This window comes from Centruroides sculpturatus, unplaced genomic scaffold, assembly GCF_000671375.1.
Source record: "Centruroides sculpturatus isolate CEXI.00-Female unplaced genomic scaffold, Cexi_2.0 scaffold1664, whole genome shotgun sequence".
NCBI lineage: Eukaryota > Metazoa > Arthropoda > Arachnida > Scorpiones > Buthidae > Centruroides > Centruroides sculpturatus.
Window position 1 is genome coordinate 97,499 of NW_019385917.1, and position 56,670 is coordinate 154,168.

Consider the following 56,670-nt stretch of genomic DNA (forward strand, 5'->3'; position numbering starts at 1 on the left):
ATTCCAAACACTCACAATGTACAAAACACATGCACTGAAAAAATTAGCAAGTACACAGAACTCGCCCAGGAAATCAGGCATCTGTGGAGGATGGATAGGGTGCTTATTGTACCTGTCATTCTCTCCTGTACAGGTGTGATACCACACACACTACACAAAAGCCTGGGAACATTACAATTGAGTAGAAATACATACATCACACTACAGAAGGCCACTATATTGAATACATGCCACATTGTTAAGAAATTCCTGAATACAGACACTGACACTGATACTGACACACATTTAATTTTAGTTTTGTTTTGGTTGCTATGCCTTGACTCTGGTCTGGCATAGTACACAGCAACCGGTGTCAACCGAGTATAACCTACCAAACACAACAATAATAATGAAATAATAATATTAATATTATACTCCAAAACCAGAATTAAAATTGGTATTTGTATTTTAATGGTCAAAAAATGATTTTAAACTAAAATTTATAATTTTTTTGTAAACTAATTTTAAATTGAATTTGTAATTTATTTGAAATTTCATATTTTATTTAATTTGTTTATTTAGCTCTGTATTATATATATTATACCCGAGAATTTACTTATATAATTCTCGGTATAATATATTATACCGAGAATTATACGAGTACTATACAAGAATTATACGAGTACATTTACTAGATGAAAATGTAAACGTTAGTAAAAGTACTATTTTGAGTTAATTTGTGCTGGTTTTAGGTATGTGTTTGTGTTTACAAAATATAATAATAATTTATTAAGCTAAATATACTACATGTTGGTGAATTGGTTTTATTAATTTTAAAATATAATTTAACTTACTTTAAATTACTTTGAAAGATATTACTTGATGTTGTTTTTATACTTAAAAAGCCAAGACTTTTGTTGATTGAATGAAGTTGAGAAAATGATGAAGATGGCTTAGGATGAGGAATGCCACTGTAAGATTCTAATATATGATTCTTTGTGTCTACAAGAGAGATTTTAGTTCTTTTTTCGTCTTTTGAAGTCATTTTTAGAAACTTCAGAAAATAATTTATCTGAAAATATATATTCAATAAAACCAATTTATATAAATAATAATGAAAATACAGTAATTGCAGTTGCTTAAATTATAAGAAAATAATTGACAAGAATGGGGAAACAATTAAATATTAATTTTCATAGTTTGTTGCTATGAATGAATTTTGTGATTTAATTGAGGAAGACATGTAAGGCGACATTTTTTCACTTTTAAAAATTCCTTTCTTTACTTTTTTTCCATTGAAAAAAAAACTGCCATCATTTATTTTATTTGAAATCTTAGCTGCTAACTATATTGATTTCATAAGTCCATTTATCAATGTCTCTCTGCATTACATCATCAATGAACTGAATTTGTAAAGAATTATTTAATGTTTTTAATGCTTCTATGCCACATACAGTAGATTCTGAAAAAATAGGAGTGAAAAATTATTTTCAAAAATTTTATTTTTAAAATTAGTATCAAAATATCTGACTACTGGAGATAATGGGTGGTAGCTATCTCAATCAAAAAATATATTTTAAAACATCAGTACCAGTATTTAAAGCTTTAAATATTCCAATATGTTGATTTATAGCTTATTATTCAAAAGTTTATTGTAATAAAATATTACAGTTGACCCCCTATAACACTGTTGATAATTCCGTCTTATATGAATTCCATGTTGTATGAGTCACTTAAATTTTACAAATACGTGTGCCTGTGTGTGGGTTGTGAACGGCTCACATATTTGTAAAATCTAAGTGACTTGTACAACATGGAATTCATATAAAATGGAATTATCAACAATGTTATAGGGGGAGTCAACTGTATTTTTCAATTCAAAATTATAATAAAAACTATAAGCATCATAAACTAAGTCAATTATTACCAGTATCAGATCCTTATTTGAGGAAAATATGTCTTTAATTAATACTGTCAGAAAACATTTTCAAATAATGTTGTATTTAATGAAAACAAATAAGGAAATTTTTTTGTTGCTAATTATGTACTCGGTGAATTTTGTTCAGTATGAACTACAGAATCCAATCATCCAAGCCTGATTAACCAAGGTTCAACATTATCTCAGAAAAACCTGTAAACGAATACATTACTTTTCTTATAATTTATAAAAACTTTGCTATGAATGCATCAAACACAAATACTGCTATAGTATTTGTGTTTGGTGCATTCATTTTCAATTTGTTTTTAACCTTAACAGTATAGAATGAGTGGCTGATTCTGAAGTGACTTTTTTAAACCCTTTCTGCTTTGGGGCACTAAGAAGGTCTTTTTTCCATGTTTGTCATGGAAAAAAGACCTTCTTAGGCTAGTCCACAATGAGGACAGCTGAGTAATGAGGGACAGAGCCTGACATATCTGGAACAGACCACCCATAAAAAGTTATGTGGGGTGACTGTGGAACATTACAACAAAGGAAATAACTGCTATAAAAACAAAAAGCTAAAAGGATTTTTTAAAGAAAATTTAAAGTGATAGATAACATGTTTTACAAAATGATCTGTTTCTGTTATCTTTTATCATTTAACTTCAATCCAAGATAAATTATTCATATTAAAGCGTGTAACTACAATAATTATATACACCCAAACTGGTAACAAACACAATACAACACCAAAATGTTCAATATACAACACAACAACAATGCACATTTTTATTCGTAAAACTACTGTACATATTAGCTGTGTAATAAATGATGTAAAAATTGCTCTTATGTATGATTCAATTCACTAAGGTATAAAAAAAAGAGGCTTAAAAGTAATACCATGAAAATCTTTTATATAAATAATTTTTAATTCAAAATAGCTATGGCTGCACATTTTAAACTTTTACTTATCTGTCCACATTACCACAGATAACTGACGTTCCACCATACTTAAATTTTTATTATTGACTTCAATAGTGCTATTCTCATTTAACGAAATCAGAGAAATCATTTAAATAAATCAGAGAAATAAAATACACACTTACCAGTAATACTTTTTATAATCCAGGATAAAAATATTTTTAGTCAAGGCAAATATTTTTGGAATTCAGCATTTCAGTCTCAGATCCTGACTAAAAATGTGTTCATCCTGGCTTCAAAAATAGTATGGTATTAAGTATTTGTTTTATTGTATTATTTGTTTTCAATTTATAGTTTTAAATATTGATTTTTTTATACAAAGTATTTTTTCATATAATTTAAAAAATATTAAAAGACACAGAAAATTTATTCTCTGATTTGCAATGATTGCTTTATAAATTGTTAAACTTTATGTCCTCCAATGATGATTCTGGAAAATAAACTATACAGAAATTTTAACACCGGAATAGATAAATTACCAAAATTCACTGCCTGTAACCAGTGTTCTTCTTTTCCAATACAGAGGACTTTGCAATTTCTGGAGGATTCTGGAAAATAATGATCATTTTTATATTTATACAATAATTTACCACATTATATCTCTAACTTTTATAATTTACCACATTTTATTTACTCTTTTTGAAATGAAAAATCACTAACATAAAAATATTTTTCAGAACTCTTAATGATATCAGAGAATATTCACAGTGTGAGGATCATTATTTTCCAGAATCCTCCAGAAATTGCAAAGTCCTCTGTATTGGAGAAGAAGAACACCGGTTACAGGCAGTGAATTTTGGTAATTTATCTATTCCGGTGTTAAAATTTCTGTATAGTTTATTTTCCAGAATCATCATTGGAGGACATAAAGTTTAACAATTTATAAAGCAATCATTGCAAATCAGAGAATAAATTTTCTGTGTCTTTTAATATTTTTTAAATTATATGAAAAAATACTTTGTATAAAAAAATCAATATTTAAAACTATAAAATGAAAACAAATAATACAATAGGAAATGAAGAAAAATTTCTCTCTTTTTCAAAACGTGATGAATTTAATTTACAAAGATAAACTGGATGACAAAACTCTGAAAACACTAAGTTTTGGTAATAATATAATTAAATCAGAAGAAAACAAAACTACAAAATAATATAAAGTTATAAATAAATATCCAAAAGATTATGCAAACAAAATATAAAATTATCTAATATGACTTCTGCTCGTAATTGCATTTGCTATGCAAAAAATAGTAATAATGGTACTTTTATATGCAGTAGAAAAACAATATTAATCTTCAGTTCTTGACAAGTAACTTTACATGCAATTTCTAGTTTATTGGAGCATAAACATTCTAAAAAATAATAATTATATAAAACTAGTGTTTTCATCCTAGCTGAGAAGGTCTGAAAAAACTAGGGATTTTTAAAAAATCCCTAGTTCTTTCAGGCCTTTTCAATAAATCAGAAACAGCTAACACAGTGAGTAGCTGTGGATGTGACATTATAAACAATTTTTTCATTTATAAATAAAGAGTAAATAACTAAGGCAATTATAAGATTTTCTAAGATAAATAGATTTATATCACTTAGAACTAGTAATCAAATGCCTAGTTACCAACTATCCACCTACTGAACTGAAACTTTGTCTTTGGAAGCAATTATCAGTCTGAGTTAGAAAATCTCCACTTTTTGAGATAACAGTTTTAATACATTATTTTCATAAACATGAATTTACAACCAATACTAAAAATTCCAAGTTTGCTTGTATGGCAGTTCTTTTAGAAATTGTTCATTCTCCATTAACATTTTCTATAAGTTAAACATTTGCTGTACATACACAAGAATTTCAATATAAGCTTTAAATTTCTAATTATGAAAATTTAAGTTTTCCTAAAAAATTGTCACATACAAAATTTTCTCAAAATGTGATAGATACAAGATCTCCCGCTCTTTGGTACAAGAAAGCCAATTTGAAAGTTTTTGTGAATCTGACACATGCCAAAATCACATTCTATACGATATAAGGAATTATTAATTGTTGTAATTTTTTTTATAAATAATTAACTTTTTATATATTGTAATACTTATTATATATATAGTATATATACTATTACTCTGCATTCTGACTTTTTTGCTACTAGTAATCTGTCTAGTAAGAAAAGCCAATATTATATACTTATTATTGTGATAACGTGAATGAAGATCAAATAAAGACTTAAACATGCCACAAATTTTGTATGCAATCTTTATAAAAATTGTCTTTTTATTTCTCAGTCTTTGCATTCCAAAACCAGCCTTTCCTAGCTATTAACTCGTCTATAATCTGAGTTTGACCAGTATGCAAATGTTGACATAAAGCCACTCAAATTAACACTCAAGCTTATTTTATGTAAGATATTTTTTTTTATCAGTTTTACAACTTCCTTGCAAGACATTTTCTAATTTCAATTTTACTTCCAGCAAAAAGCAATTCATAAAAATCCAGTTATTGTTATCAAATTAAAATACAGAATTCTATATTTACATCAGACAGTTTGGATATGACACGAAATAAATTAAAAAAATAAAAATAAAACGCAATTCTGCTTAACTGTAGGATACAAAATTTAGAATTACCTTAGAATTTGATTAATTAAAGATGACAATAAAAACATAATAGTTTCTTTTATTTAGCGAAACACTAACCTGTTAAATGAAAATATCAATTCTTATTGTCAGTAAACTACTCTAATGGTGAATTTCTAGTGGAGTCAAGTTAAAACGAAATCTCTATGTTTCAGTTCTGTTTCTGAGTTTCCGTTTTCAGATAATGCGGAGTCCAGACTTTACATCTATAAGTTACACCAGTATTAATTAAATGTGCTACTGTGTTGCTATTGGTGATGCAATAGTTGCATCACCAATAGCAACACCGATTCCATACACAATCTTATCTACTTCCATTAGACATAATATATAAGTTTATTTAAATATATATTAAGTAATTTCATGAAAACTTAAATATTTTATGTTTTGGTCTGTTTTCCACATAAATAATAAAAAGTGAGAAACGTTTTAATTGTTTAAAGATCTACATATCTCGCGTCCAAGAAACTCCTTGTATATTTGACTGCAGTACACGCCCCTGCCTTTTATGACGTCACACTCGGGGCGAAGTGGCGTTTATTCTTTTCCCAACTAGCTTTTCTCACTATAGTACTTTTCTGTCCCGTAATTGGTTAATAAGTTTATGACGTCAGGTAGTTAGAAGTGCATCGTGATCACGTGAAAACGGAAAATGCCGAACATTTTTTATACGTAAAAGTAATATTTTAGAATACTTTTAAAGCAGAAAAAAACGACAAAAAGTTTATCTTTCTTGTCATTGCACACTTCCTATGAATCACAGGAAGAGAGGGGTTACCCCTAAACTAACTTCAGTAGAGACTGAACGAATCGTTTACAAATCCGATTGGTCTCCTGGTTTCTTAGCTAGTGGAACTGAGTTGTACGCCACCTGTACGCAGACAAAGAAAACCGCTTCGGGAAAACAGGTGTTTTTGGGTCTGATACGTACGGAAACGCGGTGCTTGTTTTCTTCCTGTGGTAATGAACAACAACTTTCTGCCACACAAAACTTCAAAAAATAACTGTTGTGTTGTAGTGTTCAGTGGCGGCCCTAGTCGGGTTTTCAGGTGGTGCGAGATCTCATTGTGGCGCCCCCCCGTAGAGAATAAACTGATAACGTACATTTTTCACATTATTAATAACTCAGACCTCCGAAAGATTAGTATAGTAATACTATGGATGAGAAACGATAACGACGGTAAATGGAGAGTTAACTTGACCCTTGTTAATTCAGACGTATCGCAAGCTGTTAGCGTTTTTCCCCTCCCCTCCGTCGGTGGAATCTCTTAATTTTAGGTTATGGAGATATAGCACACATTTCAGGATCATGTTTTATATTCTCATAATCCAGCTCACTCTTGTGTAAAATCTATAGCATAGTACTAGTATGGATGAGGAACAATAACAGTGAAAAAAAACAATATTTCTTTCACAAGGCAATATTTATTTAATTTCTTTCATAAGGCAATATTCATAACAATATTTACTTAAATTGCTATGGCACAGACAACGCTCACATCACGCAAAAGACAAATTTACATCGTAATTTAATTTAAAATTGAAACAAAGTAAGACATAAAATAAAAAGCCTACATTGCTACCTTCCTCGCTTGCAAACGTTGATATTAATTCAAAATAATTTAATTCCTGGGCAATAATATTTTTGATAGATAAAATTGCTAGATCTGACAGTCTATCCTGACACATAGTTGAACATAAATAAGTTTTAATTTACTGAAACTTCGTTCTCTTTTAGCGACAGTTACAGGCATGGTCAGCAAAATTCGAAGTGCTGTCCACACATTCAGGAATATATCCTGCCAATCATTTTGTTTAATAAGTTGAAAAACTTTTATTGGTTCTGATGATTTAAGCTCTTTCAACAATGGATTCGGGTGTAAAAGTTCCTCAACCAATTTACAACCAGATAGGTCAAATTTTTCTCCATCGGTTAAATTTATTTCTAAATTTGCACAGGCTTTTTCCAATTTTGACTTTTTATGAATTGTTTTGATGTTGTATAAAAAGGCCCATGTATCATTAAATTTGGATAATCGAGTGACCAATGCATTCTCAATTGTATCGATCATAGGATAAAAGACGTTTATTTTAAACAATTCTTCATGATCTGTTGGTGTCTCACCTACGGCCTCGTATTTAAATAATCTCTTCTTTCTTCGTAATCGGATTGACTTAAAAATAAGATCTATCCCAGCCTGAAAAGCAATTTCCCTAGTTGTTATTACAGCAGACGAATAACGCGGGTACTCTTTTACAAATTCGCAGCAGTTCTTCAGCAATTGTGTAGCGTTTGGTAAATTTTACAATGTTTACTTAAAACAATATATCATACCAAGCCACTATTGTTACTATAAAATCAAATTACTCCATGATCTGAATTAGGGACAAGGCCTCTGATGCTGCATCTGGGTCATTCGTTTCTTCCTGAAGATCCAGAAGGGCGTCACGAACTGAAGAGTAGTGATAACGAACTGCAGCGAGGCTAGAAACTCTACTCTCCCAATGAGTTTCACAAACTTTTTTCAGCGATAGTCCTTCTATGTGCTTGAATATCACTTTTTCGGACATTTAATATAAAGTACAATAATTTCGCGACAATAGTACGTGTACAGAAACTTAGAACTAATTCTTACTCACTAACTTATAACCAAAGAGGAAAGAAGATTATATGAGAAAGTAGATAGAAAAAGGGTAAGATCAAAATACCCGGGATTCTCTTTTTTCGTGAACACTGGATGAGCACCACCTCGGATTCTGCATACACCAGACGTAATTTTTCTTCCCTTTCTTTATAATCGGGACTTCCGTCCAACGTTGACTCTGGAGTTTTCTATTTTTCTAACGTAACCAAAATGTCCTTCCCTCGGAATTATTCAGTCTCAAATAGCCCCTAGTCGTCTACTCGCGATCTGAAGCGCTCTTCTCTTCACGTCTTACTCTAATGAAGGTCCAGTCAAGATTAGCCCATTCTTTTTGTCTAATCAGCCCTCAGGCCTTAACTCTCCATTGTCTTATGTTCTTAGAACTGATGGTCCATTGTCTTCCGTTCTTGGGATTGGTGGCCCCACCCAAAGGGAAGAAAGGAAATGAAAAGAAAGTTCTAGAGAGCTGGAGAACAAAAGGGAATAAGGAAATAAATGTATAAATATTGTTTTCTTTAATCTTGGTATTTATTTTGGCGGGTAGGGTTAAGTAGTAATAAGGTGATCGGGTTTTATTTTTTCGCAGACGATCTATCGTTGCATTTTCGGCGCCCCCACTATGACGGTGCCCGGTGCGGTCGCACCGTTCGCACCGCCCCTGCCCGTATAACACGGTTCTTTTATAGCACAGGTTCACTCTAACACGGTTCGGGAATTTTGGGTAAAACTCTCGTACAACATGAAATGTAATAAAGGGTGTGTTCTTTTATACCTCCGCGAAACTCCGCACGAGCATTCTAATTGTTTTCGTGGTTACTTTGAATGCTCTTTCAACAAATAATCCATTTAATGGTTAAATATTACAATTGGGATCCTTTTTTTGCCTCTAAAAGCTCATTTTAGAATTATAGATTCCTCTATACCAGAGGTGGCCAACCTTTTTAGCAGGCGGGCCAAACTTTAGAAATAATATTTCCTGCCGGGCCACTCACTCACCTAATATTTTTTTTTGTTAATTAAAGTAAACAAGCAAGCGTGCTACAACTTCAACCACATCGTTGCTTTTCAGTAGCTGAGATCGTGGTCAAACACTTGCCTGGTTTAATGTAAAAAAACACAAAAAATAGGTATATTTATTTTTTTGAAGAAAATAAAACATAACCGAGAATCAAACATATTTATTAGACAATTTAAAAATATTTAAAAGTGAGACATATTTGTNTTTTTTTAATTTTTGGAACCTAACCCCTTTTTTCGCACTAGTTCTTTGTTTCGTATAACAGATTCGCATAACACGGAAATTTTTTGGAACGTAACTCCCGTGTTATATGGGGGTTACCTGTAGTTTATAGGTAAATCTTAATAGAAAAGTTCGAATTTTCTTTATGAAAAGTTACAATTAGATATCAAAGTAAAAATATCATTATGTTAATGATATCTTTTTATTTTATTATACTTCTTTATTGGGATTTAAATTGTATTGTTAAATAATTTTATTCTGGAATTATTGTTTTAATTATACTGTAGAAACATTTTTGCATTAGAGATTAGCATTGTTTGTACAATCTTAATTAAATTCAGTTAATATTTGTCATGAATTTGTAAAATATATTTTTCATATAATTGATATTGTTTTATTTCAATAGAATAAAAAGATACATATTAAATCTTCTAATACTATTTAACAATTATTAAGAAACACAAATAGCATAAAAATAAAAATGTTTAAACTCAGGATGGGAATATGTTAAAAAAATCACAAAATTGAAGATTAATACAAAAACATTTTGAAGTCTTCTGTGCCAATCAACCATTTTTATTTTTATTTTTATAACAGATAGATGGCTGTCCTTAGACTTAGCCCAAAAGGAGGGGTGGAAAAGGAAGGCAAGGGTTGGGGAGGATATGAAGAGTGGGAATGGAAGTGAGGATGGTAGTGGTAGGAAGGATAAGAGGAGTTAGGATACCGCTGATGACATGAATTGCCTTATTTTAACAATTAGAATACAAAAATACAAAATATATACAACAGAGTGCCATTCTGGCCGATGATCAAGTAAACAATGGTTAAACATTCGTTAACACTGAGTGCCATTTTGGCTTAATGTTGGTTGATAAGTCCTGTTGGGGTCTTGCACTTAGGGCTGGAAGAACGTCCATTATGTTGTCGTGTTGCATTGCCGAGTGTTGAAAACCTTACATTTAATTATGAAGTTGTGGAACATCTTAAACGTTTCTTTAGATTCACACAGAAAGTTTGGTCTAGGTGGCCAGTTTTGACCATGCAAGGCACAGTGTTGGTACAGAGGCTGCCGTACTCTATCATGGGTGGGGCAGTCCCACAGAATGTGGAATAAGTCACCAGTTGAGTCATTGTCGCACTCGCAGTTGTTGTTGTTACGCTTCTTGAATCTGTGGAGATAGCTTGGTATGTTGCCATGCCCTGTGAGGGTCTGTGTAAGCTCGTAGGTGGGGATGATGTAATTATATTGTTGACGTTTGTGGATGGAAGGGAGAAACTTGTAAGTAGTTCTTCCCGAGTTGGAGGATTCCCACTCCTCCTGCCTGTTATCAAGTATCCTCTCACTGATGTATTTATTAACATAGCTAGGAGGTATTCTACTGAAGGCATAGTTAGTGTTGAGGGTGGCTGCTCTTTTTGCCAGCTTATCTGCTTCCTCGTTGCCCCTGATTCCAGTGTGGCCAGGGACCCAGTAAAAGGTGATGTTCCTGCGTTTGTTAAGGTTATGGGCAAGATGATTCATTCTGGCTNGTGTTAGATCGAATGCAGTAAATGAAAAAGTATTCAACTTTGTACTGTATATGGCGGTGGCGAGCCGTCCATGGAAGTGGTGGAAGCGCCGCTTCCCTTGTATTTTCTGAAATATAAATACATATCGTGCGATTATTTTCATATTTTAACGTACTTCGAATTAATTAAAATTAATATTTTATTATAACCGCATTATGTATTTTATTACAAATTTCTATACATGTGAAAAACAATGATAAGATTACTATTGTATATTCGAATATAAATTTGTGTATGCATATTCCCAATGGAAGCGCTGTATTATCGAATACGGGATAGCTTCCACGGCAAAAATATTTGATTGGTGTAAAGCAGCAAGATTGCAGGCATTCGCACATGCGCTTTACAGAGCACCAATCTAGCGGTTTAGCTCATGGATGCTACACACCAAAATATCGTATAACGCTTCCAATGATTCTATCCAGAACCGACACAGTTTCCCTATCACCAAATGTCACCATACGCTACTGGTACAGTGCATGGCCATTGCCATTATAAAAACGAAGAAATTTAAATGCTGGTTAGCAAATTTACATTCTGGATAGCTATCAATATATAAAATAATTATAAAAACAATCCCATTTTATAATAGACTTAATGTAAAACTTATATCAGTTTCACACAAAAGAAGTGTCGATTTTGCGAGCTGATCTTTCTAATTATTTAACGTCGGGCAACATATTGTTTTCAATGTTTCGGATTATATTTAACAATAAGAATGAATTACTCTATTATGCTCAACATTAGAGTTTTAAATCACTGTTTCTGAATATTTCCACATAGATCTATTCTTAAAACAGAGATTTTTTAATTAAAAAGAATAAGGTTTACACGAAAGTGAAGTTTCTGTGGAAAAAATTGTCATTGAAATATTTCTTTGGCATATTAGATCATATGATTTTAAAATTTATGGCCTATGTCACAAAAGGCTATTTTTGCTTTCCCAGCTACTACAAGAGGGGAAGCATGGCGATCGGTCAAAAAAATGACCACCCAAGATTTTTACATTTTTGGGCTCAGGAGACCTTGAAAGAAAAAATAAATAAATATTTAAGATTTCGTGAAATTACTTAATATATATTTAAATAAAATTAAAATTTATGCACAGTAGAAGTAGATAAGATTGTATATGGAATCGTTGTTGTTATTGATGATGCAATAATAGTATAGCATACTTTACTGGGATGTAACTGATGTTGTATGCGTGTAAGCAAGCATTGGAGGAACTGTAGTGGCAATATACCAGAAAATGCAAGAAATTTCAATTGATTCAGACTGTGGTTCTGTAGAACTGTTAAAGTGCATTAATGCTTCTGACAGATATATTCACTTCGTCCAACTTACTGTAAAAAATTGTATATTTTTTAACTTTAAAATAAAATGTTTATGATAATTGGGTGATCGATTATAGACATTTTTGAAGTGTGTATGGATAATTTTGAAATACATTATTTTAACAAGAAAGATTTGTAGTTAAATGAAAATTATTTTGAAATTACAATTTATCAACGATTTATAATTAAAAATAAACTTATCATTCATTTCTTGTAATACAAATATAATTTATTGACAACATATTTCTTACAATTTGTCCGAAGAAACATTACAACAACTGAATTTATGGTAGATACTTTATAAAAGTATATAGTTATGTATACAGTATTTAAAAGTTGAAACTTATAAATTAAACACTAGTTTTCCCTATTAAAAAAGGAACATCGAAACTTATAGTAAACAAGAATCAATTTTCACAATGACTGTTGAACATATCAATAATAAATTTTAATAAAAACAACAATACTTATTGTTAGTTTATTTAAATACTATGAAGACAACACTATTTTCTAGTGTAAAAAAAGAAAGAAGACAATGAAATAGCAAATATTTATTTGCATCTTAAAATTAAAAATTTGGAAGATTCAAAAATAAATCTATCAATATTAAAAAGTTCAAATATATTCAGTCACTTATCAGTTCATATATTAAAATGACAAATTCAAAAACATTTCTGGACCTTTGGTCCCTGGAAATTTTCAATTAGCAATAGGAATTATTCAAAAATTAAAAGTAGAGGATTATTGAATTTATTCTTTTATTGTTAGTAATTTTTATTCATGTAACAGAAATTACTTTCATTTTTATCAACTATTTAATCTTCATTACATCTAATAAAAATATAGCAAATATGATATGTTATTTTTTGGAAAGTATTTCAACTTGTTGAGTACATAAAATTATATATTATTGAATTTAAACGATATAACATTTAATAATAAAGAGCCATATATATATATATTAAAAAATTCCATAGACTGATTACAGTAGATATAAAGATATGTAATTTTGCTAATTTTATGTACTTTTCATTCTAACTACTAAACAATATCACTATTCAGTATAAAGAAATAAGTTATTTTGACAATAAATGATTATTTATAGAAACAAAAGTAATATTAGAATTTATATTCATTTTATAATTACATTGAAATATATGTATATTTATTTATANTTTTTCTTATTTTCCCTTAAAACTTGAAAAGAAACATGCTATTAATAAAAATTAAAATTTCAATTCAATAAAAAAAATTATAACTTAAATGATTGTTAATCATATTACAAATTATCTATCTCATTACATTAAAATATTAATTTGATTAATATATTTTAAACACCTGATAATCATATAAACATATAAGATTAATTTGTATGCTTGCATTTATAAATAATTCAGAGAAAAGAAATATATGTATATATATATTTTTTAACTATTAACTGAAATTTAAAATATTACTGTTTGGCACAAGCTTTGTTTTAAATAATGGCCTATGCACATATATAAATATTAGTAGTACACAGGAACAATAAACTTAATTACAATAAAACTAATGTTCTTTACTACAAATGTAATATATAAGTGAGGACTCTTAAAATATTAATTTAAAGGAAAAAATAAATGAAAATTAATTGGAAACTTAAAGTTATGGTATTAGTAGTTTAGCATTACATGTATTGTTATAAAAAGTATTTTACATTGCTGTACAAATCCTATGATTAATTTTAAATGCCAGTTAATAAATTTGAAATAAATTTAATTCCGAATCAAAATTCCTAATAGTATTTAAAACTTTTAACACAAAAGAACTTATAATATGACAAATTAAATGCTTATAACATAAATCAACAAATAAATTACGTTTAAACCGTTTCCTAAAGGACGGACTGAAGAGGTTTATCTTACGAAAATAAGCATATACAATAGCTCAATTAAAAATTTTATCTAAATTCAATTTTTTTACAAATAAAACTATGAATGCTGCCTTGCCAAATGAAATATATTGCTTTGATGTTAACATTTTTCGAATTTTTGTTTAATTTTTATCAAGTTAGAATATTTAAGTACATAGATATTTAAAAAAAAATTAATTAAAATACTCTCTTTTTAGAATATAAATTACAATTTATATTCAAATTATCATCATCCTCCTCCTCCTCCTCCTAATCATCATCATCAAAAAAAAACTTCCAATATCATTATTATTTTACTTTGTCTTATAAAAAAAACTTTAGCAAACTTAAATCTGAAAATACAGATAAAGAAAGATTGATTTGGTGTTAATAAATAGTAATTAAAACTGACTTTATTAAATCAATTATAATGAAAAGGTTTGTTTTGTTAAATTATTATTAAATGCCAAAAATAAATCTCTCTTAAATAGGTTTTGTAAAATTTGCTGGAAAAAGTCCTTTTTCTCCAGATGCTTCTTTGTAACCCATTAACCAACCTTCTTCCTGTAAAAATGAAAAAAAAAATTCTGAATATTTTAAAATTTCATCATTCTTTGTTTATCATCATACTATAATCAATAAAAAATTTATTAAAATATAACAATATTTTAAAATTGAAAACCGATTTTAATATTTACCTGCTCTTCTGGATCATTATATTCAATAACAGCTATTATTTCCCCCGCATCAAAAGATAATTCATCAGCATCTTCTGCAGTGTATTTATAAGTTGTCCTTACCTAATGAAATTATATAAATTAATAAAAACTTGATTGTTTGCCTATTAATATCATAAATTTGCATAAGTAAACAATTAAATCATGCAAAATGGACACACTTGTTTTATGTTATTGTTTAGAAGAAAATAAAAATATATTTAATTTTGATGAATTTACCATAGCCTCAACATTTTTAGTAAATAATTCATTTATTTAAACATCCCTGACAAATATTTATATAGAAATTTTGCTAATTGATGTCATTCATTAAACATACAGTGCATATATATAAACATAATCTGGGAGTCTATACAAATGTGATACATAGTGCCATTTTACAGTGACTGAAAATCAAATGACCTCATTTCATTATAATTTTAGAAAACAAGTATATACAAACAAAAATAACTATTTTTAAATAAAGCAACAAAATTTATAATCATAATGCATTCGTGATAGAAAAATACATAAATACATTACAATTGTGTGGTTCTGGATAGGTCCAAACCGTCACAAAATTTGCAAATTTTCATTTGTTTTAAAAGGAAAGAAAAATGTTAGAAGCTAGACACGAATTTTGTTTATGTTAAAACATGACATGAAGTCATATATTGTAGAAAGAATGCAGTCTGAATATTGACCACCTCCAGTTGGGAGATCAAATTAACTTCGAGTTTGACCTCTCCCGCATCCAAGTCGGGATCCTGTTACACTTAGTAATGAGGAAATGACCACTTGGAAAGCATGGATGAAAGAGATCAACCAATCAGAATGATGGCTTGAAAAATAGAGATTGATATAATCCCCAATATTCAAGGACACAAAGCTTTTGCACTCTGTTACCACTCATGCTTGGTCAGTCAACATGTGTACAGTGTCAGCACATCAGAGAGAGAGTCTCTCCCCATTGTGTGAGTTGTGAACTCTGTGACACACTAAGAAAGAGCGAAACAGTTCTTGCTTCACCCAGTTTGTCTGATTCCAGCTGTCTTCTTTGTCATCAGCACGTGTACCTTCACCATCCAACGGATATCCTTCATAACCTGCCATGGAGCTGTAACCTCAGTATCATGATGACATCCTAGGGAAGAGCAACTGATTTTCTGCAGTGACACTCTCTCTCACCAGAAGGACACTCAGCAGATAAACTGTGCTCTTAGGACTGTAAATAGCAGGAAACTATGTAAGCATCCTTTCTGTACCAATAAAACAGGTTAAATGTTCAACATCTCTATTTTTAATAAATGCTCCTTGGAGAGGTGTAACAATATTAAACTCATTCATCCAATTCTGGAGACAATTCTCCATAATAGTTGAAAAAATCTTTCTAAATACAATAATTAAATAGTCTATAATTAGTTGACGTCTACTTATTCTCTTGTAAATCATCCTTAAAGCAATCTGTTTCAAGATAAAGGAAAAGAGCAACTAGACCAAAAGGAATTAAACATATCCAATATATTTAATAGTATTTCTGTAGACAGGTATTTTATCATTTCATTCCTTATGTTATCAAGACTGGGGGACCTTATCTAATTTTAATTTTCTGATTACAGTTTCCAATTCACTCAAAGTGATAGGATCATCCAAAAGAGGAACATTATTACCAAAGCTGTAAATCAATGTAAATTACTGTGTTTGGACTCTCTCAAATAATTTGACCAATCCGAGGGGAATATAGTATTTTCACATGATTTCTTAATTCGAAATTAACTCATTAATTAATGACCAAAAATGTCTAGTATTTTTAGTCTTCAAAAGTAGTTTATTTTAGCCAAAAACAAGTAAAACAGCAAAACCATATTTGGAACAAGACTATGTTTTGGAGACGGAATCACTTTGATGCTCAAGGCAGGTCTCGTTCTCATTCCCCTATCTTCTTTGATATCGCTGCTTATGGCATGATCATTCAAACTTCGCCAGCCACGACCACAAGATTGTTCATGATGCATCTTTGATGAAATTAACCTATCTAATTTCAAAATTTCTCTCCGTTGCATGTCAGCCCAGGTTCAATTTTTGTTGATGTGTAACAAAACGTTCCCGTTTTTGAAAAAATAATTGTTGTTATTGTATCATCTGAAATTATTTTTTTTTTATTTTGTACAAACAATATACAGTTTAACCTGATTATAATGTCATCGAATGTAACAACGACCCTAATATAACGTCAAATTTTTATTGGTCCTACGATTTTACTATACTAGGTAATGTTAAAAAAAAACCCACTTGTAATGACATAAAACCGTTTTAACGTCATATTTGAAGCACTCCCAAATTTACAAAATTAGATTACAAATTTTATTTAACATAGAAGAAACTATGTGTTCAGTCCTAAAGTCAGAGTTCACTTCTTAGAATGACTGTGGGTGGTACTCTCCCCTACCCAACTTTGGTGGGGTGAGGTGGCTGTTTTGCCTGTTTGTAGAAGAGGGTCGCCATTTTGTATTTTATTTTGGCTCGATTCTCAGTCCGCTGACTACCTATGAGTCTGGACTTTTTTATGCGCAAATGATTTGGGCACCTAATACTCTGTGCCAAATATCAACTCTTGACATGTACTCCTTCATACCTCTATGCTGGTAAGAACATTGGGCAGTATGATTTTATAAACAAGACATAGTCTATAAACAAGACATAGTCTTGTCAATAACTTTTTCTTCACCTTACATATAAATTTATAGCATTTATTTAATTTGCAGTATTCATCCAATAGATTTCTAGTTTTATTTTTATGAAACATTTGTAATACTCTGTTCTTTGTTTTCTTTAAATTTAGACACTGAGGATCAAATCATTGTTTCTCAAATGATAATAAAATATTTTTCTTAACCATTCCACATCGTAAAGCCAAAGTTAACAAAGTCTTTAATAGTTCATCGTAATAACTCTGCGCATCCAACAGAAAGGTCCTTTTAACCAAAATATATCAGAGATAAATAATTATTTAATCTTTCTTGTTTCTATATACCATGTTTCCCGAAAATAAGACAGTGTCTTATATTAATTTTTGCTCTCAAAGATGCACTAGGTCTTATTTTCAGGGGATGTCTTATTTTTCCATGAAGAAAAATTCACATTTATTGTTGAATTTGTTGAACAAAAAAATTCCCAAGTCTAACTTAAACAAGAGTGACGTATATTTGGTCGTGTCGAACTGAACTTACGAAGTTCCCATGCTGGAGTGGACTTCCCACTCTCGCTTCAACTTAACCTTTTCATAGCGTCAACATCGGGCTCGATGACCAATTAGTGCTTACTGAACCGTAGCACTACGCAAATGTGATGGGGCGTGATTCCCGGCCGACCAATTAGCGATCACCAGCCGTAACGTTATGCAAATCTGTGATTCCCAAGCCATAGTCTTATGCAAATCATGCCATGTGGCATAATTGTCTGCTGACCAATCAGTGGCTGTACTTTCAAAAAGCCAACGGCCACTTACAACCATCTGTCGATGACCATTATGACTAAAAAAACTTTGCTAGGTCTTACTTTCAGGGGGAGGTCTTATATTTCACAATTCAGCAAAACCTGTGCTAGGTCTTATTTTCGGGGAAACATGGTATAATGAATTTTTGGAAGTTTTCAAGTCAATATGCTATCTGTCAGAAATCCAAATAATACTGAAATTGAAAAATGAACAGAATTAAAAATATCAAGAACTCTAAAATCTAATAATTTCACATTTACTGTCATTAAATCTACAACAGATAGACCAGTCAACTGTCGAGAGAAAAGTAAATTTAGCTGGATAGTCTGATACACATTGACCATTTAAAATATATAATCCATATGACTTAATTAATTGTAAAAATCCTTTTCATCTTTGGTTTAATATTAAATCATTAGATTTTCAGAAATTTAAAACATTAGTAGTAATCCCAGCATAAAAATTATCCAGTTCCTTGACTATTCTAGCATTCATGTCTCCTAAAGTAACTATCATCCTCAAAAAAATTCCTCAACATATCTTCCATTTTAGCTAACAGTACATCATAAAGATATATTCTCAAATAAACAAGAACAATTATCAAACTATAACTAAATGATCAAAAATTTTTCCTACAATTAAATCTAATTATTATGAGGGTTTGTCAGAGTTAAACAACACTCCTGAAGAACTTAGTTTTTGGAAAACTGCAAGAATGAGACCACCATACAGACGCAGGGACCAGTTGGTTTTTTAGCAAATTGTTCATATAAAAACAAATCTGGGTTCAACAAAGAAAAAACTCATTTATAAGAGTTAGTTAACCAAGTCTCAGTGAAAGCAATTAAATCAAACTTTTGCAATAAATATGCAAACTCTTGGTCATTCACTGTCAAGTCCAATGTTCCTTAACAATTCAAGACAATATTCTCATTACTAAAGTTTTATCCCTCTCTTTAGCAATTGTTCCAATTAGCCCTTTTGGCTGGATTTCTCTAAAAAAGAATTAATCTTCTGTAGTTCATTTGTTTCTAGATTGAAAGTGAATTTGTCACCATCACCTGTCAAGCAATCAGCTTTCAGAAATTCTTTTTTATTCAGAGATTTAGCTTCTGCAAAAAAAAGGCAACCATTTTCTACACCTAAGTCTTGATCTATATGACAAATCATCAAAGACTATTGTGCGAGTAGGACAGCAACTCCTGAATTTTCTTTAAATTTTGAAAAAGAAGTTATTTGTCAGCTTGATTATAGAGCTCAAACAATACAAGTTGAGTTCCTGATATTCAATAACTGTTAATAAAAGGAATAGACATTATGTCTTTTATACAACTCAATAAAGCCATTAGCATTATTAACTAATTTTACATCATTACCACTCAAACCAGAAACGACAATGCTATTTTTCTTCAAATCATTGTATACAGTCTATATAATAATTCTGAAGAGAAAATTTATCCATACATACAGTTTTAAAAGTTGAAAGTTTGGTAATTTCGCCCTCCAGGCAAGTTAGATGTTCATCATGCTCCTTATTTAAATTAGACAATCAGTGAAATTTTGACAACAATTCTACCAGTTTTGATAGAATAGTATCAAAATGTTCCTCAAGAAAACACAGAATCTTCTGAGGTATTTGAGAAAAAATATCCTGTGATGCAAAATAATCATCCAGTTGAGATGATTTCAATCTTGGTTTGCTTGGAGATTGACGACATTTACCAGCAGAAGTCAAAGCTTTATTGCAAGGAGAAGAAAGTGGTGTACAAGACATTGGACCTGGATTAAGTTCAACTCCTCCAATAATAAGTAAAAAGAACAAAATTAAAAAAAAAGTATTAGAAAAAGACATCCTCAATAAAGACAATTAATGGCAAACATTTGAATTATAGATCATAGCACTAAGTCATAAAAAGACACGCCAACAGCCAGCACTGTCAAAAGTGTCCTCTATATATAACAATTAATAAATATGCTATAAGAATAAATAAATTTCTTTTTAAAATTATAATCAGATAACACCAGTGATAATAAGTTTGTATGAAGAGAAACTTGAGAGAAAATTATAAAATTATCTACATCACTTCTTGGACTTTTGGCTATAATTGGGAAAATTCATTCAGCCTTGATCCACTAGAGAAAAACTACAATTGCTTGTGTGATTGCAGTCTTGTTTCTCAGCCTATAGACATTACCTGAAAGGCGTTCGAAGTATATTTTTTTATCTTCACTGTAAACTGTGCAAACTATCCTCATAATTAGTAAGTGGTTTTGGAATTTTGACAAACTTTTAACCCACTTTGCCATTGCCATTAGACACAAATGTCCACTGGCTTGTAAGAAGAAAACAACAATGATGAGTGTGTCATCGATAGAATATACGGTAAAGTCTGTGGAGTTGCTGGTTCCATGGAGAAGTTATTGTTGAAGACTCAGTGATAGAGCCTGAAGAGTTCAAGCAAGAATGGCTTGAGAAATTGTTTGAAGAAAATCAAATGTTGAGCAATGAAAGAAAATCAAAGGAGTGCAGCAGGAAGACAAGGAAGAGGAAAGCCAAACTGAGGCTGGAAGGAACAGGATAAATAACTCTGATCTGGACATATGGAAAGAAGAAAACAATCAGATAAGTCCAACACTAAGAAAAGAAGAGTTAAAAACTATTAGAATTAGAAGTAGAAATGAAGTGTTAAATAGAGAGAAAATTATAGAAATTATTAATGATCAATTGAAAAACATCATGGAGATAGAGCAATATGAAAGACAAGGCAAAAAACAAGTGATTATCAGTATCTCAGAAGTACAGGGTAAAAGATTACACAAAGTGAATTTTTACATTTAAAATGTATGATTGTGTCAAATGCTTATCGAATGTCTTTCATATTGATAATTTGAGGTCAAAATACATATTATTTTTGGTAATGTTTCCACCTAAAATAATTACATATATTTTCATTTTCATTCATATCAATATAAAACAAAACTTATAAAATAATAAACATTCAACCTTAAATCTATCATATTCCATATCTGTAAAGTTAGCGTTCTTTACTTCCATTATTTTTCACTTTCATTATTTCATTTTTGCATAGCCCCAATGCATAAGCTGTGAGAAGACCCAGCTTATTCTAACTACTTGATGTCATAAACTTATTAACCAATTACGGGACAGAAAATTACTAGTGAGAAAAACTAGTTGAGAAAAGAATAAATGTGACTACTCCCAAAGTGTGACATCATCAAAGGAAGTGGATGGGTACTATGATCAGATATATAAAGAGATTCTTGGATGCAAAATATGTAGATCTTCAAACAATTAAAACATTTTTTTTTTGCTTTTTATTATTTATGTGGAAAACAGACCAAAACATAGAATATTTAAATTTTCATGAAATTACTTAATATATATTTAAATAAAATTAAAATTTATGCACAGTAGAAGTAGATAAGATTGTATATGGAATCGTTGTTGTTATTGATGATGCAACAATAGTATAGCATACTTTACTGGGATGTAACTGATGTTGTATGCGTGTAAGCAAGCATTGGAGGAACTGTAGTGGCAATATACCAGAAAATGCAAGAAATTTCAATTGATTCAGACTGTGGTTCTGTAGAACTGTTAAAGTGCATTAATGCTTCTGACAGATATATTCACTTCGTCCAACTTACTGTAAAAAATTGTATATTTTTTAACTTTAAAATAAAATGTTTATGATAATTGGGTGATCGATTATAGACATTTTTGAAGTGTGTATGGATAATTTTGAAATACATTATTTTAACAAGAAAGATTTGTAGTTAAATGAAAATTATTTTGAAATTACAATTTATCAACGATTTATAATTAAAAATAAACTTATCATTCATTTCTTGTAATACAAATATAATTTATTGACAACATATTTCTTACAATTTGTCCGAAGAAACATTACAACAACTGAATTTATGGTAGATACTTTATAAAAGTATATAGTTATGTATACAGTATTTAAAAGTTGAAACTTATAAATTAAACACTAGTTTTCCCTATTAAAAAAGGAACATCGAAACTTATAGTAAACAAGAATCAATTTTCACAATGACTGTTGAACATATCAATAATAAATTTTAATAAAAACAACAATACTTATTGTTAGTTTATTTAAATACTATGAAGACAACACTATTTTCTAGTGTAAAAAAAGAAAGAAGACAATGAAATAGCAAATATTTATTTGCATCTTAAAATTAAGAATTTGGAAGATTCAAAAATAAATCTATCAATATTAAAAAGTTCAAATATATTCAGTCACTTATCAGTTCATATATTAAAATGACAAATTCAAAAACATTTCTGGACCTTTGGTCCCTGGAAATTTTCAATTAGCAATAGGAATTATTCAAAAATTAAAAGTAGAGGATTATTGAATTTATTCTTTTATTGTTAGTAATTTTTATTCATGTAACAGAAATTACTTTCATTTTTATCAACTATTTAATCTTCATTACATCTAATAAAAATATAGCAAATATGATATGTTATTTTTTGGAAAGTATTTCAACTTGTTGAGTACATAAAATTATATATTATTGAATTTAAACGATATAACATTTAATAATAAAGAGCCATATATATATATATTAAAAANGTAAAAGATTACACAAAGTGAATTTTTACATTTAAAATGTATGATTGTGTCAAATGCTTATCGAATGTCTTTCATATTGATAATTTGAGGTCAAAATACATATTATTTTTGGTAATGTTTCCACCTAAAATAATTACATATATTTTCATTTTCATTCATATCAATATAAAACAAAACTTATAAAATAATAAACATTCAACCTTAAATCTATCATATTCCATATTTGTAAAGTTAGCGTTCTTTACTTCCATTATTTTTCACTTTCATTATTTCATTTTTGCATAGCCCCAATGCATAAGCTGTGAGAAGACCCAGCTTATTCTAACTACTTGATGTCATAAACTTATTAACCAATTACGGGACAGAAAATTACTACTGAGAAAAACTAGTTGAGAAAAGAATAAATGTGACTACTCCCAAAGTGTGACATCATCAAAGGAAGTGGATGGGTACTATGATCAGATATATAAAGAGATTCTTGGATGCAAAATATGTAGATCTTCAAACAATTAAAACATTTTTTTTTTGCTTTTTATTATTTATGTGGAAAACAGACCAAAACATAGAATATTTAAATTTTCATGAAATTACTTAATATATATTTAAATAAAATTATATATTATGTATAGTGGAAGTAGATAAGATTGTGTATGGAATCAGTGTTGCTTTTGGTGATATAATAATAGCATACAGTAGTACACTTTACACTGATGTAACTTATATAGATGTAAGCAATGCTTGATTATTATACCTATATATAAGCATTAGAGTTGTTCAGCTGACAAACAGAATTGATATTTTCAGTTAACAAGTTAATATTTTGTTTATAAAAAGGAACTATAGTAGAACATGGTTAACTCAAACCAGGATAACTCAAAGTCACATTTACTTGAAGTCATTTTCTTTCCTCAATTGTCTAGCATAGGGATTTACATATTAAATTAAACTGGTTAACTCAAATTCATCAAATTGTTTAACTTGAATGGGGTTTTAAAGTATTTTTGTAAACTTTCGTAAATAATTAACCTTCATCTATTGAATAAACTAATCAGAAGCTCACTATAAAGTGCAAAAATCACATACAATTAAAAATAAAAATTATGTCACCTGCAATGGACCAGTACTGAACTGTACTGAAATAACTCTACTGAAACAAAAAGAGGGGTACATGTGTCCCCTTTTTGTTTCAGTTGTCCTTTTCCAAATCTGCAAAAAGACCTCAAACAACAGAAAATTTGTAACTTCTAGCCTATTCTGCAAATATAAAAGAAACTAACAAACAATATTTATCCATTGACCCAGGCAACTTTTTTGTATGTTGACCAAAACCCCATTCCTTGTTTACAAGGCCAAGTTAGTCTAAGTCAGTGTTTCTCAACCTCTAACGAATCGTTTCCCCCTTCAATAAAACCGTTATGTTGTATCACCCCCTTCACTACAAAATTCCGATGCCGAGGGCCAAGGCTAACACCAAATTTGTACTGCATTGAATAGACTAGTGACTAGCATAATGTTATTTGTTTAATTATTGTACGATATAACGAATAAAATATCTAATTATTCTTAATATAATGTTTTACTATATCACCCAGAAAATTGTTTTTCGCCCCCCCCAAAATATAAATTGTTACTAATCGCCCCCTCAACATGGAAAAACGCCCACATGGGGGCAATATCGCCCCCGTTGAGAAACACTGGTCTAAGTGCAACCAGCACCACTTTCTGAGAGTGCTGATCTGAAATTGAATCATAGAGTTCGAAGCTCTTTGTGCAATGTATGATGCCTTTTTTATAGTTTATGTTCCCTTTTTCATAGTTTGTGTGTGCCAGTGATCATGTGATGTTGAATGAGGTGGTGACTTTCAGACAGCATGTGTGTGACCTAGATATTGTAACTGCCATTTGAACCTTTATTTTCCTGAGCATATGTTTTTGTTTCATTTGATTGCTGATGAATTTCTCTGGCTAGCTAACATAATAAATAAATAAATTTTTGATAAATTAATTTAAAAAATGATTATAGTCTGATTCTATCAATATGTAAAAAGTTTAATCTTTGTAACAAAATTTTTAAAATACAGTAGAGCATCGATTAACCAACCCCTGATTAACTGTCACATTGGTTAACCGACCATTCTAGTCGGCAAATTTCAAAAGTCCGCTAGCGATGTGGCACTACAATATTTGGCTATGTCTTGGCTACTTTAATATTATTTTTGTTAAATTTTTGCGTATTTTAGCTGGCATCAATGGCTCAACCATTGAAGGGAGGCCAGTATTTAAACGAGACTTAATTTTCTAATTATGAGTGGTTGTTTGTTTTGTGAGCAATAAAATAATTTAAAAATAATTTTTAACGATACAATAGAGACGATTATTATTTTAAAAAAATTTGTTAGGCTAAACATCGATAAAATTCAACGTAAAGTTGGTTAATAGCGATATACTAATAAACTAATTACTTGGGATATACTAATATCCTAATATACTATACTAATAATGTATTTTTTTCCTTCTTTTCGGTTATCCAATTTTTTCAGTTATCCGACCAACCTGAGTCCCCAATTGAGTCAGATAATCGGTGCTCTACTGTATAACAATTGTAAAGAGTGGTATGTATGTGATAAAAAAAAAAAAAAAAACAGATCAATTCTAGGTGTACAATTCTAGAGTACAATTAAAAAATTCTTACTAAACACTTAGAAGTAAATGGATTAACCATTCAGGAAAGCATTTTTGAGTTTCTGAACATCAAGAGGTTTACATTGATTCTACTTAATTAATGTAATCTCCACAGAAATATCATATACACAGTTTATTATAGGTCAATCAATAAAACAATCACAAAATCTTGATTTTTAGCCAAACCTCCATAACTTGAAACATTTTAACTCAAAGTTTGAATTTTTTTCCACATCCAATTTGAGTTATCCAGGTCTCACTATAATAATAATTTTTTGTATTTTTAATGGAGTCTCTCTTGTATCATTGTCTGAGTATAGTAATCTTAAGTAAATGACTTTACCTATTATACTGTTGATTATTACTTACCCTATATAAAACACCAGATGGTAAATCTGTTGTTGTTGCATCTACAGGAATATCAAATAATTCTTCAATTTTTTTTGCTTCTGAAACAACTATTTCTGTTTCTGATGGTTCATTACAATTATTCCTAGTTTGCTAAAATAAATAAAAAAGAATTAGTGAAAAAAATGACAACTTAATTTTCTTAAAATTACAATAAATATTAGACAACATACATCATGTGGAACATGGTTAATTCAAACCAGGATAACTCAAAGTCACATTTACTTGAAGTCATTTTCTTTCCTCAATTGTCTAGCATAGGGATTTACATATTAAATTAAACTGGTTAACTCAAATTCATCAAATTGTTTAACTTGAATGGGGTTTTAAAGTATTTTTGTAAACTTTCGTAAATAATTAACCTTCATCTATTGAATAAACTAATCAGAAGCTCACTATAAAGTGCAAAAATCACATACAATTAAAAATAAAAATTATGTCACCTGCAATGGACCAGTACTGAACTGTACTGAAATAACTCTACTGAAACAAAAAGAGGGGTACATGTGTCCCCTTTTTGTTTCAGTTGTCCTTTTCCAAATCTGCAAAAAGACCTCAAACAACAGAAAATTTGTAACTTCTAGCCTATTCTGCAAATATAAAAGAAACTAACAAACAATATTTATCCATTGACCCAGGCAACTTTTTTGTATGTTGACCAAAACCCCATTCCTTGTTTACAAGGCCAAGTTAGTCTAAGTCAGTGTTTCTCAACCTCTAACGAATCGTTTCCCCCTTCAATAAAACCGTTATGTTGTATCACCCCCTTCACTACAAAATTCCGATGCCGAGGGCCAAGGCNCACTCCTGTTGCTAAGATAGGACTGAAGAAGTTTGTAGAGATTTTGAGGGCAGTGATGAGCATGTAATGTATGCAGGATAAAAGGCCATTAGGCATGATTGAAGGCGCCTCTAAAGTCAATAGTAATTATTGCCATATGCTGATTATTAAGCTTAGCCTGGTGGATGTAATTAACAACTTGATGGATGGCATCTATAGAACCTTTGTTTTTAGAGAAGCCGAACTGACTCTGGTGCAGGGCTCTACGTTTGCATAGATGCCATGTGATCCTATTAATCATTAGACCGTCTAACACTTTTCCCAGAGTTGGGAGAAGGCAGATCAGTCTGTATTTTTTGTAAGTGTTAGTACTGGTGGTTTGGGAATCAATTTAATACTAGCCTTTTTCCACTGAGTAGGAAAAAGGCCAGTGTTCAAGCAGATATTGAAGAGAATTACAAACACTGTAGGATTGGCCTCAAATGCATGTTTTATCATCCTAGTAGTTATGCCATCAAGGCCTGGGACTTGACGGCATAACCACTATCGGTGACAGAACAAATGACATTCGAAACCTCAATGTAGGTGAAGTTATGGTCATTATCTGTATTAGGCAAAGTGAGTGCAGAACTTCTGATGACCACTTGTGTACTGTATATATATATAACAAGTTTTGAAGTGGCAAAAAAGTTTTGAAGTTTAAAATTTTGAAGTGGCAAAAAAATCATAAACTGGCAAACAGGGATTGTCCTGTTTGCCAGTTTATAATTTTTTTTGCCACTTCAAAATTATTTATTGCCACCAGTTTTACTTACAAATTAATACAGGTGCTGGTGCTGGTAGCCTTATCAGTTTGGCATCTGGAAAGCAAAAGTAATATGTTAAACTGTCACTTACAAGAAGAAGGACAGACATTCAGTTCTCCAATTCAAATGAAACTCGATGAGGATGTAGCCCTAAATGTAAACAGCTCCTTGTCCAAGCATTTCCAAAAAATGGGCCTCTGAAAATTGAGTGTTTAGCTTATAAGTCTTTGAAAGTTTCACATCTCTGAGTGGCACTAGCTGCATGAATAAGACGCTAGGTACTGAAGCTGGACAATGTAAAGTTCAAACCTTTGGAATTTTAGTTTAGATTTTTTTATGTATAACATTATTATTTTACCACATCATTAGCATTATTATCCTCATGTTTAAAGCTTATAAAACAAGAGATTAAAAATTGTGATGTAATTTCCCATTTAGTGAAAACAAGTCTCTGTAGAAAACTGTCTTCTTTATTTAAAAAACACTAAATGTTGGCTAATAATATGTAATTTTATGTTATGCATCTTATAACTGCTTCTTTAAAATAAAGACAAAGACCATAAAAACAACTTTTTATATACCTTTAATGCTATGCATTTCAGATGCTACACATCCATCTTGAGGCTTTCCACAATGAAGTAAATTTACAATTATTAAAACCATATGCACAGATACATAAGACTCTCTCCCTCCTAGTCTTATGTATCCATGCATATGTTTTAACATGTGCATCTTCTCCATCCAACACCATATTGCACCAGTAGCTAAGCAGATTCAATCCCTAAACAGTGGTAGTTGGCTCCAGTTTGCGCTTGGGCCAATGGGTTGGCTGGTGCATTTTCCAGGTTTTCTTTGCATCAATAATGCCCAAATAGGCACCACTTTACCTTAAAACACACCTGAAAGGCATATTCCCTCAATTGCAGATGGTGTTGCGTGCCAATATCTAAAATCAATCAATCGATACACAAGCACATTGAAAAAAATTATTTGCTTTTTCAGTGGTTCATATGCTACTCAGTTTCAATTTTTTTTCGCACAATTTCGATTCACATAGCATATGAGTTACTCAATACAAATATGAATATAACTTATATAAAATAAAGTTTAAAATATCTTTTTACAAATGCAAAGACAGTCAAGTATCGCATGTTTCATAATTTTTGTTGGGCAATAGCAAAATATACATAGCCTGGCATGTGTTATATAGAAAATGCAGCTTTCTAGGTGATGTGAAAATATTCATTTAAATTATAAAAAGTATTTTCTGAAAGTATAGAGCACATCGTACAAGGTATGCATAAGATTTTGGTGTGAAATGGCCTTTATAGGTAAATATATTTTGATATCTAAATTTATCAAAGTGTCTGTTTTCTAAGAAATTTCTTTAGATACTAATTAAAAACTATTTTTCATACTTTACATTTTACCAACAGTAAAATTCAGGGTTGCAGTCGCTGGAGTCGAAAGAATTTTATCGACTCTACTCTAAAACGTCCAACTCCGACAACTCCAACTCCACAACACATAATATGTAATCATGAGCAAAAATATGTGAAAATAAATATGAAGAAATAAAAGTTTTATTTAACAACTTAAAAGAAGTAAATCTACAGAGACTTGTTTTCACTAAACAGGAAATGATGTCACAATTTTTAATCTCCTGTTTTATGAGCTTTAAACACAAGCAATAATACTAATAATACAGTAAAATAATAAAATAAGAATGTTGCACATTAAAAAAACTAAACTAAAATTCCATCTGGCTCTCTCCTTGTTAGCAACAGAAATCATTTTTGAATAATTTTTTAATGAATAATTCCAAACAATACATTTGATCACAATGTTTAAACAGTATTTTATAAGTTCTATCATATCAATTTCAAATATCAAAATTTTTGTTTTAGTCACTGAAAAAAAGATGAAAGTGAGAAAAAAGTCATTTCAAATTTTCTGTCAGTTAATAAAAATCCTCAATGTGGAAATGCTGGGTGGCATTGCACAAAACTGCCTCCAGTTCTCAATGTCACTTCCTACTTTTCTGCCCGAAATTGCCATGTGATGTCCAATGTACCCTCTAATTTTTTTTGTAGATGAGTGGAACATATACTTCTCTGAGCAAAAAAAATTTTTGCTGAGCAGATTCTGAGCAAAAAATTTTTCTGAGCATATATATATAATCTTATTTTTTTCTATAAAAATTAAAATAATTTATTATAAAGTAGAGATTAAAATTCATTTTAAAACATACTTTTATACAAAATATTATCTTTTGTCATTGATTTAATGTATTTAATCGAAATATACGCAGCAATAATCATGTTGCAGACAGAGCGAGAAATAAGTAAACAACAATTCAAATCGGTGTGCATGCTCGCCTGAGCGGCACATAAATTCTCATGCACGGCAACAATTTGAGCAGTGCGCAGCTGCGCACTGCTCAAATTGTCAGTATTTATTTTCACATTTTCACTTCACGGTCCTTCTCTGTTCTTTTTCCGTTATTTACACGTGTAGGTCATTTCATTGTTATCCACATTTAATATCATCATTTATCACATACTTTGATGACACTCTTGTCCATCCGCTACAACTGCCAAGAATTAATGCGATTGGCGAAGCGTAGTGACAGTGAGCCAATAGAGAGCAGGATCCTTGCCATAATGTGGTTTGCACGCCAATTTTCATACGTGCGTTAATCGAGCCGAATAGTTTGGCCGAATATTCGGCTATTCGGCCACGCTCCTGGCCGAATATACTATTCGTTACAACACTAACAATTATCTTTTATTCAAAACAATATTACCAAGCACTAACTTATCTTCAGTTGACAATTTTCAATTACAATCCATTCAAAAAAGTAAAAAACTACTACACTAGAAACTACTTAGGAAAAAATTTTTAATGTACCAGTGGAAGGTTTAAAATTATAAAATCCATACTTAGAAGGATTATTCTACAAAATAAATTCCAATATATCAATGAAATTTGTTTCTCCTTCAAATCTTGCATGCTGCATTTGCTCTTTGAAGTAGTGAGTCTATTTCTTCAGTCTAAAAGTTCACCATTTTGAATAACAGAAAGTAACCATATAAGTGAGATGTTTTTATGACGAAATCAATTTGCATTAAGACTATGCTTTATTCAAATTTAATTTGCAGATTTGAACTTAGTTTAGGTTATTATGTAAACATATCTTACTTTTGCTTGTCTGTTTCACCTATCTAAATAAATATGCTAGTTTTTGCATTTATTGTTTAACTTTTGACCACCAATGTAAACATAGAATTAGTCACTTATATACAAATTATATTATAATTTAATTGCAGGAATAAGAGAATTATAGTGGTTTTTCTATATTCTGTATACTAATATAACAACAAAATTGCAATGTTTTATTAAATTATTTGCTTTTTAATGTTGAATTTTATTATTATTGTGATATTTATTATGCAATTAGTATTTCCTTACAACTAAATTTCTTCATTTATTTAAATTTTTTATTTCCAAAACTTAAATAAAAAAAATAGTTTTTAAAAAATAAAATTGACTTACTACTATTCATTTCTTCTATGTGAATACTAGTTTCACCATTTATGACACCACTTGATTCATTATTCCTATGGTCTTTATCTTCAAAGCTATTATCACCAGATTCACTAATTTTCAAAAGATTTTAAAATTATATATTTCTGTAGTACATATCTACTATAGGCCAAGGGTTTCTGACTATCACAATATTTTGCATTAATTCAAAACAATCAAAAAATTTCACAAATATTAGTTGAATATATTTTTTATATGTACAGCAATAACTACTTATAGAAAAATATAAAATCTATATTCATGAAATTAAATAAAAAGTAAATTTATAACATTGTTTCACGTAAATGCTTCTACTAACCTAAACAGTAATTTATATTTTAGGACTTATCACGCCAATAAATAAATTTTTAAATATAAATATAAAATAAATTTAAGAAATTTATTTTATATTTATGTTTACAATAGAATAAAGGAATTTTACAATAATTAAATCTAATACAGTAGAGCGTTGTTTATCCAAATCAATTGGGGACTGGCGTTGTTCAGATAACTTATTTTTCGGATATCCGATTATGTACGAAAAAATATATTAACCTATCCCATCCTGAAATTTTTCTCTGTTGCGTGTCGCTTTGCATTGAATTTTTGTCGATGTTAAGACTAACGTAAACTTTTTAAAATAATAATTGTGGCTATTGCATCACTAAAAATTAATTCTTTATTTTGTACAAACAAAATAAATATATCGAAAAATATAAAAACAAAAAAAATTATACTTTAGAAGTTAATCTAGTATCAAAAACGTAAAATATTTGAGTAGCCCAAGATATAGCTAAAGATTGCAGCACCACAGCACTAGCGAAAATTTAAATTTGCCAACTGGAATTCTTTCGGATAAACGACGCTCTACTGTATGTATACAATACACCCAAAATGCATTTCATAAGTAATATTAAAGGAATTAAATTTTATAATAGATAGGTAGACAATTGTTTCATTGTATGTAACATTATTATTTCCTTTGAATTTGATTGTAGGTGCATACCACAATTTATTTGATATAATGTTTCAGTCAACAGTTCAGAGACTTCAATTGTGAGTATTATGTCCATTACCTTTATCATTTAATGTCTAAAGTAGTGTGTTAATGACTATTGTTAATTATGTGTAGAACTATCCATGGCTAGCTTGGTTATAGAAAATATGAAAAAGATGGAATTTATTGTATGGCGCTTGTGAGATAACATTAGTTTCTTAATTGTGATGTCTTCATGGTTATTTAGGATTTCAATGTAACTTTAATGAATTTTTATCGTGTTATCTTTATTGAAAGGCATTGAAACAAACTGAAAGGAACTTTTCAGTCCCTTTCAGTTGGTGTTTCAATGCCTCTTGTCCAAAATGCATTTTGGGTGTATTGTATACCTTTTAGATTTAATTTTTGTAAAATTCTTTTATTCTATTGTAAACTTAAATATAAAATAAATTTAAGAAATTTTGTGTTCATTGTGTTCACTGGTGTGATAAGCCCTAAAATATAAATAACTGTTTAGGTTAGTAGAAACATTTAATGAAATTAAGGGAAAACAATAAACAATACAATCTTTTCATGTAAAAAAATCTTAATTTTCTTTCTTTTTTTTGCATGAGACATTTCTAAACTTTTATTCTTAAGCTTTTATAGTTTTGAGATAAATATACTGTATTATATTCTTTTAAAAATTTCAAATTCTATGGATAATTTGCCTTAAGTTATGATTCAATTATATTTACAACAGAATTTTTTATTAAAAAATCTTTTTAAATAATATATGTTTTTTTAAATAATTTAGTATTATTGTAAACCAATGATGAAATAATCATGAAACAAAATTCATTATTGATCAAATTTCATATAGAAGCATAACTATATGTCTAATGAACTTCTTACAAAGTGACACAAGTGACACAATAAATTTATCATTATTTTCAGATAAGACAAAATAACCAGAAGTAAGAAATATCAAACCATTTTTAACTGAAACCTTCAAATAAAATTGCAACAATTGAAATTGAAATCATCTGCACTATAAATTCCATTAGTAATAATGAAACAAAAATCAATAGAGCAGAAGTTTATAAATCCAGTATCTACAGAACCAGAGAGGTCAAAATATCAATAATAATCTGGTTTACTGGCAATTTTTATATTTTTGAAAAATTTAATATATTATATGATCTAAACATAGCAGACATTGCTGTATGTTTTTACATTGCACACTACTGTATGCTTCTAGTTTGTTTATACACAAAATTTAATCAGCCTGAAGATGATATAATGCATGACTATACTTGTTAAGATTGATTTAAAAACCTGCAAAACATTAATAAGCACATTATTTTACAAAATTTATATCCATATTGATTCATATGCATAAAATATTTATTTTCCAGACATTTACTGTATTTCATATTAGATTCTTCAGTGCATCACGTGTCTAAATAAATTCCAATTCACAGAATACTAGCATACTAGATTACCATCAATTCCAAATGATTGGTTACTTTTCAGAGAATGCTTCTTTACTGAATATTCTAGATAATTGTTTGCTGAATTAACAAATAAACATCCACTGTATTTGAAATTGTTTTCAGATCCTAACTGCTAATTAGTGATTGACCAATATAGAAATTATTCAATCCAATCATGATACTTTTTTTATCTGATCTGATATGTATTCAATAATATCTTGAGAATCTAAAGATTTATTATATTTAAGGATTTAAATTTGCTATAAACATGAAAATGACAATATTAAAATAATTTTTTAAATTAAATGAACACTTTACTTTATTTGCATATCATCATCTTACACTAGCATATAAATATGCAAGTATAAATTTGATATAATATTGTGATTAATTAATAAAAATAAAATAGAAAATAATTGAAGTTGAACATGACAAGTGTTTTCATCAATGCCATAGAATGAGCTATTTTTAGTGAGCCATACTTGTTTATGAAAGTGATGATCATGCATATTCTTTCTGAAAAATTGTTTTAAAAAATGCACAAGTATTTCTTTTGCATACATATAAATCCAAATTTTTAAAAAGGTAACATGCTATTTTTTCAAATTTTTTACTTCTTTTTATCAATATATTTTTTTTTTCAAAAATGAGACTGATTTTTTAAAAATTTATTAAGAAGTAACAAATATTAATATGTTGAAATGTATCTGTAAAAAAATGTGGAAAATAAAGAAAAATATGCTTATAAAATAATAATAAAACTTTTATTTAGCTGTTTTATCAAAACAATTCAGAAATATTTTTAATTGCAATTCATTAATGAGCAAATTTTCCATGTGGAAGGAATGAGTGAAAATTTTGTTTAATTTCAACCCACCAGTAACATGAAATTCCAACAATTAAATATTGTTGAAAACAATTTTCTTATTTGGTTTTTTATATAAATCAAAACCTCAAGTCTACAATCAAAACTACTGCTGTCAAGCCAGATAGTTTGGCAATCATTTCCTTAGCTGAAGAACATATTGAGAAAGCCTAATTCATAATGTATCTAAGAATATTAAAAACAGAATATCAGCAAAATGAGCTATTATACAAGATGTATTCTGTCCCTATAATATTGGAAACAATGTATATTGGTTTAAAAACGTAATTAGATATTCCATTATTGGTTGCATAATATAGGGAAATTCTGATAATGATCTGATATTTGAACACTTACTATTGCTAATATATAATCAAAGAAGAAATCAATTAATTATGAAAATTATTTTTGAATTTTTAACTTATTCAAAATATTTCACAAAGTCTGAAATTGTTGGCCTGTAGTATCTTGTAAAAATATCATAGTTAAGCAGTTTTTCATTTATAAAATTACAAATGATAAAGAGAAAACTAAATTACTTCTCATAATAAAACTGAATGTTTATTTATTAATTATTATTAATTAATAATTTAAATAAAACATTTTTTTGTAAACCCATTTCATAAAACATTTTATAAACAGATGAACTTGATATAAGCATTTTATAAGATAAAATGTACTTTAGAAAAATAAATAACGTACAGCAATATCTGTCAACATTACATTAAAAAAATTATTATGTGAGTATTTTCAACAGTATACAACTGTCCTCTTCAGGCAAATTGTTTATAGAGAACATAACATTTAAATTCAAGTGAGAGAATCCAAATAGGAACTAACATTTTTTCAAACTGCTTGTCCCACATCTGTATGGAATATAAATTACATATACTGTATACAATTTTAAAAATTTTATACAATAATTCAAAATACATGATATGTAAAAAGAAAACAATAAAATAAAATTGGATTAAAATATAAGGTATATATGTTACTGGCCAATCCTGATTTCAGGCCAAACTAGTTTATCCTACATGTGTCAGGATATACTAGTTTAGCCTAGGACAATCTAGTTTGGCCTAAATACTTTAGGCTTAACTAGTTTGTCGTAGGCCAAACTGATTTAGAATTATTATTTAAGTCAGGCCTGACCAACCCAAATTGTTTTGCGGGTCACTTTGATCATGCGTAACATTACAGTGGGCCACGATTTAGGCAAACATGCTTTTAAAAAAGTAAAACAAATACAAAATGAATAAGATTTCATTGTTATACCAAGAGTTCGTACTCACACTTGTGCATTATAACAATGACACAACTTTTCATTTATTTAATTGTTTTGGTATACACAAAACATTAAACGAAAGTTTTAATAGATATATAATATCGCTTAGCGGGCCACACAATTTAATGTGACGGGCTGTGGGTTGGCCAGGCCTGATTTAAGTATATTAAAGGTTAAAATAAAGTTAAAAGACAATCAATTAGATGAACAATATTTATTCAAACATAGTCTACTTAATTATAAAAAATGGTATTGATTAGAAGTGACACAACACTTGTATAAAACTATAAAATAAAAATAAGCTAATCAGTACTTATCAGTTTGTATTTTTTTTTATTAAACCATGAACTTTTAAAGGTAATTAACTTTCGAAAATATTTTCAAAAATTCAAATGAAATAATAAACATAACTTTTAAGTCAAACTAAAATTAAAAATGAACTTGTTTGTGCTTCTTAGGGTAACATATAAAATATTTAATCTTTTATTTATTTTTACAAGGTGGGTTAAAGTGTACAGTACATAGGTAACCCCAATGGCAGAACTTCAGACTCTTTGTGCTCCTGGCGGACTCCTCTCTCGGAAAGGAGCCGCCAACAGGCCACCCATTGTTTAACGTCACTAGTTATTGATTCATGGTAGTTCTTGAACAAAAGAAAAAAAAAGAAATGTCTACTAAAATGTAGTTAACCTAACCAACCTAACCAAAGCACCGCCAATGGGGTTACCTAGGTACTGTACACTTTAACCACCGGGTGTACTGTGGTGGCATTTCGAATTACACAAAATCATTTTTTTTTTTACACTGGCATCTAGTTGTAGTATATAAATCAGTTTGGCCTAGGTCAAACTAGTTAAGCCAAAAGTATTTAGGCCAAACTAGATTATCCTAGGCTAAACTAGTATATCCTGATATACATAGGACAAACTAGTTTGGTCTGAAATCAGGTTTGGCCAGTAACATATATAATTAATAATAAATTAAATGGACCAAAACAAATAATAAACTTGTGGAGCACTAATGACTCTGTGAGGTGTTTTATCACAACATGTGATTTAAAACCTTAGCAGGTTAGAGTGCTATCCATAGCTCTGGTATGTCTAATGTTGGGAGTTACACAGTGACATTTTTAAGATGTAAAGAGATTCCCACAGGAATAATTTTTTCGATCACTACAGTGTTTCAGAAGGAAAGTTTGAGACCAAAGTATCTCAAAGTTACTCTCTATTACCTTTTTAGTTAGTTCTGCTGTACATTTGCTATGTGCATCATCATCATCATCACAATGTTAGGAGCAAGATGGTGATGGAGCATTCTAGTAATGGCTCTGATATATAATTATTTCAATCCCGTTAGCAAATTTTGTAAGGGTATAGCATTTCAGTGTGTGTAACCTTGTCTCTATCATTACAAAGCATCCCATGCAATGTGGGCTGGGGTGATAATGGCAAAATATAGCTAAATTTTTTGAAAACTCAACAAATACATAACAAAGGATAACCCAGGTAAAGAATAACCAATGTTATGAAGACAATTTCTTCTTATGATATAAAGTGGATGGTGGAAACAACATATTTTTGACCTGGTTGGCTAGATGTTTGAACTTGGCCAAAGATTATCCAGCACTGCAAACTGCTGATTCAAGACGGGAAAGCTTCTCATCTACAAGCAATTGGTTGGTAGGATATAAGAACTCCTTGCATATCAGTGCTATGATGACAGAGTTTTTATACCTGGAGAGTAAAAAAGCTGTAGAAGGAATGATGTAAGGAGGTTCACCAAATTTATGATACACAGAAAATATGATGATGTTGGGAGATCTATATGTAAGTGAATCCAAAAAGCAGATGTTTCTCCTCCTCAGAGCCTTCCATGTTAGTAGAATATCATCAACATACCTCAAATATAGAGGACGATAATATATGGTGAGAGGGGATCTAAAAATTTTGAATTCTATGGTTCTGCCAAAATAACCAAAATGTACTTTATGTTAACTTCTCATAAAATTAATACTAAATACTGATCAGTGATCTCAGTGATTAAAAATATCTGAACTAAAGTTTCAGTTCACATTTTTTTTGAGTTTTCTTAATGACAGAAAGATTTATAGAGGAAAGTAGTAACAATATTATAAAATTTATGCTTAAATAATATTATGCTTAAATAAACAAATAAAATATAAATTTAAAAATTTATATTTTTAAAATATAAATTTTATTAAATATAAATAAAAATTAAATATAAATATATAAATAAAATATAAATTTAAAAATTTATATTTTATTTGTTTATTTAAGCATACTAGATACACTCCAAGATGCAGGAAAAATTTATATTCTTAGGAAATTAGTTAAGAAACTCGAATTGTAATTTTTTCAATAGTTTTCCCCTGAAAACTCATATATCTAATTATAATTTAAAAGAATAAAATAATATCACTGAACTACACTAACTATTCAAGGATCACAATATAAAACTGCAAGTACTCTACATATCAAATACAATATTTCAATCCATTGGATTACCAGGTTGTTCAATAAGTTTTGCTGTTCGATAAGAGGTGGCGCTATTAGGATCATCACTTTATTTCCCTATAAATAGTACTACTATTTCATAAACACATGTCAAGTTTCAAGTAGATCCGTCAACTCATTGTATATTTGCAGCTGTTCAAAGTTGACGTGTCACTGTATTTTTTTACAATGGAAAAAATTGGATATCGTGCAGTGATAAAATTCTTATTTTTGGAAGGTGTAGCACCAAAACAAATTCATGAACGATTGTTAAAAGTGTATAAGGACTCTTCACCTTCAATCAGAACAGTAGAAAGATGGGTTGCTGAATTTAAACAAGGTCGTACGAGTCTTGAAGACGATCCACGTGAAGGACGTCCAAAAAGTGCATCAACACCAGAAATCGTAGCAAAAATACAGCATATGGTTTTGGAAGATCGTCAATTAACCGAGAGAGATTTAGTAGAAGCCCTAGAAATTTCGTTAGGCAGTGTGAGCAATATTTTGGCCGAAGTTTTGGGTTACAGAAAGCTGTGTGCATAATGGGTGCCACATTCGCTAACTATGAAACAAAAACACATTCAAATGCAACTTTCTCAGCAACATTTGGAGCGCTTTAGAAAGGATAAAAAGGATTTTGTGCGTCATTTCATCACTATGGATGAGACTTGGGTCTACCACCATGATCCTGAATCAAAGAGGCTCAGGAGTGGTGTGAACCCGGCACTTCAGCTCCGAAGCGAGTTAGGGTCCAGAAATCGGCCAAGAAGATGTTAGCATCAGTTTTTTTGGGATGCAAAAGGAGTTTTGTTTGTGGATTACCTCCAAACTGGTAAAACAATAAACTCAGATTATTATTGTAACCTTTTGGACCAGCTGGATATAAAAATTCGTGAGAAAAGACCTGGTTTAAAAAAGAAAAAAATCATTTTTCATCAAGACAACGCACCCTCTCACACTGCTCAAAAAACCATTGTGAAAATCAGTAAATTAAAATATGAATTGTTGCAACATCCTCCCTACTCGCCAGATTTAGCTCCCTCTGACTTCTAGCTGTTCTCACATCTCAAAAAATTCATGCGTGGGAAACGATTTTCATCGAACGAAGAGGTAATAGCAGCCGTGGAAGTGTATTTTGACAGTCTTCTGGATTCTCACTTTAGGGATGGAATCCATAAATTAGAAGATCATTGGAACAAGTGTATTGAAGTTCAGGGAGATTATATTGAATAATAAAATGTATTTCAAACCATAAAATTGTGTTTTTCTTATCAAACGACAAAACTTATTGAACAACCTGGTATATACTGGAAATGGTCTGAACTGAGGTCAAAAACATTATGTATTAAATAACTTTGATAATCTTCCTAGCAGTTTTGCTTATTGGTGATAAGTTTCACCTATTTCCATATCAAAGTCAAATTGTCTAGCCATTATTTTTTGTATACTAAAAATTTACCTATAAATATAATTATATTTATGCTATATAAGTTTATCATAAAATATTTCATGTTATAGTAAAAAGTTAACTCATATATTAATATATTTACTGGTTTTGTTTACAAATAAAACTTTTAAATCAGAAATAATATAAAAATTGCTAATTTCTTTAAAAACTTTGATTAAAACGTTATAAATTAAAACTTTTTTCCTGTTTATTATTTTTATTGCCATTCAGAATGATAACTGTATCAACTAAAATGGTCCAAACAATTTTATATAATACTGATAGTTTTCAATGTGAGAATAATGATTAATATAATATAAGTTATGCAAAAAATTCCATTAAAAAAACTACATTAATTTTTAACTAATTGGAAAATAACAATTATTTTTCAGAGCAAAAAAATGCTTCTTTTACTTTAAAAATTTTGGGAATTAAATGCAAAGTTCAATAGGAATTTTCCTTCCAATTTTACTGTAAAACTATAAAAGCTACAAGAGAAAATCAATAAATAAGTATAATCTTTTATGATACTGTTACAAAATAATTTGGAGGAACAAAACAATATCTGTTTGTTGACATAGTCCTATTCTTTTGAATGCATGTTTTAATGGCATACAAGCTTCCGGATGCCTTCCAAAAAACTGCTTTCAGTTGGACTCTAAGTCAGTCCAAAACACTTCCTATATCTCTGTTACATGATACTTTTTGACCACAATACATCCCTAACTATCACTCTTTAGGAGTGATAGTCAGGGATGCTCAAATTGTCTCAAATCCTAAGTATTCTGTGGTGTTGTGCAATGGTATGGAAAGTAGCATTGTTGTGGATTAACAAGATATCTTTTGACAGTGGCCATCTTGGTTTTGACCACCCAACTGAATTCAGTCTTGTTCAAGCATGTTACTATATCTAACACTGGTCACATTTTCACTTTTTCTCTGAAAGTATCAAAAAATAGTCAACATCACATTTCCAGTAGAGGGCTGATAATCAAACTTTTCCATGACAATTTTATTGTGTCTGATGATGATGTTTCCAATGCATGCATGGATTGTTTTCTGCTTTCTAGTTTGTAACGAGATGAACTAAGGATTCATCACCTGTCACAATGTAGGTAAGAAATTACTCTCCTTTAAGAATGTAATGGTGTAAATGTTTCTCACAAGCATGAATGAAAGTTGTATTTGTTCATGCTTGTGATTTGTTGTCAGCTGTTTTGGAACCCATTTGCTGCAAATCCTATAATATCCCAGCTTGTTATGTATAATGCTGTAGGTCAATATGTGTTAAATCTTTGGCAATATAGTCAGTTGTGATTCTTTTACACTCATGAATTCTCTGATCAATCCTTCTTTCACCATATCAGTCACTACAGTGGTTAGGCATCCAGAATGGTTGTTGAAGTTCACATTCTCTCTTCCATTCTGGAATATTTGTACCAGTTGATATACAGCCTCTTGACTAAAACAATTATCACCAAACTGTGCTTTTATTTGGCAATAAATTTCAGCTAGCTTCATTTCCTCGGCATTCAAAAAATGAACAACACTATACTGCTTCTTAGTAGTGCAATTTAAGTGTGGTGTGACCGTTTTGAAATTATACTGCCAGTTGCAATGTTGCACCATGACAACTGTTTAATGCAAGTGGAAAGAACCACTATGGTTCACAGATTTGCAGATTTCTTTACATTCTAATTGTAAGAGCAGTTATTACATTACATTTTTTTTTTAACTTTTTTTTGTATTTTTTCCAAAAAATGTGTTTGTATAAAGTAAAGTGAGAAAGAGACAGATGAAAAATTTCTGCTAAATTATGGCTTTTATTGTAGAAAAATATTCCATTTTATTTATACAAAATGGATGTAGGTAAACTATATTTTTATATATAGATATATGGGTAAAATATATTTTCTTTCTCAAAAAAATATTTTATTTGAATGTTAAATTACATATTGTGTTGATTTAACCTTTTCACTTTCTTTATAAATATATAGTAAAGGAATTTTATATTTAAAGTAACTTTTAAAAAAATTACACAAATTTAAGAAATGCTAAAAATTTAATCATGATATTTCGGAATAAATATAATTTACAATCTCTCTACACACCAGTGTTTAAATAAAATACTCCTCAAACCTTTAACTGGAGTGCTTCTATTTTTAGAATTGCAAACGTTTTTGTTGCCCCTCCTGGGCTCTTCTTCAGGCTATAACGAATGGGCCTTTAATATTCAAATAAACATTCGATATGAATCTCTTCCAAATTCTATCCTTTGAAATCGTTCCGAAGTTGTGTTGCGCATGCTCCATATTCATCTCTTTAAACGCCATTATCCATCAAAATCTCTTCTGAATTCTATCGTTGTATTGCGCATGCTCCATACTCATCTCTTTAAATGCTGTTATCCAGCAAAATCTGCCATGCTATCGATAGGGTCATTTCCTCTTTATAATTAATACACGTACCGTTTCTTCCCACCTTAAATATCTCCATGGCTTCTAGCCATTTTAGTTGTTGTGGGTTGGAGTTGGTTATAATGATTTTTGCCGCATGCAGGTCCGCCGTTATTTCCTGTTCTGAAGAAGAGCCCAGGAGGGGCAACAAAAACGTTTGCAATTCTAAAAATAGAAGCACTCCGGTTAAAGGTTTGAGGAGTATTTTATTTAAATATAATTTATTTAACTAATGCTATTGTTGTATTTATGAAAGAAAGTAAATGAAAACTGTTAATCTGATGACTCTACAGTTTATTTTAAGAGATATTTTATTTTTAAATCTATCCATTGAGATTTAAGAGATAATTTATTTAAGATTTGTATAGATATCATATAGATATTAATACCCTTTGTTAAAATTAATTTATTCCATTTACATTCTTTATCCCTTTTACAATTATTTTGGTTTTGATACCTCAAAAAAATTATACATTTAACATATTTATAAACTAATTTCTCTAAAATATTAAAATAATCATAAACAATTACTTTTGAACTGAATGTTGAGAAAGAGGTGATTCATGTTTTCGAACTGCATAAACTCCTTTTTGATTTTCTATTGCCAACTGATCCATTAAATCACTGAGTTGAGTATACATTTTGAAATTTCCAGAATGAAAATCCACTTCTGCTGAGAATAAAGTTTGTAGATTTGACACAAAAAAGGGTATTCGGCTAAAAAAATTTTAAATATTTAATAAGAATTTCTCTCTATATATCTTTGTATAAAATTTCTAAAAAAAATAATTTAAAGTAAAATTATTAACAAGTTAATGGTCATTGATAACATGCATCATCATTAACTACATATAGCAGCAGATGTTTCAGTAATAAATACTATAAATAAGCCAATACTTATAATTTGATATAATCCTAATTAAACATTTATGATTTTACAGGAAAAAAAGGCTTAAAGCTCAATGTCCTCAATTGTGCTTCAAACTGTATGTTTCCAAATAATTTTAAATTACTATAAATTTCTTGCATATAAACCACAGAAAATTACTAAATGAAAATAAAACCTTTACATAACCCTCACTGCATTAAGGCAGCTCCACACATTCAATATTTGCCAAAGGCTAAACAAACATTTGGCCAATACTTACAAGGGAATGTTTTCTTGTGTCAGGCTTACATTTTAATAAAATATATAGCCAGGGTGGCCAAGCTCCTTGATAGTCCGAGCTATTTTTCAAAATTTGGAATTTTTCGCGAGCCGCAATTAAATACGTATTAAAAAGGTATGCAAAAAATTCCAGATTACAAATTATATCTGTAGCAAGAGTGATACAAATTGTTTTTCCTCCAGAGAACAATGTCAACTGTCCATTGCAATGAGAGTTTACAAATTCAAAATCAGTCTGAAGTCGGTCGATAACGGACGATTACGCCACTGTTTATGTTCGTTCATTCACGCAGTTTTCGATGAGTCATATCATTCTTAACTTGGACGGAAATGAAATTTGTTACAACGTTGCACTTAGTCTTTTATATTTGTTGTTAGTAATTTAAAAAACATTTTGAAACACATACGGAACGATAATAATTTTTTAAATATAATAACACAAAAATGAAAAGGGAACTCTGGTATATTTATCGAGAGCCACAAATAATCCTTCAAAGAGCCGCATGTGGCTCGCGAGCCGCAGGTTGGCCACCCCTGATATATAGTAATAAAAGGAAAAATTAAGAAGACCCATATTTTTTCTTTTATCTGTCAGTTCAGCCATTCATGAAAAAATATGGTTTTAAAATGTCCTAATTCACAGAAATATAGCACTGGTGGCAAAGTGCAGCATTGTGGCCAGACTGGGAATATTGAAGGATTGATTCTGCTCGAGATTTTTACTTTTTATGGTTTAATGTAAATGTTAAAAAAAAAAAAATTACAATGTTTAATTCTCATTAATTATTTACAATGAGAACTTGAAATGAAGCGTTTCTATCACAATCTTCTAATGAACATTTCATTTTGGTAAATGTAAAATTTACATTGATAATATTAGAAAAACTTGTAATGTTCTCTTCTGTCACATAGCCTGACTTCTGACTTGCATATATTAACATATGCTTAAAAATAGAAGCAAATAATTGGTTATTCCAGTCTAGCCACAATGCTACCACAGCACCATCAATGCTGTATTTCTATATGAATTACAACATTTTAGAACCCTATTTCTCTCAAACGGCTAACCTGACAGATAAACGAAAAAATATGGTTCTTCTTATTCTTTTCTCTATCATATGAGATATATTTTATTAAAATGTAAAACTGACATGAAAAAACCATCCCTTGTTAGTAATGTCGATGATTTACTTGTGATGAATATTTGGTATTTACTATTTCTCATTTCTTGTTGGTGTATTGTGCCAAATCAAAAGAGAATATAGTCAATTATTTGGCAATCAGCAAATATCAAATGTGTGAAGCTGGCTGCAATTCTGAATTTTCCATTGAAAACATAACTGAAATGTAATTTAGATTTTGTCTCATTGTTTTCTTCTCCCATTTCTTTTGCTTTATTTTTGTTAGAAATTCACTGTATATGTAGTTATAAAATAACTGAAATGGAAAAAATTGAGATAAAATTATATAAACTGCATTAAATATCAGAAATATAAAATGGCATTAAATAGCAATTTTGTTGTTGTTTTGTTTCATTTCTGTTTTCTTTCTCAAAATACATAACAATAAACATGCTAAATGCTAAAATAGCCTAATATTTAACAGAAAAACATTTTAACATTGATATCTGCAGTATACTTTATGTTTGAAGAACCCCTTGGTGTCAAGACAAATCTGGGATGGCAATAAGTCTAGTATAGGAACAAGTCTCCTAGCTGGAATGATTTCTTACCAAATGCCTTACCAGATATACAGTGAATAGGAAAAATAAATAATTTCTGTGAACATCATTATTGTTGACTTTACTAAAAAAAAAAAAGTGCACATAAAACTCTACAGTATCCAACAGCATGAGTCAAGAGTAATAAGAGTTGACCACTTAGCTCTTATTCACTGTAGAGAACAAATATACACTAAAATTATCACTAGTTTCTAAATAGTTCTCTGAGAGGCATCACTAAAATTAACACTAGTTTCTAAATAGTTCTCTGAGAGGCATTACAAAAACAGGGAGGAATTATTGGAAATTAAGCAGCTGTTAAAGACATAAGTTTAAGTAGGAATGTCTAATAATGCCAACTAAAATGTGGATTGATGTAAAGAAAATAGGAGAGAAGTATAGTTGAGGCAAAAATATTAGTTTGTTCAGAAAGTAAGTTCGTTGTTTTTATCACTAGACGGATTAATCGTATTTTTCCCGCCATTTTCATTCTAAACTGTATTATCATTATATATTTTGACAGCTAGCATTTTAAGGCTTATTTGTAAAAAATTTTGTTTGATTCTGTGCAATTGTTTATTTTTTGTGTCCCATCAAATATGAAAGATCAAAAGCAGCATTTTCAGCATATTTTGTTTTTTTATTACCAAAAAAATCAAAATGCTGTTCAAGCGAGAAAAAAATTGTGGTACATGTATAGAGATGATGTGTTGAGAGAACAACAATACCAAAACTGGTTTACAAAATTTCGTTCTGGCAATTTCAATATTAAAGATGCACCATGTTCTGGATGGTCAGTTGAAGCCAATGAAAACAAAATAAAAGGTACTGATTGAAGCAAACTGCTGAATAACAACACGTAAAATCACTAAGAGATTAAATTTGTCAAATTAAACTGTATGACTACTTGAAACAAACTGGTTTTGTTTAGCTTTATATATGGGTTCCATATGTTCTTAAAGAGAGATGCTCTCTTTGGTGGGATTTTAAGGAAATTTTNGATGTTTGTGTAAATTCATTAAACTCATCTTTTAAATTTTATCATTCTATTTTTCTTTATGGTGTCAGTGAATTCCTACAGACAGGATTTGTTCATGTTGGAAAATAACAGACTAAAATATAGGATGTAATAAGATGTAGAATGAGATTACTAGAGAAAAGATAGAAATACACTTTGATCTAAAAAATTCTTTGTTCTATTACCATGGTAAATAATTTAAGGCAGTGTTTTCCAATATGTAGGGCATGAGACTATTGCAAGGGGTGCGCAGCTTTTATCAAATTATCATTTTTTAATACAAAAAACAAAAAAGTCAAATTGATGTAAAAATTTCTCCACAACACCGTATTAACGCTAATACCAGAAACGACAACAGGTATTTGACCAAAATAGTTGATATATAATTCAATAAAATATTTATTTATTATAAAATTGGGTTGTTCAGAACTTACTTTCCGAATAACCCAATATATATGCCTTTGATGGTTTCCTGAAAAACTGCAATGACTGCATATATAAAATTTAGTCTAAAACTAGATCTTACACTTAAAAAGAAAGTCCATTTGACATTTTCTTCATTAAATCTAACAAAACCTTATTATTATATTTTCTTGTTATTATTCTCCAATTATTTCCTTTAGTTCCCTATTTCTTATTCTCCCAGCAATATGTACATTACACACATCTACTTTATGAATCAAGCTGTCATGGTAGAAACTTGAAAACTTTTAAGCATTTACTAACAAAACAAAGCAATTGCTGTTGAATTTATCATATCACTTTAGCTTTTACTTCAGAAGCAAGTAAACACACTACCTCTTACTATTAGTATAAGTAAAAGCTTTTGCTTTTATTTGCAGGTGAAATGAAAGCTAGTTATCATTGATACAACTAAGCTATATGAATCATCTTATCTTCAAGTAAAAACTTATGCTTAACTTTAATCACATGACCCATGTGCTCTATAACTTTTATTAATTTTATTTTTTATTGATACTGAAAAAAGCAATAACATTAAAATTTATCACTTACAATACATGTCTCCAATACATATATTTTTTTTCTATAAAACAAACCTTTTCAGTAAAGTTTTTCTTTTGTAAGAAGATATTTTTGGTATTTGGATCTTATATTGTAACCAGGCATTGCCAATGGCAGAGCTGCTGTTTGCACTTAACACTGGCACTTGTTGCATGTATGTATATTTTTTTAGTTAGTACATAAGTTGCACATATTTGGAGTGCCTTTAAATGGGTTGTGCAGAAAAAGGCAGGAGACTGGTTGGGGATTATTATACAGCCTCTTGGCATGGTAATGCATTGCTTTTGTGTTAATGCATATTGTAACTATATACCATATTTACATACGTATAAGATGATCTCGCATATAGGACAATGTGTGGCTTTAAAGATCAAAATAAAGAAAATTAGATTTATTAATACAATTCTAGTTTTATTTCATTTAATCACAAATAAAATATCAAATGCATGTAAATGCACACATTGTCCTGCAAAAATTACTGGCATTTTAAACTTTAAGAAAAAATCTTGTAAAATCAACAACATAATTTGTTAATGTAAAGCTGGACAATCAGGAACCTTTTTGCCAATTCTTAACAGTCAAATCTATTCTCTGTTGATTACACTTATGAGTTTCTCTGAATTCTGATTTCCAAATAATCATCTGTTTTCATGTAGGAATGGATTAAAACTTATATCGAGCTTCTGTGTGATTTTGGAATTTGAATTTGGAACCTAATTCAAAAGCTTTGCTTTTCCTATTGCTATTCACCTTTACTCCTGACAATACACAAGAATGATTCAAATGTCCCAGATAAAATATTTTTGTTTTTAAACACCAGAGGGTGAGCATCTGGTAAAAAATGTGAATACATAGTACACAAAAATTATTGCAAAAACGCAAAGAATCCTTCTCTTGCACGTATAGGATGATCTAAGTTTTTGAAGCAGTGAAAAATTATATCCGACTCACCAAATAAACCATATCCAGTTCATAAGCCAGCAGAAAAATTCTTTCTACAAACATTTTCATCTATATGTAATAGACATCCTCAGGTAGTGACGATATCGAACTAACGGCTAGTCGAATAGAACGTTTTTGAAAGTTCCGTTTAACGACGTATTCAAATATGATGCGTTAAAATTAAAACATGTAAAATGTATTTTAACGCATCATATTCGAATATGTCGTTAAACGGAACTTTCAAAAACGTTCTATTTGACTAGCCGTTAGTTCGATATCGTCAATACCTGAGGATGTCTATTACATATAGACGAAAACGTTTGTAGAAAGAATTTTTCTGCTGGCTTATGAACTGGATATGGTTTATTTGGTGAGTCGGATATAATTAAAATTAAATAACCAATTTTTTGAAATACAGTACCTTTTATTAACTCCCAGTTTATATTGGGATACATAATTTTTATATCGGGATACATAATTTTTATATCAAGACTCATTAATTTATATACTTTTGTTATGTTAACAGAAGTAATCATATTAATATAGATTCTCTAAAAAAAAGTAAGTGTGGTATGTAAATTGGAATGTAATTGTCAGAACCCATATATGTATATAGGAGAAACTGGCTGTGTATTGGATGTTAGGATAAAAGAACATGAAGCAGCTATTCGTTTAAAATATAATAATTCCCCATGGTATGAGCATACAAAAGATAGTAATTGTAAAATCAATCACAGTTATATTAAAATTTTACATTATGAAAAAGACATGTATAAATGAAAATTTAAAGAACATTTAGAAATAAAGAAGAACCAAAAAAATAATTTAATAAATAGTTCAGATGGTATGTTAATTGATTCTCGTTGGTACAGACTGATAGAGGGCGTTACATAGAATTAAATTATTGCGANCCATCCCATTGAAGGATCATCGATGTGATGAACAGCTATTATACATTGGATCCACTAAACGCTCGTTATCTGTCAGATTAAAAGAACACATCGCAGACATACAGCATGGAAGAATAACCACGGCACTCGCTCGTTATGCCACAGATCCAGATATCGAACCTAAGTTTAGTGAGGCTAGAATCATTCACACCACACCACATACGGAACATCTAAGATGGATAGAGGCAATGTCTATATATAAAGCGGCCCGAAACAACAGGTGCATTAATAATAAGGAGGAATTATCTCTATCCCTAGCGTGGGAAATGCTTATACAGGACAGAGAAAATATTCTATAAAAAGAAAAATGTTTACATCGGTAAAATACGCATGCGTATTGATGACGACAGCGGCAGAATTCATCGTATTAGTTGATCGTTTCTCATTCAAATTTGGATTCCATCGAATGTTTTTTGAGTATTTAAGTTTTTTCACCTGAAGAAGAACCTAAGTGGGTTCGAAAACGTTTGTGGGAACTTTTTAACCGGATTTTTGTATTTAATTTCGCACCGTAAAGGTTTGTGGTTGATTAATTTTGATGTAAAAAAATGAATCAGCAGAATGGTTATGCCTAATTCACAACCCTCGTCTGACAACTTGGGTATGAATGCTAAAAATCCAACCATACTCTTGCCAAAACACCTTGACAAGAATCGAGCCCCGATGAACAATATACTTTATTTAATAAAGTATATTGATTTGCAGGTCATTAAATAAATTATAAGAACAGTATTTATGAAATTAGATTGTTACAAAAATTGAGGGGGTGCAACAAATTTTTTCTGAAAAAGAAGGGATGGAGGTACAGAAAGTTTGGAAACCACTGATTTAAGGAGTTGTCTCTCAAAAACATAAGAAACTCTCAGAGAAAAGATACCAGAAAATACCTATTTAAAGCATTAAATTAAATCATTAAGGGAATAACAAAACATTTATAAAATAACAATACAGCCTAGCTACAACTATCTATACAAATACATATTCCACAAACACTATCCCAAATTGGATATATGCAATAAAAGAACAAAAATATTTATTAAAAAACAAACATTTTCAACCTTTATAAATGCCATCCTCAGGTTCTACTGGTAGAATGGAAAATTGAACAATAAGATATATTTAAAAACATTCATTGCTAAGAAGTTTACATACACAGGAGCTTAGTAATATATTATAAATTAAAACAGAACATTAAAACATTTTAAAAAATATATCTTGCTGTTTGATTTTCCATTCTACCATTAGAATAGGAGGATGGCCTTTATAAAGGTTGAAAATATTTCTTTTTTAAATGTTTGTGTTCTTATATTATATATTCCACTTCTTTACGTTCCTATGTGTGCATGTGCTTTGTTTCTGATTACAGTAAAGTGAAGATGAGGATTGCATGTTATTTCATAGACACAACTATTTTATGTTACTTTATGTTATCATTCCATTGTGAAATGGAATGATAACATAAAGTAGTGTAAATATCATACATTCCAATATAAAAAAATTTTCTGAAAACAATACAAAAAAATATTCCAAGAGAATTCAAATGTTTTGCAAGCTTAATCAGACCATATTATCTGCAACTGACTAAAAATGATGCTATAATTTGACTGGTCAATTGAGGCATCATTTTTGGCCAGGCCTGTTTTATGTAAACACTATGTGCTTCATTATCATCATTATATTATTTTAAAATTAATTTATTCATAAATGTCATTATAATTTATATTCTTAGAAATACCTTTCATATAAAGCAGGTAATTCTTCATGCAGATCATTGTTTAAAACTTCATACAGTTGCTTTGCTGTATCTAATTCTTCTTTTGCCTGATTAGTTAAAACATACTATTTCAATTTTCAATGAAATAATAACTAAAAATGAAATTTATTTTAGAATGTAATATCATGTTTAAATTTATTTTCAAAGTAACAGACCTTCATTATTATATGCTAAAGCTGAAAAGTTTAGAAAATCAGCAACTGAAATAAAGTTTCTGCAGCCAAAATATTGAAAAAATTGAGCAAGAGAAGTATACAAAAGAAAGATGAATGCCTAAAACAGAAAAGATAGAAATTAAGGAAGTAGCAATTAAATGTAAAAAGTGAAATATTAATAAGCAATAAGCTTTAATAAAAATAAAGATTTTGAAAGCATTTATTTCTAAAACAAATAAAATGAAAAAAATGTAATTCAAAACTTTTAATATTGCCATCTCAATTTTTATTGTTTCTTATTTACTTTAGATTTTGTAATATAAAATAATTATTAAAAATTAAATACATTAATAATAATAATAAATTAATTTTTTAGTTAAAATATTAAAATATAAAGTATGTTAGTTATTTAGCTAGTACATAAAAATGGCTTTATAGTCAACTTGCATTAATAGAAATTGATAGTGAAACAATAATTGGTTCACTTTATTGAAAATTTGTATAAACAATTTTCAGGGTCAAGGTCATATAATTTACAGAGTTAAGGCTTAAGAGGCAATTGAAATATAAAATTTTTACAGTATTTTAAATTAACTTATAAAAAAAAAAGTTAAATAAAATTAAATTTATTAACAAAAACAAATTCTAAATAATTTTTCAAATCAAACAAAACAAGGAGGAGATGGTATTTGTTGTTTAAGTGTGGAACAGTATTTCAGAGTGGTTAAACAAAACAAAGCTAAATAAAATTCATAATTGTTTTCCTGTTGTAGATTATTAAAAAAGTAGAAAATATTTTTGACATCAAAAGAATAAAAATGGAGCCAAATTTGGTGCAAAGTAGCCAAATCTAGCATTACCATATGCACTCCCAATGTGTAAATTAGCATGTATTTGCATGGGACCACATCCGTTTATAGTGGTGGGCATCCTTAAACTTTAACCCCTATTTTCTGAGTAGAGTAGAATAGTCTGCTAAAACCAGATGTTTGAATTACAATCAGAGATCAAACCCATCTTTGTTTACTAGGAGGAGAAAATTTATTCTACTCAAAATAGAACACATATTACGGTACCATTTTTTATTGTTCATGTCAAAAAGTGTAAAAAGCAACCATAATTAAAAATAGGGTTATTTCTAGAGGATTGTAGTGATAATTTACAGTTTGGTTTAACAAATTCTGGTAAAATTTCTGTTCACTTTATCATGTAAAAATTAATGTTGTGATAATGGCATTTTGCCAGGGCAACAGCAAAATTTGCTTTAATGCGAGAATTCACTTTATAGATCTTCACTTTAAGGCCAGTCAATTGTATTGTACTTCTGTAACCAAAACTTTTTGCTGAAAATTTATTTTCATTAGAACAGAAACCTAAAATTATTTCAAAATAAATTCATTATAAAAATGGGACTACTGATTTCATAATTTAGTAATTTATGTTTATATAATCACAAAATAAAAATACTTTGAAAGTAATTATTAAAATATATCCAATATAAAATGAAAACTTTTAATATTAAAACATTATTAGATATCAAAAATTAGCAAACTAATCAATAAAATCTAATCAAAATCAAACAAATCATTCTCATAAGATAATCAATAAAATTATATTTATTTTTAATGCACAAGCACTAAATTACATTATTATTAACTCTCTAACCTAGTAAATTTTAGAAATAATAATAATTATTTTTAATATTAATGTAATTATGAAAAATATTAAAGAAAAATATCTTTATTTTGAAATATTTGAAACAGAACTTCTGAAACTGGTAAATATACTTAACCTACAATCACATGTAATAGCAGCAATTTTCNAAATATCTTTATTTTGAAATATTTGAAACAGAACTTCTGAAACTGGTAAATATACTTAACCTACAATCACATGTAATAGCAGCAATTTTCTGCACCTATTTGTTTTTTTGCAGACATTTTTCACCAAATTGACTTACTTAGCTGTGCTTCCATATCATCTCTCATGCTACATGCTATCCGCATAACCATGTAAAAATTTTGATTGAAAAAAACTTTTTCTGCTTATTACTGGACCTAAAGAACTGCTGGGGAAAACTGCCACAAAGCACGTGATCTCATACAATTTTTCTCTATTGTCACAAAAACACATGCATAATGTGGCAATTTTCCACTCTAACATCATTTTTTGGTGATCTGACATCATCAAAAATGATGTCATGGCAGTCTTATATGACCACAAGAGGTAGTCATGATATAAATGATGTTTGTCAGTTATGCATTACATAATGAAATGCATGGTAGTCTGCAAGTTGCTACAACCTTAAACACTTGTCTTCATAAGATAGCCTGGAGCACTATGGCCTTCAACAATTTAAATGTTTTTGCAACTTTATTTTGTGCTAAAAAAAATTATTTTCTGGTCCTTGTGAAAAACACTTAGTCTTCCCATCACTTGTTTACATCTGAACATTAGCCCAAGCTATTGCATAGTTTGAAGGGCACCCTATAGGAGCTTGGTCAAGGACAGTGTTCTATAAACAAAATTCTCTCTTAAATTAAACAATGCATGATATTGAAATTTTTTATGTGCAGAAGACACATTACAGATTTTTTCAGAATTGTCAAATTTGAGGATCAGCAATTATATATGGCCTAATTATATGTGAACAATCAGCAAAAAATCTCTGCCTTACATGCAATCTCGTAAAAAAACAAAAAAAAAATGCATGTGATCATGGGTTAAATATATTTAAGTAATATAAATTAGAAATAATATTATTTTATTATACATGATGTATTATTATAGTTTCAAGCTATATAAACTATTTCTCATCCATGCTCAAGAATTCAATCTTATATTAACTAGGACATTGCATAACTTTAACTTATCATGATAGAATTCAGACCAAGCCAGAAAGAAAGAAGCAATCCCTGCAGTTAAGCACAGAATAGGCAATCTTCGTACCTGACAATCGCAGAGAGATGAACTTTGCGCTTGCCATCACAAATGAGGCTATCCTTGTACCTACTGGCAGACCATGGAAAACATGATCTTTGCATTGGCTGAGTATGGAGAGACAATCTGTGCACTTGCCATCAATTGTTTTGTTTGTTTTCAGCACCTATTTTCCACTTTTACATGTTTTCCAACTTTTACATGTTTTTTTTAGCAAAAAACATGTAAAAGTTTAAATACAGTGGTGCCTCGTATAACGTACTTAATCCGTTCCAGGTGCATGTCCGTTAAGTGAAAAGTCCGTTATACGAAATGCATTTTTGCATAGAAATACATATTAAACATATAATTCGTTCCACAGCATAAAATAACCGTACTGTACCATAAAAAAAAAATGAAAATGGAGCAGTCACCAATTATGCCAGGTAGTCAGATGTTGTGAGGAGAAGGTGGAGGAACACTCTCTTTACATATTCATACAGATACAGACTTTTTACACATTGCAGTAGGTCTCTTTTTATTGTTTTTTAATCGGATTCAGATTCAGGAGAGGCTACCAGAGCTTGCAGGGTCAACTCCACTTGTTCCATCCTTTGTTTTTTGGCAGCTGGCTTCTTGAAAAGCATGTCCAAGGTGATCTGTTTCTCTCTCTTCTTCAACACTTGTCGGAAATGATGGGCAAGGGTATCATTGTAGAGATCATTGATCCTGTTGGCCTCAGCTCTGTTTGGATAATGAGTGTTGGTAAACTCCTGAACCTCTCCCCATTTGACAAAGAACTTTTTGTCAACTTTCACTCCTGATGATGTCTTGCTTTGTTTCAATTGAAATCACCTTTCTGTTTTTTTTAAAAGCCATGATTTGCACAACACTTGAATAAATGTAAATACCCTGCACTGAGGTGATGTATGTAATTGCACATGATGTTTCCACTCTTGCCTATGCAAGAGTGGAAACATCATTCGCACTTGTTTGCAGAAAGACTGTTGTTCACCTCACGTAACTGCCGAACGAAAAGTCCGTTGTTCGCAGCGTCCGTTATTCGAGATGTACGTTATACGAGGCACCACTGTATTTTAAAAATAACTTTTTTTATATTTGCAAAGTTTTAGCAATCCCCTCAAACTTTCATCAATCCCTAAGGGTTCAATACTGACCCCATTGAGAAACCCTGCTTTAATAGGCCTATTTCTGTACATCAAAAATGAAGTCATGGACGTCTATTTTTTACATGTAAATGGACCCCCATTACATTTTTGGGTTCCTCATCACAATTAATGGAAAATGGCAAAGTTTTATCAAAACTGACCCATGATATTTTGAGAACAAACTCAATTCTATAAGCCCATAGAAGACATGCTAGCAACCATGGAATGTCACATGACAAAGTTGCATGCACTCATGCTACATCCTTATATCTTGAGAACAAAGTTATGGATCCCCCATTTTTTATTACAATTTTGGATTCCTAGTTGCAATTAATGGAAGTTGGCAAAGTTTAATCAAAATTGATTAAACAGATTTTGAGAACAAACACAATACTGTAAGCCACAGAAGAGGTTTAAAAAAATGTAACAGAGACTAAAAATGTCTTCACTTTTACCATGTCCAACCACCAGGAACAACAGTCTTCCACAGCAGAGGAAACCTTTCTTTAGAGGCTATGCCTCTGCAAAAAAATGTAAAACAGTCTAAGAGTTCATAGGTGACAATCCCAGCACAATTAAAAATATAATATTTCATTTGTAAATTTTTAGTCTCTGTTACGTTTTTTTAAATTGTAAATTCATCAGCCTTTTTTCCAAATCACATAGTAGAGGCTTTGCACTCAAAAATACATAAAAATAACTTAACAAGATTTTGGAAAAAATCAACAAATTAAATTTCACTATTTCATAAAACAAATTAGATTTAGTAAACTCAACTAAAATAAACTAAATCTAAGATGTATTAATTTCTAATTTAAAAGATAGCTTAATTACTTAACATTTTTATCCTTTAAACAATTCTGATATTTAAAAATTTTTTAATTTTAATTTTTGTGAACTTATTTTAAATTTATCATCCTTTTTGTCCGATTAGGCAAAACAACAATCCATACATTTGTGTAAAATGGATCATATCAAAAGATTTAAGATATATGAATATTTATTAATAACTAATCATAATTAAAAAATTTTTATCTGTTATTAATTAATTCTAATACTTTTAACTTACAAAATTATCTGCAAACATCACAATATATTAACTGTATTAATTTAAATTACTGTATATTAAGAAAGAATTATTATTATTAATGAAATGATGGAAAACAATTATTATTTTCAAATAACATCAATACACAGCCCGAGTAATATATAATCAATTGCCAAACGATCGCCTAAATATCGGGCTATAACACGGCTAATTAAATGATTGGATTAAAGTAACGCCTACCTCTAATGTCAAATTTACTTTAATGCAATCATTTAATTAGCTGTGTTATAGCCCGATATTTAGGCGATCGTTTGGCAATTTATTATTATTTTCAAATTTTGTGTTCCGATTTTTATGTAATAAATTTAAAAAGAAAAACATTTATCAATTCTACTATGGCATATGTTTGTAGAGAGACAGAGAGAGAATTCTATACACTATATTACTCATCAATAT

At 29.7% G+C, this 56,670-nt stretch overlaps 2 protein-coding genes across 8 annotated transcripts in view; both read right to left on the minus strand.

The window, feature by feature from the left end:
• LOC111612563 overlaps positions 1–6,455 on the minus strand; it is a 23,455-nt gene extending 17,000 nt beyond the window's left edge. For 3 of the 7 annotated variants that reach the window (XR_002754629.1, XR_002754627.1, XR_002754628.1), the window contains exons 1-3: positions 5,567–5,862; positions 3,361–3,429; positions 834–1,051 (exon numbers count right to left, since the gene is read on the minus strand). Coding sequence is in view for 4 of the 7 variants with exons in the window: in XM_023353793.1 (XP_023209561.1) it covers positions 834–1,024 (191 nt within the window). In the remaining 3 variants the exon portion in view is untranslated. Of the gene's footprint in view, positions 1–833; positions 1,052–3,360; positions 3,430–5,566; positions 5,872–6,201; positions 6,326–6,437 lie in introns of those variants that run through there. The other 4 variants (XM_023353793.1, XM_023353792.1, XM_023353791.1 and 1 more) reach the window with 4 other exon arrangements.
• A 7,382-nt stretch (positions 6,456–13,837) lies between these two features.
• On the minus strand, positions 13,838–51,198 carry LOC111612567. Its single transcript, XM_023353798.1, has 7 exons — positions 51,079–51,198; positions 50,885–50,970; positions 42,860–43,045; positions 31,205–31,364; positions 26,080–26,211; positions 14,887–14,988; positions 13,838–14,752 (listed from the first exon to the last, which is right to left on the minus strand). The coding sequence occupies exons 1-7, from the start codon at positions 51,082–51,084 to the stop codon at positions 14,672–14,674; spliced, it is 753 nt and encodes a 250-aa protein (XP_023209566.1). The 5' UTR covers positions 51,085–51,198; the 3' UTR covers positions 13,838–14,671.
• Between the last annotated feature and the right edge of the window lie 5,472 nt (positions 51,199–56,670).

Coding starts and splice junctions, on each gene's coding strand:
- LOC111612567 (XM_023353798.1), bottom strand. Junction 43,046..50,884: donor TTACCTGCTTTATATGAAAG/GTATTTCTAAGA, acceptor AAATTTTTTTAG/CCGAATACCCTTTTTTGTGT. Junction 26,212..31,204: donor ATTTAAGTTTTGGAAATAAA/AAATTTAAATAA, acceptor TATTTATTTTAG/CAAACTAGGAATAATTGTAA.